We start from the raw sequence: 72,089 nt of genomic DNA on the forward strand, positions 1-72,089 counted from the left end.
GTTCAACCGGAGTTTCCTCCTCGGGTTGAGTGCCAGCAGTAGAGGTTCCTTCATCAATCGATTCTTGAATCTCTTTAAGATCGATTTGCCTCCCACTGTCTACTTGGCTTATGAGTTCTCGCTCTCGGAAAACTCCTCTCCTCACAACGAAGACAACATTGTCCTTCGGTCTATAGAATAGATATCCAAAGGATTTTTGCGGGTAGCCGATGAAAATACATCGCTCACTACGAGGTTCGAGCTTGTCGTGAGTTTCTCGTCTTACGAACGCCTCGCAACCCCAAACCTTGATATGCGTTAACGAGGGAGCTTTCCCTGTCCACATCTCGTGAGGTGTTTTGGCAACCTTCTTAGTAGGGACTCGGTTAAGGATATGGGCAGCAGTCTCTAAGGCATACCCCCAGAATGAGATAGGTAGTGAAGCACGACTCATCATAGAGCGGACCATGTCTAACAAGGTTCGATTATGCCTTTCTGCCACACCATTCAACTGCGGTGTCCTAGGTGGCGTCAATTGTGAAACTATTCCACACTCTTTTAGATAGTCGTGGAATTCAAGACTTAGGTACTCTCCTCCTCGATCGGATCGAAGCATCTTGCTTTTCCTGCCCATTTGATTCTCCACTTCATTCTTGAACTCTTTGAACTTTTCAAACGTTTCTGACTTTTGCTTGATTAAGTAGATATACCCATATCTACTATAGTCATCGATAAAAGTCACATAGAAGCGATTCCTATCCTTTGTGGTTGATCTAAAGGGTCCACATACATCGGTATGTATGAGATCCAATAAACCCTCACCCCTTTCACATGTGCTAGTGAAGGGTGACTTGGTCATCTTTCCAAGTAAACAAGACTCGCATGTGTCATCTTCCCTAAGGTCGAATGACTCCAACACTCCATCCTTTTGGAGTTGGGCTATGCGCTTCTTGTTGACATGTCCAAGACGACAATGCCACAAGGATGCTCTATCCATACTATTGGAAGAATCCATGCATAAAACATCATTTCCTAGGCTATCTACAATCATAACAGTTTCATAAATTCCATTACATGGCATTGCTTCAAAATATAAGATACCATTTAGACAAGCATAAATTTAACCATTCTCATTATTAAAAGAAAATCTAAATCCTTGTCTAAACAAACCATGAAACGAAATGATGTTTCTTGCCATTTCTGGCGAGTAGCAACAATTATTCAAATCTAAACATAATCCATTACTAAGCACTAAAGAATACACTCCAATCTTGGTCACATGTGACAATCTTCTGTTCCCCATGATTAGATTTATTCTTCCAAGCTCCACATCCCTATTTCTTCTTAGTCCCTGCAATTCAGAACAAATGTGGTAACCACACCCGGTATCGAGGACCCAATAAATAGCATGAGATGAATCATTAGATTTAATTGAGTAAACACCTGTGAAAGACGGCTTGATCTTTCCTTCCATGATGGCTTGTAGGTATTCTGGGCAGCTTCTCTTCCAATGCCCTATTTTGTGGCAATGGTGGCACTCTGCCTCCTTTGGGTTAGGGTTAGGCTTAGCAGGATCAACTTTGGTCCCACTCGAAGAGGAACCATCTCGGGACTTTCCCTTGCGGTGGCTCTTAGACGGAGCCTTTCTCTTCTTGCCCCTTCCCTGCCCAATGGCCAAAACAGGAGCAGCGGGTGGATTGGGAGTGGGTGCAACAGACTTTTCCTTGAGGTTGCTCTCAGCAACCCTAAGGAGACCTTGGAGCTTACTTAGGGTGACCTCTTCCTTGTTCATGTGGTAGGTCATCCTAAATTGATTGTAACACGGAGGCAAGGAGTGAAGGACCATGTCGATAGCCAAGTCTTCCCCAAAGTCGACATTCAACTTGTGAAGACGATCGACATACCTTTGCATCTTTTGCAAGTGTACGGTTAGAGATTCACCATGTCCTATTTTAGCGGAGATCATGTTAGTGAAGAACTCGTAACGTTCCTGCCTCGCGTTTTGGTGGTATCTCTCCAACAAGTCTTGGTGCATTTCGTACGGATACATGTCCTCATAGCACTTTTGGAATTCGGCGTTCATTGTGGCTATCATGATGCAATGAACCTTCGTTGCATCACGTTCATGAGTCTCAAAAGCAGTCATTTCAGCCGGAGTAGCGATTTCTGGGTTGATCTTCTCGAGCTTTTCATCAAGGACATACTCCTTGTCCTCGTAGCGAGCAATCGTGCGAATGTATCTTATCCATTCGCTAAAGTTTGTTCCATCGAAAGTCACCTTTTGGCAAAGGCTCATCAATGTGAACGAGCTAGCAGCAGCGTTGTTCGCGTTCGACATCTACAAATAGAAAGGACAAAGATTGATTAGAATTTAAAATCCCTAATTATCACCCAATGAGAAAAATTAGGGCTAGGATCCAACAACATTATTTACATATTAGAAAAGGGATGCCGTAATCCAACATGCAAACAACTTGAAGGTAAGTGAATGACGATTCACTAATTCTCCACCATGAAAACCTAACTTTAAGTTCTAAATGTATTGAGAATTCCTAGGTTTCGATGAGATTCATTGAACTTTTCAATGGCATGTTTAAATCTCGATACGCCCCTCTCGTTTGTGACTGGGATACCGAGGAACACAAAGTGGGTGTGAATAACCATGCAAATCTACACGATGCCTTCATTGTAACAATCACCTATTCGATGTGTCGGTAAACCACACACGCTCCATCGAACTATGATAAACAATGAATCACCCTTTGCCACCTATGCTTAGAACCAATTAGTGTGCCGGTAAACCACACACGCTCCACTAACTTCTTAGCAATAGTGCAAAGTGTAATTTCATGGGATTGCATCAATTCACTTTTCCTAAAGTAACTACGATTGGGAATTTGAAAAACATGTAGTTACTTTGTATTTAATATTATACTTTTAATGAGGAGATAGAGTTGTCCTATCCTACCCGCTCGGCTAACGACCCTCCACCGATCAAGCAAGCGGTGGGTGAGAGTGTACACCCATTAAGCGCCATTTTATAGGCAGCAACCTTATACCCACCTTATAGACCGGCTTCGTGAATGAGGCCTACTAACGGTAAGACTAGCATTTTAATTATACATACATACATATATATATATATATATATATATATATATATATATATATATATATATATTGTAATATTATATTAGTATAGGGTTGAATTTTAAACTTGTAAAATTCTAGGGTTCGAAATTTAAATTGTCTAAATTAAACTTTTAATAACAAAACATAAATTTCAAAACTTGAGGACAAGTTTTAAACTTTTCAAAACATAAGGGATCAAATAACAAATAATCCAAATTAACATTTAATCACATAATTATCCATATTTGATTTATTTAATTATTTCTTGCAAAATAATTTACCAATTTAATTAAAATAATTAATCAATTATCACATAAGGAAATTATTATTCAATTTATTGGTAAATATCTTTAATTAGGTCAAGGATATACTCAAATATATGTTAAAATTGGATTTATATTGACCCATTAAGATAAAGGCAAGTTTCCTTAAGATAAACAGCAAGAAATCCCGAACTTAGCTCCTTCTGACGCTCGAACTCGCCGAGTACCACTGATGGACTCGCTGAGTTGAGGCCTACTCGCCGAGTACCACTATGGGACTCGCCGAGTTCATCAGGCAGAAGACAAAAAAAATCGAATTTGCAATCAACAATCAAGCAACTAATGCATCAATTCAATAGAAACCGATCAAGGCTCTGATACCACTGATGGGTTTTGGCCATATGAACATTCCTATGTGCACATACAAACCCTAATGCTTGGATCTAGGTTTCTATAGTTGAACATGCAATGTATCCAAGACTTTGATCATAGATCTAGTATAATAACACAATAAAATAGATCTAAAGAATTACCTTGAATTGCTTGCTTGAATCTTCTTGTCCTTGAGGCTTAGAGTCACAAATGTCACTCCTCTAATGGCTTACAAACACCAACTTAGCAAGAGGATGATTAGAGAGAGAGGGGAGAGGGCAGGAAGTCGTCCAGGGTTTCTTCAAAAGCAAGAGTGTCGATTTCCTTGACCCCATGGGTTTATTTATACTTGTGAGGCTCCTAGGGTTTCACTCTTAAACCCTAATTGGATAACTTAGGCCCTAAGTAATCCAATCTCCTTATGATAAGCCTTGGACAACTTCTAGGCCTATCTTAACCCTAAAATCGTCCACCCCTTATCCATAAGGGATTATAGCCCAAAGTATAACTATCATACAATTGACAGTTTATGCCCTTTTATTTAACTAATCTCTTTAAGTCACCAAATTAATTCCTAATTAATTTATGACTTATATTAATCAAATAACAATATTATTATTCCTTATATTATTCTCATAATATATTAATAATATTTCTTCTCTCATTATAAATCATCCTGTCAAGTTGCTATGGTGAAGGCAACCCAAAAGGACCATACACAACCGGGTCAAACACTTGTCAAATATAGTTGCAGCCTTAGACACTATTCCAACAACATTTACTATGGAATTTTGAGACATATGATTGACAAAACTACAAATTTAATCCTTGTGGTTTGCAAAAATCTTTGGATGGGGTCCAAAAAGTTTCCAGCTTGCACATAATGTCCAAAATCAAGGTTTTTCTGGGTTTTTAGTCCAAAAAAACTTGAAAAGACGATTATAACTTTTTAATTTTTTTTTTTACAATTATTCTAATACCATTTTGTCTTAAAAATAATAAAAAAAAAAAGAAATATATTATCCCCCACCCACCCATACGTTCTCTCTCTCTCTCTCTCTCTCTCTCTCTCTCTCTCTCTCTCTCTCTCTCTTTCTCTCCCCCCCCCCTTCACCAGTTATGCATCTCTAGCATAGGAGGAAATCGGTGGAACTAGGAAACCACCAATCGCCACCATGACAATACCCATCCTCTTCCTAATCTGCTCACCGGTCTCAACCAAACACCCCCTTTCATCGTTACTGCTACTGCTCAAATCCACAGCCTACAACAAGAAGGGAAGCAGTCGAGTGGAGCACCGAAGCTACCCCCTTCCTTTGTGGCGATTGGTCGAGGAACACCACCCAAACACCCCTGGCTCCTTCACTACCGACGATGAGAAAGGAAGCCACGACGGGCCTGTCGGAGACATCGACTGCAGCCCCTCCTATTGAAGAAGAATCACCCAAATGCTTCCCATGCCCACTACTGTCGATGGATCGAAGACAACAACCCTCGATGAGGTTTTGTTGTTGGCTTATTTATGTTTGTTGGGTTTGTTGGTTGATTTATGTTTGCTTCGATGAGATTGAATAAATGTGTCTTAAATGAATATGATTCCTCTGAAAGGGTTCTTGATCCAAATATTGAAAAATGGCATTGCCCCTCAGGTCTCCAGTACTTGGCATAGCAACATCTAGCTTCTTTGATGTTGTTAGCACAGTTTTTTTGTGAGTCCACTTCCTCTTTCCTAGATACATCTTCCAACCAAGCTCCAGCTCCTGAGTGACCTCAACAATCCCATCAGATGTCTGAACGACTATAATTTGTTCCTCGAGCTTTGTGACCAACTTGTCATTAATGTGAAAAATAATGCCAAGAAATTTGTCTTCTAAGATCTGAGAAACCTCAGAAACAATCTAATCATGTGCTCAACCCCTCTAAAGACATGATGCAAACCCCACCTTTGATCCCTCAAAGCATGAACTAGTCTGATGAGCATCATCCATGTCAGTGGTCCACCTCCTACTAGCAAAGGGGTTCTTATCCCCGAAGAACTCTAAGGCTCCACAAGCCTTGAACTCCTGAAAATAGAATATGTGTGTTTCAATCTAACCAGCTGCAATCACAACACGTAAAGCCCCAAGCCACTCATCCAGCAACTCCATGATCCCCTCATTGATGGGACCCAACATCACAGGATTTGCATCCAAAATACCACGAGTGATCTTAGATGAAACATACTCGTAGATCCGCTCATCAATCGGCTCAGCACCAACACCTGTGCGTGACATAGAACTAGAACCTCCTCCATGAGTGTTCATCACCATGTTGAAAAAGCAACAATAAAATGATCAGAACATACCCGATGAATTCCATATTCTACAGGCTTCCTAGAATCCTCATGACTTTCCTTGATTCGAATACGGATCCTATTTTTTCAGTAGTACGGGCCCAATACTACCTTCCACACCTATACATACTTTCCTCAAGAATCATCCCAAATTCTCTAAGTCACTTTCTCATATTGATACTCCCAATACTCACTATACAACATGTCAGCCAAACTAATTCACTCCCTATGCTCTCCTAGGATCCCACCTCACTCCACCATCAATCGTTGAAGAACTCCTACTAATATCAGCTAACTACATCATGAATACATCTACATGCAAAAAAAGTTAAAGAATATTTCGACTGAAAGACACAACGCTACAATGGTTAGACTCAAACGAGAGTTATGTAATAGGGTCGAATCAATCATTCTAAAATTACTTAACCTTTATAGCATGTAACTCAACATATTCACTTAATAGTTAACTCACATCTATAAGAGTCCCACAAAGCACATAACAAGCAGCATTCATACAGTAACACTCAAAGGCCACAAATCAATCAAAGGACATCCCAAAGTCACTTGCTACAACAATGCTTCAAACTTCCACTCATATGCATGCAAATAATACATAATACGAGATCAAATAGACTATTGAATAAATGATTCTACCTTAAGACCACAACCAGACGAGGAACACGAAATAGGGCAAAATCAGTCATTATATGGCTATATGATCCTAACTGTATACAATTTTCAAACATACACTTAACAATCATTTCCACCAATATAGATTCCAAATCTAACATAGCATCTAATTCCACCTAGGCTACAAGGTATCATGAGACATCCCCATTTTCACGACCAGAAAAGACCGATTTTGTTTTTGCTTTATAAAAATCAGAGTACCTCTTTTAATAAAAATGTTGCGGAATTTGTTCCCAGTAAAACATGATAAATACGTTATCAAAGCATTTCCGAAGAAAAATATTTTTATTCATTTTAAAACATTTGGTATGTCATCGTCAATACAGAAACATAAGCATAAACGGAACTTACATTCATTATCACTAGTGATTTATATCTCCTTAATCTATCTGTGTAATGTGACTTCATATCAACACCTGTGATATAAATAAATTGAGTGGGTCAGGTTGGGAAACCTAGTGAGTATATAGGGTTTTCAACCCGAAATAATATAATTATTATGTTTAATCTTCAAAGAATTAATGAACCCAATTACCCATCCCCATTATCTTCTTTACTCTTAAGGATCTACCCAAAAAATCAGCTACTCCTCGTTCATTTATTCCTAAGGATTATCCTAAGGAATTGGCACGAAGTCCATCTTCACTGGGTTTAGGCACTAAGTCTTCATAGTCGCTAGGTTTTATACAACCGGCACTAAGTCCGCATAGTCGTCAAGGTTTAGGTACCAAGTCTGCATAGTCACCAGGATTTAGGCATCAAGTTTGCATGATCGCTAAGGTTTAGGCACTAAGTCTGCATAGTCGCCAAGGTTTAGAGTACACCAGGTGAACACATCGTTCACAACACCTACAGGTTGCAAGCCTGCTAGTGTTCCACTGGACTGTCTAGAATAGTCAGCGGTTGTCATCCATACTCTGCTAGATGACGGGTCCATCATTTGGATAAAAGGCTTCTTTCATTGTTCACCTCTCACCCTTATCTCATGGTCTATATCTCCTCTCATCTCATCATCCGACTCATATTTCATCTACCCATGTTTTACCCAACATATTTTGTAGATATAAAATACATATATAGTTTAATTCATTTGAAGCATGTATAAAATCGTTCATCCAGCATAGACAGCAAGTATTTAGATAATACGCACACATAGAACGTAATTTATATAAAATACTTCGTATCTATGTGTAATATGAAATTAACTATGCACTCACCTGATAAGGTGGTGACGTGGTTCTTGGATAGCACTTCGTTTACTTTAAAACAATTTCCTTCGACAAAACCTAGTACCATTACCACTAAAGTTTAGTCTAACGTTTTACCGAGACTAATTAATAGTATAGCTATTATTACTATTATATAAGAGTTAAACAATACTCTTCACCCACTATGTACAGACAGGGGCCAGACATGAAACACCGGAGGGCAGGATCATTTTGGCTATAGCACTTCTAAATCCAGCAACCCAAGCGGCCCTCCAAACCATATTCCCCGTACCGTACCGCGAGTGGTTAAAAAGATATTACAACAACACTTATATAACCCATAATAATAGCCAAAATAACTACCATAAGGTCCTAATAACATTACTATAATTTATTAAAAGCTATATTAAAAATAGCGTAGACGTAGCTCACTTACAGCAGGTTTTCTCGAAAACTGGGCTTCGCTTGGAGCAGCGTTTCCGAACCGAAAGACCTTTTTTCTCGGGACTCTGGGAGCCTCGTGGCTTCCTTCGGGTGCTAGGGTTTTACCTAGGCTTAGGGGGGGTTAGGGGGCTTAGAGAGAAAAATTAGGGAGAGAAAGAGAGGGTGAAAGGTGTGAGAAATATGAAGGATTCACCTTTTATTTATAGGGTTTTATCGTAGAGTAGTCTCTAAGCTTCGTCTGCATCTTCCGCGTACGAGCTCCGTTTTCTACGTTATTTATATCCATGCGTTGGTATTTACAAGTACTACAACTTTCATTTAGACCCCGTTGGCTAATTCTCATTGTAGCTCGGATTTACAAAACTTTATCAAATTCGTCGCGCTTGAAGAGAAGAGACTAAGTTTCGTCCATATCTTTCTCATATGAGCTCTATTCTCAACATTTTTTATATCCACGCATTGGTATTTATGAGTACTACAACTTCCATTTACCTCTTCAGCCAATTCTTATTATATCTCAAATTGACAAATCTGCATCGAATTCGTCGCGCTTGAAGAGTAGAGACTAAGCTTCGTCCATATCTTTCGCATACGAGCTCCGTTTTCGATTGTCTTTTTATCGTTTAACTCCTATTAACGATATCTTCATTTCTCGTTTAGATTATTTTGACTAAAAATCAACCGATCTAAAATTTGAATTTCCAAGCTGTTTACTGTTATGCTAAATCTTAGAAAAATCATAACTTCCTCATACGAAGTTAGATTTGGACGTTCTTTTTATGTACACTGTCACTTCAACATATAATACGACTTCCATTTAGATCACTAGGGCTAGAAATATTTTATCGTAAACTCACTTTTTATGATTCCCGGTGTCGTGCCGGTTTTGCCGTAAAACTTCGACGGGTCATAACTTCTTCGTTATAACTCGGATTTCGGCATTCTTTATATGTACGGAACCCTTGTGACATATACTATAACTTGTTTAAGATTATTTATTCTAAATAATCTTCTATTAAAAATTCATTTTTGATGTTTATTGTCTCTAAATTTACTAGAAATCAACAAATAAGACCCAGTTGGTCAACATGCATATACTACCACACACACAAGTATAGTGAGAAGACTCGCCTAACTCACAAAGTCGGCTAAAAATTTAGCTTAATGTCATGCCATCCACAACTAACAGATTCCCCCAACCAATAAATGGGTGATAAACACCTCCTAATAATCCCCACAAGGTAAACCCTAAGTCAACCTTCTCAAAATGGAAATTTGACCAAAAGTCAACCCATGCCAAAGTCAACAGTCAAAGTTAAAGTCAACATCCCACATTGTCCACTACTGAGCCTCACATCGTGAACAGGACTTGGTTACGTCGTGAGAGTACACTTGACCCGATTCAAACTTGACTCGCTCTAACTCAGCCAACTCAGTTACAGACAAACCTTTGAGCTGACCTCACGACGTGAACATCTCTCCCCCACATTGTGACTACAGTCTAAAGCATAAATCCAAATATTTAAGTCCTTAATCCATTATGTCTTTCACTCTAACTTTTCCAAAAGCTAAAAGGGACTCCAAAGGTCCACAAAAAATGCTTACTCGATGAACATGTGTGCCTCATGCATGTCCTCTATCCATTCTAGGTCAAAAATGAAGAAATTGCACCAAAGCTCATATGCATGGACCCAAACATCAACCAACTCCTATATCTGAACATTATCATACCCGAGGGACCCGTAAAATGCATAAAGTTTCCAACTTTTTATGTTACTTCCATTCAAACTTTCTAAAACATGAAAACCATGGGAAAAAACTTAGATCTAACCACTTAAATAATAAAGTTTGTGCCTTTAGTACTTTCAAAGGTCGAGAAGCAATATGAGACAATGATGATGTTTTTTCCTTGCAAGTTCCACCAATAGAACACTTCTTCTCCTTCTTCTCTTCTTCTTCAAGCCAAAAACTGATCTAATAGACCACGAATCATCAAGGGAAATAGGGTTAGGGTTTTTCTTAAAACATCCCAAAAATATGACCCAAAAACTTTGTTTTCAAATCATTATTAAAATCATAAACCATCCAAAGTCATAAGTAAAATCATAAGTCATATATCATAAATCATCATAGTGTATGTCTTAAATCAAAATCTCATAATAAAACATCACAGTAAACTCCTAGGCTGTGACTATGGTGTGTGCCATGCGATCATCCAGAACTCTATCCCCTTGCTACCGGAAGTACCTGAAACCAAACTGAAACTGTAAGCACGAAGCTTAGTGAGCTCCCCCAAACTACCACATACCATACACATGCATATAACAAATCACATAACTCTGGGATTACTCCCAACTGCATCAAGATGAATCTCGGCATCGGCTTACCTGGCATTGGGCTCACCCTGGCATCCGACCGCATCGGGCATCGGGCTTGCCCCGACATCAGGATTACCCCGACACATACACAACATAACATAAGCATATAACATAATCACATATAATGTATTGGGCTGAAGCCTGGAACATATAATATACATAACAAGTAACATGCATGAATCACAAACACATCAAGCATACATAACTACTTCTCGGGATTGCCCCGACATCGAACCAAAGTTCAGAAACATATAAATTGCATTGGGCTAACCCCGACATCGGGCTCGCTCTAGCAAACTATACTACTTAAACGGGCCGGCATTGGTGCACTAGACTCGTTCCTACTAAAGGAAAACTCACCTCTCAAACTGACTGCTAAATAACTCGTGCAAAGGTGACACCATCTGCTGCTCCAACTACTCCCTGACTATAATGACCAAATAAACATTTAGTCAAAACTAATGACTCTCCCATGGGTAAAATGACTATTTTACCCCTATGATCTATTTTAGGCCATGACCTAGGCCCAATCCTTTCTAGTCCTTACTAAGGCCCATTAATTCCCCAAATTACCTAATTTTCTAAATTGGGCCTAACTTTTCAAATGGGCTTTCCTACCAAGCCCACTAATCCTTAGGCCCTTAACTGACTCCTAAAGGCCCATCACATCCCATTACTACTATATCCAGGACTTGGCCCAAACCAAGGCCCAATAACAAAAGTTCACTGTCTGAGCGTATGCTAGGCGTGCCTCTATGTACAATGCACGTACTTCTGAAAAGGCTCGTCCGCTGCGCGTACCGGCGTGTACACCTAACATACTCTCATGTAAATCACTTTTCTCTAAAATGAATTAATCTCTTAAGACCCTACGTCCAAACTACAGATCCGAGTCCCATGCTTCTTCCTAACCCTTAAAGTTGATCACTTGGTGGCTTGCAACCCACCAAATGAGCCCAACACTAAGAATAACAATGAACTTCCATAAAAATGGCTAGATCTCTTGCATGGCTTCATAAAAGCCTCAAAGCTTGCAACTTTATGGCTAAAGGAACTCATTGAGCTTCAAGGGTGGCAACCCTAAGCTCAAAATCGAAGGTGCAAGGTCAAGATCCAATCTTTGGACCTAAAAAGGTCCAAATCTTCAAAAATCTAGATCTAGACTTTGAGGAGGAAAGATAGGAGCTTTATACCTCCTCTTGCTGCCAAATGGCGAGCTTGTTCCAGATCCTTGAGCTCAAGGTACTCAAGGGATTCTTCTCTAACCTTTCCTTTCTTCTTCCAAGTCCTTATTTGCCAAAATAAGCTCAAAAATGTCAAACACACACACAAGGAAGAGTATGAACGAGTTAGGGTTTCTTTAAGGGTGATGGAAAGGTGAGAAGGCCAAAAGGGGAGGCTATAATGATGTATTTATATGTCCTTAACCCTAAAATTAGGGTTTAGCATCTGCCCGCATACGTTGGGTGTACCTCTTGGTATGTTGGGCGTACGTACCTGCGTCCCTTAAAGCCAATGGCCATTACGCCGTGTGTACGCCACGTTACGCCCAGCGTACGGCTTATGGGCAGCCCATCTTCACGGCCCACTTCCTAAGTCCATTCCAAATGAATCCATTATCCAAGTGATAGTCCAAAACAATTATTAACTCAATAAATTAAACAATACCTCGAGGAACGGGTGTTACAATTCACCCCCACTTGAATCAGACTTCGCCCTCAAAGTCTCCTTTTGCATCCGGGAACAACTTTAGGTAATGCTCCCTTATCTCCTCCTCGGACTCCCATGTCCATTTAGAACCCTTCCTGTGATGCCACTGCACCTTCACTAGCTCGACCCTTTTATTTCTCAACTCCTTCGTCTTGCGATTCAGAATCGCCACCGGTATCTCTATGTAATTCAGGCTGTCATCAACCTGAATATCCTCTAGCGGTACGACTGCTGAATCATCTACCAAGCACTTCCGAAGCTGGGAAACGTGGAAAGTGTTGTGGATTTGGTTGAGCTCTGCTGGAAGATCTAACCGGTAAGCAACCCGGCCCACCCGGGCCAAAACCCTAAACGGACCAATGAACATGGGGACCAGATTACCCCGCTTCTGAAACCTGATAACACCCTTCCAGGGTGACACTTTCAGGAGGACCATATCACCCACCTGAAACTCCGAGTCCGAACACTGCTTGTCGGCGTAACTCTTTTTCCACTCTAAGCTGTCTGAAGTCTGCCCCGGACCTGCTAGATCCGCTCTGTGGTCTTGAGTACTACCTCCGTACTCCCTATGACCCTCTAACCGACCTCACCCCAACAGATCAGGGTCCTACACTTCCACCCGTAAAGCATCTCGAAGGGAGGCCGGTCTATACTGGAGTAGTTGTTGTTGTTATACGAAAATTCCACTAACGGAAGATACGTATCCCAACTGCCACTGGAATCTAGCACGCATGCATGAAGCATATCCTCGAGAGTCTGAATCGTCCTCTCCCTCTGTCCGTCTGTCTGAGGGTGGAAAGCAGTGCTTAAATGGATATGAATACCTATCTTGTCGTGAAACCGCATCCAAAACCTGGAAGTGAAACGGACATCTCGCTCTGACACCACTGAGACAGACACTCATTGATGTGCCACTATCTCTCGCACATAAATCTCGGCCGAGATGCTCTCCAGGATAGGTATGAAATCAGCGCTCTTGGTCAATCGATCCATGATGACCCATATCGAATCGACCCCACGTGCGGTCCTGGGAAGCTTAGTAATGAAATCCATAGTGATATTCTCCCATTTCCATGCAGGAATGTCTAATGGTTGCATCCATTCGTGAGACCTCTGGTGCTTTGCCTTGACCTTTCTACAGGTCAGGCATCTCTCCACGTACCAAGCTACGTCTTGCTTCATGCAGGTCCACCAGTAATCGGGTTGGAGATCTGTATACATCTCCGTCGCCCCTGGATGGATGGAGAACCGGGACTTATGGGCCTCATCCATCAATACCTGTCGTACTCCGCCCCAGTACGGTACCCAGACCCTCCCATTCAGGGTTAACAACCCTCGGCTATCGTAATCAAATGAGGCTACTCGGCCTATAATCCTCTCACACTTCTGGCGTTCCTCCTTCAGGCCCTCAACCTGCACCTCCCTAATCTACTCCAGCAGTGGAGTAATCACTGTCATCCGCAAATAGATATCTCGGATCGGGGCCTCCACCACCTTGTGGTTCAGGGCATCAGCCACTATATTGGCCTTGCCCGGGTGGTATAGGATCTCACAATTGTAATCATTCACCACGTCTAACCACTGACGCTACCTCATATTCAGATTCGGCTGATCCATGAGGTACCTCAAACTCTTATGGTACATGTAAATGGTACACCGGACCCTGTAGAGGTAATGCTGCCAAATCTTGAGAGCAAACACCACAACCCCCAGCTCCAAATCATGCATCAGATAGTTAGCCTCGTGAGGCTTCAGCTGCCTCGAATCATAAGCTATCACATGACCTCGTTGCATCAATGCTGCTCCCATACCTGTGATCGAAGCGTCACAGTAGACTACGAAGTCATCTATTCCCTCTGGCAGGGTGAGAATCAACGCCTCACACAATCGCTGTTTGAGCGTCTCAAAGGCTGTCTGCTGCTCAGAACCCCAACAAAAAACCACCGACTTCTTGGTCAGTCGGGTCAACAGAACTGCTATCTTGGAGAAGTCCTGGATAAATCTCCTGTAATACCCTGCCAGACCCAGGAAACTCCGAATCTCAGATGGAGACCTCGGAATCTCTCATTGCATCACGGCCTCTATCTTGGTCAGATCTACTAGAATACCTTCTGGTTGACAAGGTGCCCAAGGAACTGCACCTCGCGCAATCAGAACTCACACTTTGAGAACTTCGTGAAAAGTCTCTCCGTCCTTAGTGTCTCTAGAACCTCTCTCAAGTACTCCTCATGTTGCTCCTGAGTCTTGGAGTAAACCAAAGTTTCGTCAATGAATACTATTACAGACCAATCCAGCATCGGTCTGCACATGCAGTTCATGAGGTCCATGAATGCAGCTGGAGCATTGGTGAGCCCAAATCCTTTCTAGTCCTCACTAAGGCCCATTAAGTCCCCAAATGACCTAATTTTCTAAATTGGCCCTAACTCTTCAAATATGCTTTCCTACCAAGCCCACTAATCATTAGTCCCTTAACTGACTCCTAAAGGCCCATCACAACCTATTACTACTATATCCAGGACTTGGCCCAAACCAAGGCCCAATAACAAAAGTCCACTGTCTGAGCGTATGCTAGGCGTACCTCTATGCACGATGCACGTACTTATGAAAAGGCTCATACGTTGCGCGTACCGGCATGTATGCCTAACATACTCTCATGTAAAGCATTTTTCTCCAAAACGACTTAATCTCTTAAGACCATACGTCCAAACTACAGATCTGAGTCCCATGCTTCGTCCCAACCCTTAAATTTGATCACTTGGTGGCTTGCAACCACCAAATGAGCCCAACACTAAGAATAACAATGAACTTCCATAAAAATGACTAAATCTCTTGCATGGCTTCATAAAAGCCTCAAAGCTTGCAACTTTATGGCTGAAGGAACTCATTGAGCTTCAAGGGTGGCAACCCTAAGCTCAAAATTGAAGTTGCAAGGTCAAGATCCAATCTTTGGACCTAAAAAGGTCCAAATATTCAAAACCCTAGATCTAGACTTTGAGGAGGAAAGATAGGAGCTTTATACCTCCTCTTGCTTCCAAATAGCGAGCTTGTTTCAGATCCTAGAGCTCAAGGTACTCAAGGGCTTCTTCTCCAACCTTTCCTTTCTTCTTCCAAGTCCTTCTTTTCCAAAATAAGATCAAATATGTCAACACACACACAAGGAAGAGTATGAACGAGTTAGGGTTTCTCTGTTGGTGATGGACAGGTGAGGAGGCCAAAAGGGGAGGCTATAATGATGTATTTATAGGTCCTTAACCCTAAAATTAGGGTTTAGCATCTACCCGCGTATGTTGGGATACCTCTTGGTACGTTGGGCGTACGTACCCGCGTCAGTCGAATCCAATGGCCATTACAGCCCGCATACGCCAAGTTACGCACAACGTACGGCTTATGGGCGGCCCATCTTCATGGCCCACTTCCTAAGTACACTCCAAATGAATCCATTGTCCAAGTGATATTCCAAAACAATTATTAACTCGATAAATTAAATAATACCTCAAGGAACGGGTGTTACATTTCTAAGGTAAAAGGGTGTTGGAGGATGGTAATGAACCCTAAAATGACTTAGAGGCACTTAAATACGAAGGAAACCCTAAAAGATCTTAGGTTTGGCATTAGTAGGTTTCACATCATGACACTTTGTGTCTCACATCGTGAGGATGGTCTGAAATGTGTTTCTCTCATTTTGCCCATGTCGCGTCATGACTACCAAATGATCACGTTGTAACACTCAATTTTTTTTCAAAAATCAATCTTTTGACTCCCTAAAACCCTAAATCGATCCATCTTGGAAAACAGGTGTTATATTAATTGCTATTGATTTTGTGAAGTGTTTAAAATTTTAATCACACCTCAATCGTGTGTGAGGTATGTGTATTTATATTAAGAAAATACAAACTAATCTTCTATATTAATGGAGAGATAATACAAGATACATACAAATTCATATTTAAATAATAAGTTGGTGATTATCTAACATCCCCCCTCAAGTGAATGGGTGGTGCACCGAGTCGTAGGATATCGTGAAATTATTCAAACTGGGAACGCAGAAGACTTTTGGTGAAAATATTTATCACCTGAAGCTTGGAAGAAACGAGTTATGTAGAGTTTACCAAAAGCAACCAGTTCTTGAATGAAGTGATAATCTAGATCAATATGTTTGTCCTATTTATAGGAGACTGGAGTTTGTGTCATGAAGAGAACGCTTTTGTTGTCACATAACAAAGTTGGTTGTTCTGGAGGTAAGGAATGCAACTCTCATAAAGGGTGATTGATCTAAACTATCTCAGTTGCAGTATTAGCCATAACATGATACTCTGATTCACAGCTAGATCTTGAGACAATGGTTTGTTTCTTTTCACTTCAAGAAATCAAGTTGCCATCGAGAAATATGGAGTAGCCATCGGTGGATCGGCGTTTTCAAGGCAACGAGCCCAATCAGCATCGGAGTAGCCCAAGATGTTATTGGTATGTGGACGGTGAAAAATAAGACCAAATAAAATAGTGCCCTATATGTACAACATTATTCGTTTTACTGATTGAAAGTGGGCATGAGTAGGAGCATGACGATATTGACCTACTTGATTAACAACATATGACAAATCAGGTCAAGTAATATTCAAATATTGTAAAGCTCCAACTAAGGAATGATAGAGAGTAGGATCAGAAAACAATTGTATGTTTGAAGTAAATATTTCATGAGTAGCTAGCAGCATGGGAACTGGTTCAAAATCAAGTAAATTAGCTCGAGTGAGGACATCCTTAGCATATTTGGAATGGCATAAAAACAAACCATAATCGGTATAGCTTGCCTCCAAGCTAATAAAGTAATTAAGATCACCAAAATCTTTGATAGCAAATTTTTGATTTAAGTGAGTAGTAAAATAAGTGATTAGCGATTCTTGATTACCAGTGAGAATGAGATCATCTAAGTAGACCAGCAAGTACATAACATATGAGTGTTTGGCATGGATGAATAAATAGGTGTTTGCACGACTGCAACTGAACCCGTTTGCAAGTAAAACTGAGCTTAGACGATGAAACCATGCTCGTGGGGCTTTTTTTAGTACATATAGAGCTTTGGAAAACTTGCAAACATGATTAGGGAATTTAAGATCAATAAATCCAAGAGGTTGCTCCATGAAAACCATTTCGTTTAATTGACCGTGAAGAAAAGCGTTGTTGACATCGAGTTGATGTAGACACCAGTTATGTAAAATAGCAAGCGACAAAACAATGTAAATAGTTGATGCTTTAACAACTGGACTGAAGGTATGAGAGTATTCAAGATCGGGAATTTGAGTGAAACCTTGAGCCACAAGACGTGATTTAAATCATTCTATCGAATCATCAGAGTTGTTTTCCGTGCTATACACCCATTTGGAGCCTACCATGTTAGAGGCAGGCTCGTCCCAGCAGGTGGGCGATAGGGGTGACCGTCTAGGGCCCATATTTTAAAAGGGCCCAAATTTTTTTAAGGAAATTGTTATATTTAGAAAATAGTACAATGAATTTTTTTTTTTTTAGTTATTGAGATATTATAAAAAAAACTTGATGACATTTGTGTATTTTAAGGGCCTAACTTTTTCTTTCACCCTAGGCCCAAAATATGTTTGGAAGAGCTTGATTAGAGGCCATTGGACAAGCAGCTAAAGTCCACGTGGGATTTTGTTTAAGAGTGTCCATTTCAACCTGCATTACAAGCATCCACTTCGGATTTTTGGCGACTGTCTTGAGCTAAATTTGAGTATGAAGTAGGTGCATTAGTGGCATAAGTATGGAGGTTGGGACATGAAGACACATAATGCCAATTTGTTCCTCATAATTGACAGTGGGGATGACGACGACCTCCACGTCCATGGCCACCATTAGAACCACCAAGAGAACCACTACCATTAGAACCACCACGAGAATAATGTTGTTGACGCCCACGAGAGTTTTTGGACATGTTTTATTGAGACACAAAGGCAGCGGGAGGAGTAGTGTGACCATGAAGTGTTTGAAGGAATAACTCATGGCCATCAGCCTGTGCAACTAAATCTCTGAAAAAGTGGGGATTGTTTAGATGTTTGAATAGTTGTGGAGAAAGTTTTGAATGAGGCTCCCAATCTACAAAGAAATCAATGAATTTTGTCCATCTCCTCAACAGGTTGGCCAATGGCAGTAAGTTTATCACAAGTCTTGAATTTGCGAGCATAATCAAAAATATAAGTTGTACCTTTTGTCATTTGATGAAGAGAATCTTGTAAAGAGTGAATACATTCAATAAATGAGTTATTGTAAGCGGTCTGCAAGGCAGACCAGATAGCATGAGAAGTGGAGAGGTCAAGGACCTCGACAACAGCCTCCTCAGTGAAAGAGGGATTTAATAGAATGACAACCTTCTGGTCAAAATCAGTCCATGTAAAGAACACAGGATTCGAGACTAATTCGTTATTTGCTTCAATTGTTGCAGGAGGAGCGATGGAGGTGCCATTAATATGACTTAAAAGCATTTGAGGCATCATTTGATTCCTCCATAGAAGGTAATTGGTGGAAGAGAGTTTAATAAGAATCATATGAAAAGAGTATTCACAGTGAAAGTATCGTCTATAGAAGGTTTACATGGTGATGAGATGCCAGGAAGAAATCGGAGGGTTCAAGGTAAAAAAAAACCAACATATTTTGAGGGAGGAATCCGGTTTATTAGGCTGATACCATGTAAAGTGTTTATAGTTTAAAGCACACCTGAATCTGTGTGAGGTCTGTGTATTTATATTAACAAAATACACACTAACCTCCTATGTATTTATATTAACAAAATACAAGCTAATCTCATGTGCTAAAGAATATATAATACAAGATACATACAAATACATATTTAAATAATAAGTTTGTGATTATCTAATAGATTTATTTGCAAACATATATATATATATATATATATATATATATATATATATATATATATATATATATATATATATATATATATATATATATATATATATATATATATATGAGTGCTCAAAACTTTAGAAATAGTGGTAAGCTGGTCATGTTTTATCCACATGCATGTCAGCTCCCCCGGTCCCATCATCCAAATAAAAACAATAATCCGAGAAATTTTCAACACACAGTAGACAATGCAGTGAGTGTAATTACTTTTTCACCAAGATGAAATTATTAACATATAGTATATTTTATCTTGTTTGTACATTCCAAAAAAAAATAGGCAAATAGATTTTACACATAGGATTAAGATGTGTTCCAATTTTTAGAAACTCGCATTTCTTAATTATCTGATAGATATAAAGTGATCATAAACATTCATCAAACTATTACACCTGAAAATAGATCACAATTCTCATATTTAAAAATAAGTGATTTAATATTCCAGATCCAATAACTAAATTAATATCCTTGAGGATTTCATCACACAAGGATCCAATTAAAACACAAAATTATACTGTACATGAGATCATATATGACGTGAAGAAAACCTACGAGCATTCACCTAACACTTGCGCGATTCGAAGTCTGTACATATAAAAATCATCACCATGATTGCCTTCATCAAAATTCTGTGAATAACTAACAGCATCGTAGTGGAACACCAAAGGTTTAGAAGATCCGTATATGCTCTTCTTGCTTTCTTCAACTACCTTGTTCATCAGCTTCTTCAACTTCCGTCTTTGGTGATGATGATTGTCGCTTCTGGTGCTTTTGATTCGGGTGTATTGTTCATCGACGGGGACGCACGACGGCGACATACAGGCGGAGAAGTAGAACGAACGCCGTGGAGTGGTGGAGCCGATGAAGTTGGTTGTATTTGTATTCGCCATTTTTGGAGAGTCGTGAGCGTTGTGAGTTGTGAATTGTGAATTTGTGATAATGAATGGGATTTTGAAGCGATAATGTGGAGATTTTATGGTTTGTTGATGGAGGGCAATTTGGTAATTTTGTACCGGAACTGAGAGTGTGGAAATAGCGTAGTGGACGCGTATTTACCTTTTTCTGTTATCATGTATGTCGTTGGTGAGTTAATTATCTTCATTGCTGTCGGTTGGAGTGCAACAATTTTACTTTTTTGTTAATCACAAAATTATCTTAAAATGTTGTTTTGTTTTTGTATTATTTTTTAGAATATATTCTAAGACATATTGACATAGCATTTATTTACTTATAAAATAAATTTATAATCAAGATTATTACCAAAACTGAATTTAATTTTATCAGTAACCGACTAATTGGTTCGTCATTTTGTAAAATCTTATTTTTGGCTTTATAAAGGTAGTGTAATTTCTATATGGTAGATCAATTGTTCAAGTTTTAATGTTTTAGTTAGAAGTTTGTTAGAAGATGGTATGTGACTTAGTGTAGTGTCTTAGCATATTGTCCAAAGGACGAACCGTTTGCCCCTATCTTTGCAAAAGCAGAAAACCATAATGGACAGCTAGAACCTCAATTTATAGATTTATTATGGGAAAATGACCTTTGAGGGTAATAAAGTATTCGTCTTGTATTCATTAGGTCCCTTATCTTTTTTTTGTCTTTATTATACCATTGAACTTATAATCCCTGTTCACCAAAACCCTTGATACCGGTTGTTGTAGGTTACTACTTATGTGGATATTACGTGGCATTATGTGCCATAAACTGGGCTTATTAATTGCAAAGTTACAGTACTGCATCGTTCTTGCCCGTTCTTGCCCTAGATCGACATGTCTTCTTCTTCTTCTTCTTCTATTTCTTCCAAACGAAATGTTGAATTTCAACCTGAAAACCCTTGTTACTGTGGGTTGCCATCTCGTGTACGAACTTCACGAACTAAAGACAATCCAGGAAAAAAATTCAGATTGTGCCCAAACTCCATGGTAAAGCAATTGTTTTTTACTTTTCGTTTAATCTTCTTTCTTTAACCAATTTGTTACTTTTTTCAAGAATGAAGGACCAAAATGCAAGTTCTGGGAATGGTTGGAGCCCGAAACCCCTGAAAATGAAGTCAATTCTGGGAAGGACAAAAAAGAACCGTGCAATTTAACCCTCAAAGTTTCTATATTGGAAAACGAGATCAGCATATGTAAGATGAAGATGGAACAAGAAAATTTGGTTGTTAGACAAGAGTTTGAAAAACTCAAATGGAAGCTATTTACTCATAAAGTTGTGATGATTGTGTTGTTTCTGTTGTTTGTGTTTAAGAAGTAGTTTAGCCCTTAATTTAACCCTTAGTTTAGCTGTATTCAAAGACTAAATGTAATCCTTAATGTTGTAATTTGTTTGATGTATTATGACTAAATCTTTTTGATTAATGATAGTTTGATGTTTTGAGTGCTTTCCAAGAAGTATTAATTTGTTTAAAAGGTTAATGAATTGGACATGATGCATGGGTAAAATGGTCCAGATTAAATTTGGCAGTCAATTGTTATTGTGTTGATGTGATCCAAGGGTAAAATGGTCCAGATTAAATTTGGCAGTCAATTGTTATTGTGTTGATGTGATCCAAGGGTAAAATGGTCCAGATTAACCACATTGGATACATCAAACATTTCTTAATGTATTAAGACTAAATCTTGGCATTAATCAATTGTTAATGTCTTGATGTGATCCAAGGGTAAAATGGTCCATATTAAATTTGGCAGTAATCAATTGTCAATGTGTTGATGTGATCCAAGGGTAATATGGTCCAGATTAACGACAACAACAACACCAAACTTTGCTTAATGTAGTAATACTAAATTTACTTGATTTATGATAGATAATATAAGATTAAACAATCTATATGCAAATAACCGTACACCAAAGCATATAGATAAAAGACAAAGTTGTAATATTCCATCAGCATGTGCACTATTACAAAAGTTGTGCCCACAGTTGTCCTAATATGTCAAAAGATGTGCCATGTGCCATGATTCTTAAATTTTTCCCAATTACATATTTATAAGACTAAAAGTTTGTCTTTCCAAATAAAATCATTCCAACACCATTGGGTTGTGTCCAGTGCTTCCTTCTTTCTTCAAAACCTTCCTCCTCAACCCTATCTTGGTAATTCTTTCTGAGTATTTTCGTATCCTCTGTCTAGTTGCAACTGGTTGAGCAGGGACATCAACATCTGGATGTGGATCATCTACTTGAATTGGTTCAACATGTGGAGCTGGTACATCAACTGGATCCATTGGATCTGCTTGAACTGGTTCAACATGTGGAGCTGGTACTTGAAGTGGATCCACTGGATCTTCTTGAACTGGTTCAACATGTGGAGCTGGTACTTGAATTGGATCTACTGGATCTGCTTGAACTGGATCAACCTGTGGAGCTGGTACTTGAACTGGATCCACTGGATCTGCTTGAACTGGATCAACCTGTGGAGCTGGTACTTGAACTGGATCCACTGGATCTGCTTGAACTGGATCCATTTGAACTGGTTCCACTTTACCTGCTATACAAATATGTAGCTAATGAGTTGGATGTTCCATTTAAATTATATTGTTTTAATAGCATACCTTTCTCTTTTTTACATTTTTTAGGTTTCTTGTTTTTTGGCCTTGAAGTGGATGCTACATCTGCTGGTCTAGTAGGACATGTTGATCTATTGTGGCCCCTTTCTCTACAAATAGTGCATCTATTAACTGAACCTGCTTTTGAGATAGTATGCCTTGTTTTCCCCTTGCTTTCCATCTCAGATTGATCTTTTTTCCTTTTAAGGGTTGGCCTTCCTGGTAACCTTCTTTTTTGAGGAGGCAATGGCTTCATGTAGGGAGCTTCAGGCCACATGGAACTACCATTAAGTGGGTTAATGGTATGGTTGTAACAAGTCAAGAACATGGTTGTATGGAACCATGGTGCAACATAATCCTCTGCATTCCTGTTAAGGTATGAAATGGTTGCCACTGCATGCACACATGGGATACCTGATACTTGCCAAGATCTACATCCACATGTGTTGTTGTTCAAGTCCACAGCATATCCATCATTTCCAATCCTAACTTCATATTGTTGTATCCCAGATGGTATAACACCCCAAAGTCTGCCCAAAAAAATAAGAAGTTCTATTAATCTTATATATGAGACATATAATATTAATATAATAGAAGTTATATCATACCTTTGCTGTTTCTTTAGCTTTGATATCTTCAACCTTATAGATGGACATATTTTTAAATTCCCCCAACTTTGTCCCTCTTGCAACATTTTATACATCCTCTCCATTGCATAAATCCGTATCTCTTCCAACATGGTGATGAGTGGCCTTTTCCTAGCAAGATCAATAACAGAGTTGAAACTTTCTGATATGCCATTCTCATAAGCATCACAAGCCCTGTCCACTTCAAAGAATGCCCTGCACCAACTTTTAGGGTCCCTTTCCATGAGGTGTTCATAAGCCAAAGGGTCAATTTTTTTTATGGAATTCATTTCTGCCTCAAATTTTGGTTGAGTAGTACTAGCAGCTGCTGCCCAAAACAACTTCCTATATTGTTCACCTTTGAATCTTTTCTTGAAGTTAGCATAGATGTGCCTAGCACATTGTCTATGCTCTGCTGCTGGAACCCTTTCTTTGACAGCCTCTATTAATCCCTGAAAGAAAGCATGAAATAGATAACATAACAAAAACATTCAACTTAAACAAAACAAAACAGAAATATACCTTGTGTTGGTCTGATATGAGGGTCAATCCATGACCAATTCCCATTTCAATGTCATCCAGAAGGAGGTCAAGAAACCACTTCCATGTTTCCTTATTTTCAACTTCCACCACAGCCCATGCAATAGGGAAGATGTGGTTGTTTGCATCCCTACCCATAGCTGCTAACAGTTGGCCTCTACATATACCCTTTAAAAAACAACCATCTACCCCTATTACCCTCCTACATGCTGCAATCCAACCATCCTTCACACCCTTAAAACAAACATACATTTTAGAAAAGTAGGTTGTGGAATCAGGCATGACATTCACATCTATCTTTACTGTTGAACCAGGATTTGTCCTCATTATTTCTTCTCCATAACTCCATACTTTACCATAATGTTCTATCAAACTACCCTCTATCTCATCCAAAGCATATCTCCTAGCATTTCTACATTGAGTGACACTAACAATCAAGTTAAACTTTGTACTCACTTTGGCCTTCATTTTCCTTATGCTCATTTTAGGGTTCTTCACAAGTTGATTCTTAAAATGCATTCCAATCCATTTATATGTTACAATGGAACCAAGTTTGAAGACTCTTGAACAGTTATGTTCATCAACTAATGACTTAATTTGGAAAGACCTTTCACTGCTCATCCAGGAAGCCCACAGTCTAAAAGGACAAGAGGGGTTCTTGTTCTCTTTACAACATCTCACTAATAACCTCTGACTATCATTTTTCTCAAAATAAAGGTTGTACCCATTCTTCACTGCATAGTTAGTCAAACAATTTTTCAATTCCATGGGGTTAGAGAATCTCATACCTAGAATTGGCACCATTTTGTCCCATTTCTGGTTCTCATTATGGATAGGGTACACTGGTTTGTCATCTCCATTCTTGGTTTCAACCTCATCAGTTTCAGCCTCATCATCTATATCCTTACACATACCTGACACCCGATGTAAGAATTCATCACCAATAGTCTTGTCAAGAGAAGGAATGTAATCATCTGCTTCATGCTCATATGGAACATCATCAGAAAGTTGTGAATCTTTATCATCATCCAGGTCTTCCTCAGAATAATGCCCTTCATCATCTTCCATTACTTCCATATCAGCCCAATCAAGTACAGGTTCATTTTCGTGGTCTATATACACATTCATTCTTAGACCGACTTCATCACTATAACTCGTTTCAATAAACTCAAAGTAGTCAGCATCATTCCTAATTCTCCTAATACCCTCTGCCAATGGTTCATTTGTAGTGCAATAATATACATTATCACAACTGCCTTCAATCAACTTTGCAATGAACAAGTTAAAGTCTTTGAAATCCATTGCACCAAAATCGACATCACAGATTGAAACAACAACAGCGTTCAAGTACACTAATGGTTTTCGTGCGAATAAACCATTATAATGCATATAAACTGTTAAATACTTACTTTGTTTGGAATCGGAGGCCATCTTCTTCACTATAACACTCGCATTCACCACTTCTCTTCAATTTCCTAACCGTATGCTTCGATTGAACTTTTTCTTCCCTCAATTAAAACTCCCTCAATTAAAACGAACCCTAACTGTAAGGACAAACGGGTGAAAGAGAAACGGTAATTAAATGTGTTCTAATTCCACGTAATAAGACATGTCATCTCTAATTAAATGTGGTAACCGGTAAAACAGGTGATAACCGGTCGCGGTGGTTTTGGTGAACAGGGATTATAAGTTCAATAGTATAATAAAGACAAAAAAAAAGATAAGGGACCTAATGAATACAAGACGAATACTTTATTACCCTCAAAGGTCATTTTCCCATTTATTATCAGGTGAGTCTTTTTAGTCAATAGTCATCAATTTAGAAGTAGTTAAATATAAGTATAATTTAGGAATGCGCGTTGTACCAGTATCGGATCAGGTTGAACCGGTACCTACAAACTGTATAGTACCGAAACTGAAAATGAACAAAATTGAGAATGGAATATTGAACCGAATGTAGGTATATGATACCGGCTCAGTTTGAAAATAAAGTTTTTGTAACATCCTAAAAATTATAAGGTAAAAAATTCATTTTTAATTCAACCAGAAACACCAATTATTCTTTTTCTAATCATTCAAAAGTATTTCAGAAAAAAAAAAAAAAAAAAAAAAAAAAAGTTATCATAGTATAATTTCAAAATCATATAGTTGCAGAAACATGGGTGGATGCGCTGCGATCAAGTTGGGCCCTTCCCTTTCGAACCGGAAGTACCTGAACCATAACCATAAAACTGTAAGCACAAAGCTTAATAAGTTCCCTAGAATATCACATATCATACATACCATTGGGTCTAGCCCTCACATTGGACGCAACCCACCATAATAGGCCTAGCCCTCACACAATAAGCCCAAACCGACATACCATGTAAGATTCACAGAGACAGGTAGCATCCTATATAACATACATTGGGCCTAGCCCTTCCTCATCCATGGGCCTAGCCCAACATATAAATGGGCCCAACCCGTCATATAATGGGCCTAGCCCAACATACCGTGCAAGAGTCACAAAGACAACTAGCATAACATATCCTAGTGGGCCTGCATCGGTGCCTTCGACCCATGGGTATAGTGAGGAGACTCACCTCAATCCAAGATAACCAAAACAAAAGCGTTCCTGCAACCGAGATCCTCACACTGAACACAACCAAATTACCCTTGGTCAATAATTAAGACAATTCCCAAAATCTAAGGTCCAAATCCCTATCTTATCCTTCCAATGGGTAAATATCATTATACCCTTCCCATATCTGACCTAACATCTCATGGCCCAACTCTCAAAAGACCCAAGGCCTAAAAGGCCCAAAGTGAGGGTTTCACGAGTACGCACTGCATACAAGACTCATACGCCCGGTGTACAACATGTAGATGCCTAACGTACAATCTGCCACGACATCATATCGGGGAAAACATTCATTACGTTGAGTGCATTCATACGTACGCCCATCGTACTCCCTAGGCAACTGAATCCCACTTTAAGCACTTAATGGTTAAGACCAAAGCATCCAAACTCAGGTCTAACCTCTAAGGGATATCTTAATTCATAAAGTTCCTGACTTTATGACTTTGCATGGCTTAATAGGGTCCAAACCAAAATCCAAGCTTCATAACTTCATCAAAAGACCACCAACTAATGAATGGAAGGAATAACTCCATTTTTATTGTTCGAAATAACTCCATAATGGATAAAGTTTCCAACTTTATCCAATAGAATGTTCCAAACGACCAAGATCTAGTTTTTAAGTCTTAAAAGGGACCATAAGTGCATATTTTCCAACTTAATCCATTAAGTCTAAACTTTAGATCTGAATCAATATGATGTTTAGATGGATAAAGTTTCCAACTTTATCGATAATAAGGTCACAAACTTTCAAGATCTAAACTTTATGTACTAAAGTGACTAAAAGCTCATAACACCCAAGACTAGCTAGATCTATAAAATGCATCATCAAGATTCAAACTTTATACCTCTAGAAGAAAGATCAAGGTGAACAAAGTTTGGATCTACAAGTTCCAATGCAACTAACACTTCTCTAAAGAGCTCCTTCTTCTCTAATATGCACTAAGAACACTCCAAAGCACTCAAGCACACCTTCTTTTTCTCAAAAGTCTCAAACTAGGATTAGGGTTTAAAGGGAGAGTGTTGGGGAGGTGGGGGCTGAGAATGGAATGGGTTTGGGGAAGTTAAGGAGCTTAAATACGGCTCAAACCACGAAAATAAGGTTTGGGCACTGATCGCGTATGCCCAACATTCTCCTGGTACGCCCATCGTACTTAGGGATCCCTTGGTACGCCCAACATACTTCATGTACGCCCAGTGTACTAGATGAAGTCCAAAACCTTCCTAACTTCTAACGGTCATTACTTCTTCGTTCCAACTTTGTTTTCGATGATCTTTATATCCACGGAAAGGTATTGAGGATATCTATAACCCAATCTAGTTACTTTTGACTTAAAACACATCGAACTAAAATCCTTAATTCATAAAAGAAGTCTGAAACATCGCTTTACCATTTTACCCTTGGGCTCCAAAGCACATACCGAACTCTTGAATCACATAATCCACATTACACTAATCCAAATGGGTCTAAAACCTCTCTTTCCCTAAATCCCAAAGCCTTATGATACTTGATCTTTAGGTCACGGTCCCGAATTATGAGACGACTCAAAACAAGGTGTTATAGTTTTGTTATACCATTGATTATGTGTCCTAGGCTTAGAGGAACCATACCGATCCATCCTGAACTTGGTGGTTCAACTCTACTACTGTGATAATATTGTAAGGGAGGTCATGTGGAAAAATAGCTCGACGCCAAGAAGATAAAAGAAACTTATGAAAATGTGATGTGGAGTCCATGTAGGTTATGAACATGGTATTCCAAGCGAAAAACATAGTCAATGGTATATGTTGGGGTGTGAAGTCTTGACAGAAAGCTTTATTGGTAGCAGAAAACTCTGTTGGTGAGAGAAGACTCTATTAGTGAGAGAAAGATCTGCTAGTGAAAGAAATATATGTTTGGTGGAAAAAAAAAAGTTATGATGATGATAGAAAGCTTTATTTGGCGGTATAATGCTATGTTGGCGAAGGAAATCTTTGTGGGTAGTAGAAAGTAATGCTTGTCACAGAGAGATCTCTTTGGTGGCAGAAAACTCTATTGCTGAGAGAAATTTCTGTTTGGTGAGAGAAATCTGCACTTGGTGAGAGAAAGCTCTATTTGGTGGCAGAAAGTTTTGTTAGGAAGGAGGAAGTTGATTCATGACAATCCGTGATTAGTTGAGATTTTAGGGCATCACCTGCATGGGCTAATTATGGATGGTTCTGGCCCATCAGATTTAGAGTTTCCCATGTTTGCCAATAAATAGGCACACATCTCCATCTTTATTCTAGGCTAGTTTTTGTGAGTATTTTGAAGAGAGAAATCATTATAAGAGCACACCCTTTGAAGCAATTGCTCAGCAAGAGTGATTCTTTTTTTTTTTGAGAGCTCAACTAAGGTGTAACATTGAGTTATTGAAATAGTTCCCGAAAGTTTAATAAAATCCTCTCTCTCTCTCTCTCTCCCTCCCTCGTTCACCCACGGATGTAAGTCACTTTGATTGAATCATGTTAAATACCATGTTCATATTTGATTTCATTTTTTAGAAGTTTTATTATGCAAGTTTTACTGAAGTTCGTTTATCATTTGTATGAAGTGCTTAACTTGCTTTGTTGAATTTCCTAACAAACTAGTATCAGAGGTATAGATGAATATGAGAGAGTTAAGATTGGAAAATTCAATGGCCACGATTTTAGGTCCTGGAAAATGCAAATTAAATACTATATTTTCCATAAGAAGTTACATGAACCATTGTCGAAAACGAAATCTAAAGCAATGAAGCAGGAGGATTGGAATCTGTTAAATCAGTAGGCACTTGGTGTGGTGAGGTTATCCTTGGAAAAAATGTAGCATATAATATTTTCAATGTGAAAATGACTCATTAGTTTATCAATACACCATCTAACACATAAGAAAAACCTTTAATAGCAAAAAAGGTTCACTTGATTCGACAGTTGGTAAATCTAAAGATGAAGGAATGTGGCTTTGTGACTAATCATGTAAATGAATTCAATTCAACCATCTCAAGTTTGATTTTGGTTGATATTGGATTTTAGGGTTAACTCATGGCACTATTACTATTATCATCTTTACTCGTCGGTTAGTCCGACATAGTGACAATAGTCAATAGCTCAGTTAGAGGTGTTAAGCTGGCATTTCAAAAGAATTTGTGACTTAATTCTTAGTGAGGATGTATGAAAATGAAGTGATGTAGAATCTTCCAATAATCTCCTAAGTATTAAAGACAAAGGAATGAAGTCCAATGGAGAGGTAAGGGTAGAGGAAGATCAAAGTTGAAGAAGATAGATGTATCTAAAAACAAGAAGGACATCACCGGTTAGAACTGCAAATAAAAAGGTCATTACAAGAATCACTCTATAACAAAAGGAAACTTAGTGGTTCCTAGAGGTCGATAGCGAGGTACATTTTATATGGTGGAAGTTTTTGATTCTAAAGCACATGTTGTTGAAGAAGTTGAGGATTCATTCTATAGCACCAAAGACTTAGGCATGTGGGTAAGAAAGGAATGAATATGCTAGCTCCAAAGGAAGAATTTTGGATCTAAAGAATGTGACAGTGGATTTCTATAAGTCATGTGTTCTTAGTAAAAAAAGAAAAAGGTTGGTTTTGCAAAGATATTTCATCCGCCCATTATAGGGAAATTAGAGTTATTTCATTCAGATGTATTAGTCCCACTTCAGATGCTTTAGTGGGAGGAGCTTGATATTATGTTACCTTGATCGATGACTACACAAGGAAAGTTTGGGTTTATTTATTAAAGCATAAGTCTAAAGTTTTTAGGGCCTTCAAGAAATGGAAAGTTATTGTGTATAATGAAACGAACTTGAAAATCAAGTGTTTCAGATCTGAAAATAGGGGCATATATACTAATAAAGAATTTGTTGATTACGATGTTGAACATGGAATCAGAATGCAAAAGACCATTCCAAAAACACTTTAGCAGAATAGAGTAGCTAAGAGGATGAACTGAATATTAAATGAAAGGGTGAAGAGCATGAGACTGCGTGCAGGTTTACCCAAGATATTTTGGGTAGATTCAGTCAGCACATCATCATATTTAATCAATAGAGAACCATCATTTCCCATAGGGTTCAAGATTTCAGAAGAAAAGGCCGCATGAGATTTCGCTCAAACATTTGAAGGTTTTTGGTTATGTATCATATGTAAAAGTTAAAGGCTATGAAAGAGGCAAGCTAGAGGCGAAGGCAAGAAAGTATGCCTTTATAGGTTATGGGTTGGACGATATGGGGTACTGCTTCTGGGATAATAAGAATAAAAGGGTTATCAAAAGTTGGAATGTTGTGTTCAATGAGAATGATTTATACAAGGATGAACTTGAAAAGAGCTCCAACAGTAATAAATAACCAAAATATGAAGATCAACTTAATTTAGAAGAAATTCTAGATGATGACATTATAAAACCTGCTAGTACTCCATAGATACGTAAAAGTTCAAGAAGTAGTGGGAGCTCTGATAACAATGGAGGCATGAGTTATATTAATTCAAAGGATGAGGATGTAGATAATGCAGAGATTGAAACTCATACCGTCTGTAGATCCACTAGAGTGTGAAGGCCTCTAGTCAGGTATTCTCATTTAGCAAATTTCTTGTTGCTGACAAAGAATGGTGAACATTTGTCTTTTGCAAAATCCTTAAGGATGAAATAATCCATACATTGGAAGAAGGCTATGGATGATGAGTTGATCTCTCTTGATAAGAATTATACTTGGTACTTGTTCAAGCTCCCAACAGGGAAGAAAGCACTGTAGAAAAAGTGGGTGCTTCGGGTTAAGGATGAGATTAAAGATACCAAAAGATACATATAGGGAAAGGTTGGTGGTCAAGGGGTTCCAACAAAAAGAGGGGTTGATTATAATAAGATATGCTTTGTAGTTGTGAAGATGGCTATAATCACAATGGTTTTGGGTATTGTAGCCTCTAAAGATCTCCACCTAGAGCAGCTAGATGTGAAAACAGCTTTTCTGCATGGAAATATTATATAAAAAATCTATATAGCACAACTAGAAGGTTTTCCCATTATTGGTAAAGAAAATATGGTATGCAAATTAAGGAAAAGTTTGTATGGTTTGAAGCAGGCTCCAAGGTAGTGGTACTTGAAGTTTGATAACTTCATGCAGGGGAATGGATATAGCAGATGTGAGATGGATCACTTCTATTATTTAAAGAAATTCAAATCCTCTTACATCATCACGTTGTTATATGTTGTTGATATCTTGATTGTTGGATCTAACATGCAGGAGATCAACAAGCTTAAAAATCAGATGGCCAGTTAGTTCAAGATAAAGGAGCTAGAGGGATGCTAAGCAGATATTGGGCAGAAGCATAGTAGGAACAAAGTTGCCGATACACTAAAACTTTCACATGCCAACTGCATCAAGAAAGTTTTAAAAAAGTTCATCATGGAAGATGCGAAAGACAGAAGTACATCTTTAAGGAGTTAGTTGAGACTATCAAAGAAGCAATCCATAAAGAATGAATAAGATAAAGAATATATGGCTAAAATACCCTATGCATATGGTTGCTAGTTTGAGGTATGCAAGGGTATGCACCAGACCATATATTTTCCAGAAGGTAAAAAGCTTGGAACTTTATGCTTGTATGAGATAGATCTAGTCATTCTAGCTTTATGGAAGCATTTTTACCCTGAAGGTCCCAAAATGATGCATGTTATGTTTTGGACGAAATGGGTTGTCCTTTCAGACCCTTGTTGAGGTCTTAAGTGGTATAAATGAGGTCCCAATGTCTTAAGATGTCCCATGCATGTAGTAGAAAGGTCCTAATGGATTAAGATCTTAGATTAAGATCTTTATGGACGTCCCAAGTGATAAAGTTTGAGACTTTATGGTCCCTCACTCTGACCAGCCGACTCGTCGAGTCAGGCATGGACTCGGCGAGTTCATCTAGAAAACTCGACGAGTTCAGCCCCCAGAAACACAAAATCGAATTTTTTTTCAACATACTAAGCATCAATACAATAGAAACCAATCAAGGCTCTGATACCACTGATGGGTTTTGGTCCTAAGAACATCCTATGTGCTCATACAAACCCTAATGCTTGGATCTAGGTTTCTCTATTATACATGCAAGTTATCCAAGACTATAAACCCTAATTCTAGCATACAAGTAATCATATTAACATAAGAATAGGTTACCTTGATTGTTATGTAGCAATAACAATCCCAAATCTCCTTGTATTGACTTTAGAAAGCATAGAGTCACAATTGTCACTCCTCTAATGGTTCACAAACACCATAAGCAAGAGGATGAAGAGGAGAGAGGATGGAGGCTGCCCAAAAATGTGTGAAACCCTAGAACAAATCTTAGCCACGTTTTTGGGTCATAAAGGATCCATATATATAGGAGGCAATTAGGGTTATCTAACAAGGAAACCCTAATTTGGTTGCTTAAGCCCTAAGCAACCCATGGAGCCCTTTCCTTAAGGCCTTGGACGATTTCATATGGGCTTCCCCCATAGAATTCGTCCACCTTATAATAAAAGGCAATCCATGGCCCAAATTGCAATTATCTTATAATTACAATTCCAGTCCCTTAAGTTTAATTAATCTCTTTTAGTCACAAAACTAATTACCAATTAATTATTGACTAATATTAATTAAACAATATGATTTCTCCTTTAATATATTATTCTCATAATATATTAATAAATCATATTTAATCATTTCTCTCCATAATTCATCCTATCAAGTTGCTTTGGTGAAGGCAACCCAAAAGGACCATGCACCATCGGGTCAAGTATATACCAAAATAGTTATGGACTTAGACACTAATCCAACACTTATATGGTTGAATAAATTCTTATTAGAACTTGGAATACATCAGGAGGATTATGTATTACATTATGACCACCAAAGTGCAGTTCACCTGGTGAAGAATCTAGTGTTTCTTAGTAGAATGAAACACATTCAGATAAGATACCATTTCATTCGAGAGTTAATCAATGATGAAACTTTAACTTTGAAGAAAATCTTCGGAACAAAGAATCCAACATATGTTCACCAAGGTGGTTACCACTGAGAAATTAAAGCATCACATAGCTTCAAATGGCATTCCAAAAGTTTAAAGAGAAAGGTTAGCAAGATAGAGAGAGAGGGAGAGAGAGAGAGAGAGAGAGAGAGAGAGAAAGGAAGAGAAAGAGAAAAATTAAGGAATGATGAAGAACTGAATGACAAATGAAGACTAAGTTATTCAAACCTTCAAATGAGAGATTATGGGGGTGTGACGTCTCGATAGAAAGCTTTGTTGGTAGCAGAAAGCTCTGTTGGTGAAAGAAAGCTCTACTGATGAGAGAAAGCGTTGTTGGTGGCAGAGAGCTCTACTGGTGAGAGAAAGCTCCATTCGGTGGCAAAAGTCTTTGTTGGTGAGTGAAAACTCTATTTGGTGGTAGAAAGCTTTGCTGGTGGGAGAAAGCTTTGTTTGGTGAGAGAAAGATCTGTTTGGTGGTAGAAAGCTTTGTTGGTGATAAAAAAAAAAAAAAAAAAAAAAAAAAAAAAAAAAAAAAATCTATTAGCGACAAACAACTTTGTTTGGTGGTAGAAAGCTCTGCTGGTGATAGAAATCTCTATTTAGTGGCATAAAGTTCTGCTAACGAGAGAAAGCTTTGTCAAGAAAGAAGAAGTTATTGCACGACTACTTGTGATTGGCTGAGATTTAGGGCATCCCCTTCATGGGCTAATTATGGATTGGTCTGACCCATCATATTAAGGGTTTCACATGTTTACCTATAAATAGGCACACGTCTCCATTATTATTCTAGGCTAATTTCGTGAGTACTTTGAAGAGAACAATCATTATGAGAGCATACTTATTGGAGCAGTTTGTAAGCAAGAATGATTCTTTTATTTCGAGAGCACAAGTAAGATGCAACATTGAGTTTTTGTAATAGTTCTTGAAATTTTAATAAAATCTCTCTCTCTCTCTCGTCAGTAGACACATGTCATTTTGACCGAACCACGTTCAATACTGTGTTTAGTTTTGATTTCATTTTTCAAAAGTTTTATTTCGTAAGTTTCATCGAAGTTCGTTTATCATTTGTCTAAAATACTTAACTTACTTTATTGAATTTTCCAATAGTATAATAAACCAAAAAAATGCTAGTCAATTAAATACGATTAAAACTTTATTGACCTAAAAAATTTATTCGTGACATAACATTTTTCTTGCATACTAAATAGCAACTAAATATCTTTATTTTTTAAAAATATGTATGCTAAAAAAGCCACTACCATTACTTTTCGGATAAAGAGGATACGACTATTCAAAAGTCATTCACACATGTTACAAATCTTATCCTTATTTCAGTGTATGTCAACATTGACAAAAGAACGTGGAAACACACCAAAAGCCAAAAGGCAAAAGGGTTGAAGGGGATGTCGGCCCCTTGGGCTTTACGGATATTCGAGCGGCATATTATAATTTTTTCTAAATACACGCAAAAAGGTATACTTGGTAAGTGAGAAATTAAATATATTTTTTTACCTATAAATCATTTTATCTAATTAAATATTGACATGTATCATATTAATATATTAAAATATTATTAAATTTTTTAAATAAACATTAAAATTTATAAATATTATTATTTATTTATTTAACTGGATAGGAGAATTTATATGAAAAAAAATACAATGATACTTAATTTCTCTTGCTAATTTGATATATTTCATATTTCATAAGGACTCGCAAGGCCGACCCTGTTGACCACTAAGGTTACAAAATCATTTGTTATATTTTTTTTTTTGAACCGGCGAGAATTTTATTAAAGCAAGCAAGGCAAGATGCCAAGCAAGCCACAAACCAAAATCAATTACATTATGAAGTATAGGGGGAGATCCCACCTCTTGACTAAAAAGCAAAACTACAAAATACTAAAGGGATTATTACACCAAATCACCCAATTACAATTCCTGATTTTTCCCCTATACTTGACCCAACCATAGATCAAAGTCATCGCATGGTCCGCTGTTGATGAAGGTTTTGATGGAACTTGATTGAATATATGGTTATTTCTCGCCAGCCAAACACACCACATTACACTATATACTATACTTATGAGTATTTTCCTCTTCTTAGGGCAATTACCCCATTGAGATGCAAAACTAATAACCTCCTCCACAGTAGAGAAGAGATGAAGATCTAATCCACACCATTTCGATATCCATTTAAAGGTGTCGTTGGCAAACATGCAATCCACTAACAGATGGTCTGCAGTTTCCTCCTGATTCGAACACATTGAGCATAGAGTTGAGTTTGTGTTGACTCCCCTATGAGTTAAGGCATCAGCAGTCGAAATTCGTCCCAAACAGACTCTCCAGAAAAAGACTAACACTTTGATTGGAACCATACTACTCCATTCCATTCTTTTTTATTGATACATCAGTAATAACATAATCGATTTGATCCCTAAGGATATTCACTCGAAATACGCTGTAGCCAAAGAGAATTTCCACGAGTCCTTAGCATTTGAGAAGGAAAATGAGTTAATAATCTCCTTAAGTTCTTCAAGTTCAACGATCTCAACCAGGGTCGAGGGGGTCCTTTTCCAACAAAATCATTTGTTATATAGGAAACACAAATCGTATATATGTAATCAACGTGTAAAAAAATAAAATATTAATCATTATAGGGAATCGAATCCCAATCCCTCGATAGAAAAACAAAATAACTAACTTAATCAAATAGTAGAATATGCTTTTTTAATTAGAAATCTACTTGTATACGTAGAATAGAAAAAGTTCTAACGAACAAACTTAAAATTTGGGCCCAAAACAGTCTAAACCAGCCCAGCCCAGTCCTTGTACACAGATGGCCCCAGATTTAATTCTATATGATGATAAAGGTCTTTAAAATTCCATTACGACTTATTTTCTCTAGGAAGAATTTTGTGTTTATATACGATCATCATAGTTCATAATTAAGGTACATTTTTTATAAACATTATCTTTCAAGAGTATGTTCATTTTAAATTAAGTCACTCACATCCCATCATCAAATACTTTCAGTTTTGGTTTTTCTACATATATGATTGGAAATACTCCCCATAATCGAAACCATTATTTGTTGAAACATTCTCTATTTTTGGCACACACTCATGAATAGCGTGACATATATTATATACGTTTAATCTTTGTGGCCCAATCATTTATGTACAACTTTCCACCAAAGTTTTTTTTTTTTTTTTTTTTTTTTTTTTTTTTTTTTTTTTTTTTTTTTTTGGGAAACATAGACATCGGCTATTTCCAATAAATAGTACAAGCGAAAACTTAATCATTGGTCTCCCACTACACAGTGTGCAAAGTTGATAGAGACTTATAATCCCATGATTTCTTTCAAAAAGAAACTACAATCTTCAAAAACAATTATAAGATGGCATCATGGCAATTGTTTCATTTCCCAAAAAGGTGTATTCCTCACACATTGATCCCAAAGGTTAGTGACCCAAAATCCGTTAAATGTTATAGGCCGATTAGCCTAATGTAACGCCACTATAAATTTATTTGTAAACTATTAGCAATTCGCATTTCTAAGGTTATTGATGGGCTACCTTCCGGGAGCATTCAACTTTCACTAAAAGGTCGTCAATTATGGACAATCCATTCATAGGGCATTGAGGGAGGTAAAATAGGCAGCTATACAGGGTCTAATTTTTTTATTATATATTTTTTTATTTGAAAATAAAAACGTATGATAACGATAAACGCCTTTTTATTCTAGCTCGTCCTAGGCCTTTGAAGATATTTAAATTTTTAGGACCGGCCTTGAATCCATTAACGCTTGACCAGGTAAAATCTCATGGTCTTCAAAGTGGATTGTTGTTAGGTTCATTTTTACGCATCATTTTAGCATATTTTCTTAATCATTTTCATGACATATTATGTATATTTAGTATGCATGTCATATGTAAGTTTTATTACATTGTTAGTTTGGGACAATTTTACTCGTTTAAGAATAATTGATATAGATTTATATAAACGGGTAACGACATCTTTGAGTACCGATAGAAGTCACATGGAAGACCTTGCTATCATATTTGAAGTCTCATAACAACATCAATGATAAAGCAATAACATGAAGCCATTTAAAGATTTTTTTTTTGGGGGGAAATTCAACAGCATTGCACGGCCTTAATCAAGTAAGCGGATTGAACGGTAAACACTAAACATTGTTGGATTGAGCTGAAATAATTTTGAAAAGGTCTTCTCTCATTAATCGTAAGTTTCAAGGGTTTCAAGGGGGGATATAGGATTTGGACTACATTTAATGCACCATATGGGCCTCCTGATCATCAACAAAAAATGTGTCCAAAATAAAAATAAGTGACGACCCATTTTAGCCATTAAAATCAACCCAAACGGACCATTTAAACTTTAAACCTATGAAGCAATATTGATAGCCCCTTAAGTCCATCCATGATTTTAATTCACATCGAATTGAAGCCCAAATTAGTAAGAAGGGGGGGGGGGGGGGGGGGGGGGTTATTACATTTTAGAGAAAAAAGGGATATTGTGGTTATGGATTAGTACTTTTTGAAACAATGTTTTTTAAACAATTATTATCTTGACTTGTTTTGAAAATGAAATTTTTTACTCGGATTTTTGAGATGTTACAAGTTGGTATCAGAGCCTTGGTTTGAGAGAATTTGATGAACATTCGTGTGAATTTAGACTTAAACTAAGGAACTGCAAAAGTTTTAAAACAGTTTTCAAAATTGTTTTTAACATTCAATTACAGTTACTTCTTCTTCGGTCCCTTAAGTTTGAGAAATTTTGCAAAAATGGTACCTTGTACGTTGGGTGTACATTCGGTACACTTAGCGTACATGAGCGTTTTGGAGTCAAGGCATTTTACCACGTACGATGAGCGTACGTCTGTCTGCCTGGGTCAATCCCAAATGTTTAGGGTTTGAACCATATTTAAACATCATTATGGCATGTGGATCTCTTGTAACATCTTGGTTCCTGCCATTTCTTATTTCAAGGTCGTGGTCGGAATATGATTGTGTAAAGGTTTTGGGCCTAAAGGAGGTAATGCTTAGACCTTTTGGAAGGAGGCAATGATGGTTATGAGATTTAAACCTTTGAGTTGTATTTTGGGCCGAAGGGTAGAACAATAAAAGTCATAGGTCGAGTTTTTGCATAAAATATGGATTTTTATTCGAGAAGTTTTTAGTCCAAGATATTTAGATAATATTTTAGAGCTCATCAATACCTTTACCTTGGATATAAAGAACGTCAAAAACAGAGTTGGAACGAAGAAGTTACAACTGTTTAAAGTCAGGAAGATTTTTGGGTCAGCCGTGTACGCTAAGCATACAGGGAGTATGTTGGGTGTACTATGCAATCCCTAGTATGCTGGGCGTAAATTAAGTACGTTGGGCGTACGTGAAGAGTGCCCAAATCTTATTCTCGAGGTTTAATCCCTATTTAAGCTCCTTAACTTCCCCAAACTCACTTTATTCTCAGCCTCCACCTCTCTAACACCCTCTCTTGAAACTCTAACCCTAGTTTAAGCCTTGTGAGCAAAAAGAAGGTGTTTTTATGTGCTTTGGAGTGTTCTTGGTGCACCTTGGAGAAGAAGGAACTCATTGATGAAGTGTTGGTTGCATTAGAGCTTGTAAATCTAGACCTTGTTCACATTGATCTTTCTTCTTGATGTATAAAGTTTGAATCTTGATGATGAAACTGTTAGATCTAGCTAGTTTTGGTTGTTATGAGCTTTTGGTTACTTAAAGTGCATAAAGTTTAGATCTTGGAAGTTTGTGACCTTGTTATATATAAAGTAGGAAACTTTATCTATCTAAACATCATATTGATTGAGATATGAAGGTTGGAGACTTGGACTTAGTGGATTAAGTTGGAAAAGATGCACTTTTGGTCCCTTTTAAGACTTAAAGACTATATCTTGTTTGTTAGGACCATTCTAATGGATAAAGTTGGAAACCTTGTCCATTATGGAGCTATCAAGAACCATAAAAATGTGATCATGGTCATTCTATACCTTCCATGCAATAGTTGTGATGTCTTAATGGATTAATAAGTTAGGGTTTTAGCTTTTGGACCTTCCCTAGCCATAGAAAGTCATAAAGGTGGAAACTTTATGCTTTAAGACAGTGTTTTGAAGCTAGATCTGAGTTTGGGTGAAAAGTCCTTAAGGGATTAAGTGCTTAATGGAAAGGATGGAATCAACTCGAGTATGTTAGGCTAATTTTCGTACGCTGGGTGTATATGCCATCCCATGTATGCGGGGCGTAAGTTGAGTAAGCAGGGCGTACTCAACTAGCCTTGGACTTTGACTTTTGTTGACTCTGTTGACCATTTACTTTTTTACCAAGTTTGACTTTAGGTTAAACTTGAAGGTTTTGATGGGTGATTAAGATTTATATGGTTCTGATATTAGTGGATCCGCATGAGCAAGTAGTGTAGCAGGGAGCATATCACGGTGTTCTTAGTTCACCTCATTGTATCATGGGTCGAAGGTACCAATGCCAGCTCACTGGTTGTGGTTATCTGTTAATAGAAGGATGCCTTAAGGATTTTATATAGTAATGTAGGATAAACTGAGGACTCTTGGTCTAGACTCTTTTACCTGTTCCTTGTTTGGTTTTGGTTCTAGAGTAGGATCACCTGTTCAGATGGCTATCACACCTCTAAGTATATATACAGTTATGCATTCTTGGTATGGTGATATTTAATATGTTTCTATATTATAGTGATCTGTTAGATTTGCATCCTGGTATCGAGTATGTTACTATGTCGTAGTGGTATGTTAGATCTGTATCCTCGTATATAGAATGTTATGCGGTAGTGATTTGTAGAACTCTATGTCTACCTGTACTTGTTGGTTATCATCTAGTTGAGTGACTTAGGGACTATATGTGGTCATGTAAGATAACCTGAGAACTCTTGATCTTGGCTTTCTTGCCTGTTCCTTGTTTGGTTATGGCTCTAGAGTAGGATCATCTGTTTGGTTGGCTATCTCACATCTGATTACTTATGGTTATGCATTTCATGGCGGCTAGCTAGTAGCGATACAGTATGATGTGATAGGACTAGTAGGTGGTGGTGAGTTGTATGGTTGTTGTTTGTCTGTATTATATGTCTACTTGACCTTTGTTTGTTTATATGTCAAAATATTGTAGTACTAGGTCGAGGCGATCCTGTTGTGTGTTGTAGGCCAAGATACCCGATGTGAGTCGGTTGTAGGCTGAAGGCACGGAGGCTCGAGAGTAGAGGTTCGATTAAGGTAATAGGCCAATAAACTCTTGGTATTCCAGCTCGATGGATGAGTGGGCCCGATGCTTGCTTGTATGTTTATCGTATGGGGTATTTTAGGAGAAACTTACTAAGCTTTGTGCTAACTCAGTTGTTTAATATTTCAGGCATCATCGGCCGTCATGGGAAGGCAAAGGCATGACTGTACACATTCATCAGCAACAATAAAGGTTTCACGCTTTAATATTACTCTGATTTTGTTACACCCTGTTTCGAATCATTTCCCATTTTATGGTGGCGATCAATGATTGGGTATTAGCTTGGCTTGGTACCCTTGAGGAATTTTGATTTGGACTCAAATGGGTTGGATAATATGATTTGGATGATCTGGGTACTTGTTTTGTGTTTTGGAGTCAAATGGTATTTCAGTAATTTGACAGCTCGGCTTCTATGGAAAATAGATGTTGTTATGGATTTGGTAAGGTAGGTACGAGTTAATGGAACTGTAAAGCTTCTTGTTACCTTTTTTTTATAGATATAAGGGTTGTCGAAATCGGAATTATAATGAAGAAGTTGTGGTCTTCAGAATATGTTAGAGTTTTGGAGGAAACCTTAGTATGTGGGGGCGTACTAATGTGAAGGGTGTTACGTTGGGCGTAATGTTGTGTACGCTTAGCGTAACTCGAGGGTCAGAACAGGGATACAAGACCTCGTACACCGGGCGTACGAGGGTTAAAGAAAAAACCCTAATTGGGAAGTTGTACCTTATATAAACTCATTAAGTCTTTTTTGTTGGCCTCCTTACCACCGTCCAAGCCCCCAAACCCCTAGAAATCATCTTTAAGACTCCATGGTTGTAATTTTGAGCTGATGATGTGCATTTTGGTGTTTTTATGTCATTTCTAAGAAAATGAAGTTTCATGCAAGGATGCGAATCAAGGATGAGCTTATGGATCTAAATTATGTGCTTCATTTCCAACTTGTTTGAGGTAAAAACAACTTTGATCTTGTTTATTGTTGTCTTAGATCTGGTTTGTATGAGTTTTTGGTTCATTTTGGTCCCAAGTATGAGATCTAGTGGTTTGGTACCACTCCAGAAGCGATGAGTTAATAGACCTGAGAATTTAAAATATGTGTTTTTTCGTCGTCGGGTCAAATTTGGATATTTTTCATTGGGGATCGAACATTTCCATTTCTTCCGACCAAAAAAACCAAAGTATCAACTATAAAGGTAATTGGAGAGTTTGGTTGCAAATCCAAACTTAAGTGTTGGTTCTTTGTAATTCTTTTTGTCTATATTTTTCTAATAAATTGTTGTTACTGTTCAAAATTGAAGAACATCGGTCTCGTTTCGTTTTTATTAAATTCTAACAAAAAACTTATCAAACCCGAATTATATTTCGACGCAAAAGCATAAAAGTGTCATCTAATTAAAAAAATATATTACAACAAATATTACAGAACTTGAGAAAATATATTGCAGTGTTTTTTGTAAAATATAACAAATTGATTTATATTAGCCAAACAAAATGACTCCAATTATTTGATAAATGCAAAAAAAAAAGTTATTACTCTTATTCTAAGGTTATGTTTAGCATGCCACAACTAGCTGATAAGTGAACTTATTTTTTTGAGCTTTTTTACGTTGTTATATTTGGCAAGCCACAAAGTAGCTTATAAGTTAGCTTTTTAAAATAAACTTAGATTAGCTTTTCATGAACCTTTTTAAAGTTTTCCAAATATACCTCTTAATTATTTATAGAAAACATATTCTTCTAAATGCCCTTTTAAGGCATTTTATATCTTTCAGTTAACTTATAGAAAAGTCTCCAATAAAGTCTCAATATTTTGGGTCAGTTTACGGTTTAATCCTCACATTTACTTTTTGAACATAAAAGTCCCGATTATCTAATTTTAGACGATAAATTGTCGTTCTCTGTTGAAAAAAATAAAGATTTCTTCGTTAATTTGAACAAATATAAAATAATCGGAAGTTTCCTGTTTAAAAAATAAAAATCAGGATTAAAACATAAACTAACTTAAAATACCAGGACTTTATCATATATTTTCATAGTTTATAAGCTAGTTAACAAACATAATTTTTTTTTATCAGTACGCCAAACATAAAATTTGAACAATGTCATTTTTTTTTTTCTAACATCCCTGTTTACAAATATAGAATACATATTTCTTTTTAATTGAATAAAAACTCAATTATTAAACAACATTTTGATTTAAAAAACCGTTATCCTCCTGTTGATTGCATCGGGTCGGGTAAGGTGAAGAAATGGATAACGTTATCATATTTTTTCCAAAACAAAGGAGCACCAGAAAAATTACATCAATAATCTTCAACCACCAAAATCTCACCCAAACCCGACAACATTCAATCCGCACCAAAACAAATTGTGTGTGCGCGGGAGACTTAGACTCCACTCTGTGTTATCTCTTTTTAGAGAGAGAAAGCTAGAGAGAGAAACCGAGACTAACAATGGCGATGGCGTTGGCTCTTCGTAGGCTTTCGTCTTCCGCAGACAAGCCCTTGCAGCGCCTCTTCAATGGCGGACATCTCTATTCCATGGTCCGTTAATTTCTGTTCTAATTATCATTTATCATTTTCGATCTCGATTTCGTCTTCTGTAAATTGTATTGATTTGAATTTTTGTGGTGTGGTTGTTATGATAGTCGTCTTTACCTAGCGAAGCTGTTTACGAGAAGGAAAGACCTGGCGTCACTGTGAGTTTCTGTTCATTCGTTTTATAATTTCTGTGTTTTTTGTCGTTGATTCTGTGTCTGAATTTAAGTTTTTCATGGTGAAATTGCAGTGGCCAAAGCAATTGAATGCTCCACTTGAGGTCGTCGATCCTGAGATTGCAGATATTATTGAGCTTGAAAAAGCTCGTCAATGGAAGGTCATCTCTCTATTTTACCATTATTTTTTGATTGTGTAAAAGAATGTTTCCAATCTATCATCTAGATTTCTGATTCAAATCGAGCTTTCCTCTCGATTTATCTGTAAATTTCTAATTTTAAACGGGAGTAAGTTACACGAATGGTCCCTATGGTTTGGGGTAATTTGCGCGTTTGGTCCCTAACTTATTTTTTTAACTCGGAAGGTCCCTACTGATTGTTTTTATTACGTGTTTGGTCCCTATTGTTTGTTTTTGTTACGCTTTTGGTCCCTGTCATACCTAAAAAGACTATTATTTAAATAGGAAAAAATGATGGGATACGTAAGGTAAGGTGAGAAGGGTGAGATTAGGGGTGTGTTTATTTAAATAAATTAGAAAATAAAGGGAAAAATAGACTTTTTATGTAAGACAAGGACCAAGCGCGTAACAAACACAAACAATAGGGACCTTTCGAGTTAAAAAAAATAAGTTAGGGACCAAACGCGCAAATTATCCTAAACCATAGGGACCATTCGTGTAGTTTACTCTTTAAACCGAGGTTTCATCTACAAAAATTTCAACTCTCTTTGTTTGTTATGGATTTCTACAATTCTTCTCTCACTTTGGTTTTATCTAAAACGTAGAGAGCCAAATTGTGGTCTATATATGAACAATGGTTAATTGAAAATTACAAAAGTAATCAGAATACATAGTGAAAAATTACTTGTTAATAAATTAATTGATAATCACAAAAATAATATGAGTTCTAAGTTTGATTTTAAGTGACTGATTTTTGTATATTGTTTGTAAAGGGTCTTGAACTCATCCCCTCAGAGAACTTCACCTCCTTATCAGTGATGCAAGCAGTTGGATCTGTGATGACTAATAAGTACAGTGAAGGCTATCCAGGTGCTAGATACTATGGTGGAAATGAGTAAGCAAGCAACCATTCTTTCAATAATAAATTACAAGAATGGTCCCTGTGTTTTACACAAAATTGCAAGTTTGGTCCATTTTTTAAATCTTACCTATGTCATCCTTAACTTTGTCTTTTGTTTCCGTATTCGTCCTTGACCCATACAAAATGACCTTGTTACCCTTTAACTTTTTTATTACTCGTTTAATTATGTACAAGATCATTAAATGAATCGAGTTTAGGCATCCTGTGTTACTTATTTATTCTTAAAATGTTTTAATTTTTTAATTTTTTTTGCTTGTTAGGTACATTGACATGGCAGAAACCTTGTGTCAAAAGCGAGCTTTGGAAGCCTTTCGTTTGGATCCTGCAAAATGGGGAGGTAGATACAATTTACACATTTCTTATACTAAATTTGCTTCTTGATCCACAAATTATTGTTAATAGAGTAAATTACTGAAATCGTCCCTATGGTTTGTTCAAAATTGCACGTTTGGTCCCTAACCTTTTTTTTGCATTCAGATCGTCCCCGTGGTTCGATTTTGTTGCGTTTTTCGTCCCTATGGTTTTGGTAAAAATTGCACATTTGGTCCCTAACTTTATGTATGTAAGGGACGAAAAACGCAACAAAATCAAACCTCAGGGACGATCCGAGTGCAAAAAAATAAAGTTAGGGACCTAACGTGCAATTTTGACCAAACCATAGGGACGATTTCAGTAATTTACTCTTGTTAATAACTAGTTTCAAATGTATTCAAAGAATGGGCTAAATGCAAGAAATAACAACATACTTCCATGTATTTGTGTAATAAAGCATCTGACTTCCTTTTTTTTCTTATTAAGACATAAAAACTTTGAAAAATCTACCGAATTTTAGCATTTTACTTTCAATTTCTTTTACTTTGAAAAATCTACTCTATTCCAACAGCACTGCTATAATTGGGTAGATGTTTTAAAGTACGACGTTGTAAATTGTAATAGGGAGAAATGAAAATAAAATGCTATAATAAACAAATAAACAAAACCACACGATGATAATAATATGATAATATTAATACCTTCACATAATATCTTTTTCTTTTTAATATTGTAGTGAATGTGCAATCTCTTTCGGGGTCACCTTCTAATTTCCAAGTCTACACTGCCTTACTAAAGGCTCATGATAGAATCATGGCACTTGATCTTCCTCATGGTGGACATTTGTCACATGGTTATCAGGTGCTAAAAAATCCATTCATTTTTATATTAATTTATTATAATAATTAGTCTCACCCTGAGTAATCTAAATTCTATATTTATCTTATTTTTTGTAGACCGATACAAAGAAGATATCTGCGGTGTCTATATTTTTCGAGACTATGCCTTACAGATTAAATGAGAGCACTGGCTATATTGATTATGATCAGGTATATGTAACATTATATCATATTTTGCTCATATTTATTTTTGTTAGGACTAAATGCAAGAAATAGCAATGTACTTTTATTTCTTTGTTTATTATAGCATCCTACTTTATTTTCAACTACAAAGCAATTTTCACATCTATATCTGTGTAGATTTTTCAAAGTACAATTCCTTAAGAGAAAAAATGAAATTACATTGGTGTAACAGAAAAAATAAAAGTAGGATTCTGTAAAAATCAAATAAATTAAAGTATGTTGTTATTTCCTGAATTTAACTTTTTTTTTTTGTTTTTGTTTTCATGAGAAGATTTAATTGGTAATTTTCAAATTGCAGTTGGAGAAAAGTGCGACACTCTTCAGGCCAAAACTAATAGTTGCTGGAGCAAGTGCTTATGCTCGATTGTATGACTATGCTCGCATTCGCAAGGTGAGTTTAATAAATCATAATCGTAATATTAAATAACTTATGAGAATAAATTTGTTTTATATTATAATTACATTTGCCTAAATATTTTAATGAATTTTTATTTTTATTTTATAGGTTTGTGACAAGCAAAAAGCGATATTGTTGGCGGATATGGCACACATTAGCGGGTTGGTTGCAGCCGGGGTTATCCCATCCCCGTTTGAATATGCAGATGTGGTGACCACCACCACCCACAAGTCACTCCGGGGCCCACGAGGTGCCATGATTTTCTTTAGAAAGGGTCTGAAAGAAGTCACCAAACAAGGCAAAGAGGTATGTGTCTGCCTTAATAATTTGTTAGGAAAATGGCCTCAAAGATTCCTAACAATCACTCCAATGAAAATTAGTAAATAAGAACACAAGAATTTACATGGATAACTTCGAAACTGGAGAAAAAACGACAGAGATGGAAACAGAAGAAATTCATTGTATGATAAATTATTACAATCACATAGACTAATCTCCCAAATCAAACCCAATGTATGATAAAAATTGTTATAATCACATAGACTAATCTCTTAAGTCAACCCAGTATATGGTAAATTATTACAATCACATAGACTAATCTCCCAAGTCAAACCCAATGTATGATAAATTGTTACAATCACATAAACTAATTTCTCAAGTCAACCCAGCATATGATAAATTGTTACAATCACATATATATATATATATATATATATATATATATATATATATATATATATATATATATATATATATATATATATACTAATAGTTTTTATTATGAAAGGTGTTTTATGATTATGAAGACAAAATCAACCAGGCTGTGTTTCCTGGACTTCAAGGAGGCCCACACAATCACACAATCACTGGTTTGGCAGTTGCACTGAAACAGGTTTGCTTACATTAAATCTTTGAGAATTTTCAATATGACCCAATTTCATAATTTCAAAAATATTTTTTCCAATAAAAAAAAACAACTTCTATGAATTCAGGCGACAACAGCAGAATACAAGGCATACCAAGAGCAAGTCATGAGTAACTGCGCCAGGTTTGCACAGGTACGACTAAATGACCATTTTACCCTTACCTTACAAAATACAAACGTCACCATATTCATCAATTTCAATCTTGCTACATTAAGCCAAAAATTTTCAACACATTGGTTCAGATTAAGTAAAAAAAGAAACAACCCCAAACCAAATCTCATGGTCAATTTTTATTCAATTTTAAGAAGCATCATAACACTAAAAAATTTAATTTATAATTTTCAGACTTTAATGGATAGCGGATATGAACTTGTATCCGGAGGAACAGAGAACCACTTAGTTTTGGTGAACTTGAAACCCAAGGGAATCGATGGGTCAAGAGTTGAAAAAGTAATGGAAGCTGTTCACATCGCAGCCAATAAAAACACTGTTCCTGGTGACGTGTCAGCCATGGTTCCTGGTGGCATCAGAATGGGTGAGGGGTATTTCAGTAATTTCATGTTATATCATAGTATGTAAAACAAAAGATTCACTAACTTGTTTATTTTTAGGAACCCCTGCTCTCACTTCTAGGGGATTTGTTGAAGAGGATTTCGCTAAAGTTGCCTACTTCTTTGACCTTGCTGTAAAATTGGCTCTCAAGATCAAGGGTGAAGCCCAAGGTATACTTTCATACCTCTCTATATATATTCCATTACAGAACAAGTTGTACTGTGTTTGGTATGCATTAAAATTAGCACAGAACAAGTTGTACTGTGTTTGTGTTTGATATGCATGTATTGGACTGGGACATGGACAAGTTGTCCTGTGTTTGGTGTTTGGGGACAGTGGATATGATATGGCATGACATAACAAGTTGGACTGTACTTGGAGTGATGTCGGTAGGACAAAATTGTAATTATGGTGATTTTTGAATTATGTTTTTTTATTTTATGTGAAAAAGGGACAAAATTGAAGGACTTTGTGGCGGCAATGGAGTCGAGCACTTTTCAGTCAGAACTTTCAAAGCTCCGCCATGATGTGGAGGAGTATGCCAAACAATTCCCAACAATTGGATTTGAGAAGGAAACCATGAAATACAAAAACTAAGGAGCTATACAAGCCAGGTAAACGATGTTTAAATATAGAATATATTAACATTTTACCTATTTTTTTCCTACTTAAAATTGATGAATATTGTGTAAACTGATAAATATTGTGAAATTAATTTTTTTTTTAATTTTATTTTATAATAATAGTTAACATGTGGTTCATGGCATAGGCAGAAATTGAGATGATGATTTTGGCCTGAATTAAGTTGATGATTTCATGGAGCCATATATGAAGAATGTGAATGTAAGGCTACAAGTGAATCTTATGTAATATGTAAATGAAATGATGTTTTTTATAAACCAATAAAACTTTCTATTTGGCTCACTCATTTAACAGTTTTGTTTTATGAATGTTACTTGCGAAATGTCCACTTTAATGGCTCATAATTAAGAAGAATTAACTGTTAAGTTGCTAAATTTTAGTGTTATATTTGAAAAGTTAGAAAAATAAACTTTTTTTCGGGTGAAACCTATTTCATATATTGTTTTACATGGAGGATGAGGGGTGTTGATTCACTCTATAGAAGAATAAATATATATATATATATATATTTTTTTTCTTGTTAAGAAATTTTGTAAATAATTTGGCACAAAACGACTTTTATATAAGATAAAGAGGAATGAGTTAGTATATGTGTATAAAATGGCTTATGTCTGGCACTATTCAACAGTGCATGTTAGTCCAAGTGATTGAGAGTTCAAGTTTCGTGTTAGTGTAACTTATGAGTAAACTAGATAGTAACTAGGCAGTAGTTTTAAAAAGAAAAAAAAAGTTTTGTGATTGGAGTAGGTTATATACAAAAGTGATTGCGCACCTACACGTTTTGAATAAGCGACATTAATTCACCTAAAGATAAATAAGAATAACTTGAGATGCTTTAGAATTAAGGTTATCATTGGCTTTTGACTTAGCTCGATCTAGAACTGATATATGGAAATTAAAAAAAGAAAAAAAAAGAATGATAATCCGCATCATCTAAGCAGCCCATGCCAATCCGTCTCAAAGGCCACGTGGAAGGTTAATTGCAGAACATTAACAATATTTTGGGTGTGTTAGGAATCCTGTGTGGAGTTCCACTCTTCAACTGCTAGGCTTCCATCATGTGGGCAATATGGAAATTGAACGAAGAATAGACAAGTAAAATAACCCAAGTTTCCTAAAATGTGAACTATGGCATATAACATTGTAACTAATCGACATTGGTTATTGTTGTATGTATGATCAAAATCCATACACTCGTTTAAGATACAAATCATTGACAAATAAGAATCAAAGTTCCTTGAAACAAAATTCAACAAGAGCTTTTATACCAACAAAAATAATAAGAAAGAAAACTTCTACAAATGAAACCAACTCTAGAAATTGACAGCTCAAAGATTAATTTTCAATAGATCATGAAAAGGTATAAATACATGGAAAAGGATAAATATGGAATATCCTAAACTTAAGGTACAAGCCGGGGAAGAGAAGGACGTAAATGATGAAGATAAACTAATATCTAAAATCTGATAGTGTAATATCCAAAATTTCAAACAAATTTAAACTTTTAAAAACATGTCAAGTTCATCAAAATATTACAACTTTGTTTTCAAAACATTGTTTATCAGAGTCTTATCCCCAAAAATAACATAATAGTAGGAGCTGTACGATCACGCCTTGGCCTTGCCGCGATCCCCTGATGTACCTGAAACAATAAACTGAAATTGTAATTCCGAAAGCTTAGTGAGTTACCCCAAAATACCGATACACATACAGTCCACATAACAATGTCAACATTAGCATATCTCAATCAAAACAAAACAGCATGCACTGGGTCCACAGCTTTACAAGCTGGACTACCCCTGGGCCCTCAGTATGAGTCTGGAATGCCTACCGGGCCCTCAGCTCGTATCTGGAATGCCATCGAGCCCTCAGTACGACTCTGGAATGCCTACCGGGCCCTCAGCTCGTATCTGGAATGCTCAAGAGTCCTCAGTATGAGTCTGGAATGCCTACCGGGCCCTCAGCTCATATCTGGAATACTCACGGGTTTGTTGGCTACTGCACGTAGCAGTACAACCTCAACTCACCTGTCACACCCCTGAACCGGACGGTGGAAACGTCCGAGGGCTCTTGTGACTCTAATTGAATATCATCACAATGAATATACATGAATCGTAACATAATTCATCACCATGCATTTAAATATTACAACTGATATCGTTTACATTCAATACATTGTTTTAGACGTTACAATTTCATAACATAAACCATTTGATAGTAAATCTAAGCAAAACACCATGACATCACTTGGTACTTATTCTTCGGTTTACCTGTTACCTGAGAATACAAGTTATTTTGGAAAAACGTCAACATATGAAATGTTGGTGAGTTCATAAGTAATGTTATGGAAAATGATTTTTGTGAAGTTTGAAAACCCAAAAAATCCGATATTTTCTGAAAAGAGTATTGTTTATAAAAAAAGTGCGAAGATCCGTAAATATGCTTGTCGATTTTGTAAACATGTATAATTATTGAACTTTGTATACATCACATAGGTAAAAATGTTGAACTTCCCGGGAAAACCCGATGTTTTCCCATTACGTAAACTTACATGTCTTGTTTATTGTTATACCGATACGACGATTGTTTTTTATTACCCAGGTGACATCGGATTAATTATGGGTTGTGAGTTGTTACAATCACGCATTAATGAAAATGACTAGTTTATAACTACAAATTACGAACGATCCTTAAGGCGTCGTCCGTACTACTCACTTAATCCAACCACCCTGACTTCTCTTGATTTACGCCAAGAATCTGTTTACTCGATTTCTCATAGCCCCACAACCGAGGAGAAAGGAGGGTACAAAGCCCCCTTTATTTCCACAAGTTATTCAAGGCTATCGGGAATGCGAAAGGCACTTGGCCCGACTCGCATTTGACTTCTCGACTTCACTAGCAGTACTAATGGACCCTTGGGGCCCAACAGCACAATAGAGCTATTGAAAGTCCTTTTACATGGAATTAGGTCATGGAAGGCCCATTAACATGTAAGCGTGTTCCCTTCGGGCCCAAAGATCATGTTATTGGGCTAGCAAGGCCCAACAAGTACGATTTGAAACTTTCAAGCCCAAAGATTGAATGTTGACTCCTCGTAGTTATCACGTGTTTATTGAAGTACTATGGTTTATTGATTTTTGTTTTGTTATTGATTCGAGACCGAATCAATTCGTTTGGTAACGATATTGGTTGTTGAAAGTGTATTTGTTATTACGTTTCGCCGATAGTCGTGGATCTCGTATTTTCTCTTAAGGAATTTATTTGTTTAAAAGTAAGATTTTTACCTTTTCACAACCCTTCTTTTATAAAATTAGCACTTTTAGTCCTTTATATAAAAGAATTTCCATTTTAGTCCTTAAACCATTTTTCTTGACACTTTGGTATCATAACTTGTTGAAAAGACATTTTTAGCCCAATTTATTTTGGAAACAACTTTCATCCTTCTAGAATGAAGTTTTCTCGGTTAGAACCCCCAGTTTCGCAACTTTTACAGTTTTGGCCCAAAATAGAAAAATTTTACATTTTTGATCCTTTTTGAATTTGAAAAGCATTTTTGACCTTTGAAATGGTTTTAATACACTTCAAATCCCCTGTTTTACAAAAAACTTCCTTTTCAGCCCCTCAAACTTGAAAATCTTGCATATTGAAGCTTATTGGGCCGAAAAGCCCAAGTTTAGCCCATTAAGTGCAAAATTTACATTTTAAATCCTTCAAAAATGTTTTGTTTCAGAAAAATTATTATAGAAACTGTTTGGACCCTTTTGACCCTCCAGAAACTATAATTTGTCGGTTTGGGCCCTTAGTTTTGTATTTTTGACAATTTAAGCCCAAAAATGGGTTTTATGTTCAAGTATGTTTCTTGACTTGATTAGTGTAAAATGGTTTGAGTTATGTTTATTTCCTTCCTCATGTTTTAGATCTCGGTTTTTACACACTTTTTGGATAACATATTCATCACAACACATGATATCACACACAAACATGCATCAAATCACACATAGCATATATTTACACATAGATCTACACATTTACTTGTATTCTCCCCCATAAAACTCATAAAAACCGAAAAGAAGGGGGTATGAAACTCACCTTGGGTTGTGTTTTCGGTTTTGAAGAAGATTTGGAGAAGTTTGGTGCTATTTTCGGCCCTAGCAAGTTCCTTGGATGGATCTTGAACTTAGTGGGTTCTAAGATGCAAGATCATGAACTTGAATGGATTAAGAGATAATTTTTGATGAAAATAAGTAGCTAGATTATGGATCTAAGCAATATCTTACCTTAGATGAAGAATTTGTAGGATGATTCCCTTGAAGACTCCCTAGATCTCGAAAATTTGGAGAGAAATGGAGAGAGTTTCTTGAGAGAAAATTTTTAAGTGAAGTGTGTGTGTGTTTGTTTGGTTTCGGCCGAGAGGGAGAGAGAGGGAGAAGAAGAGAGAGTGCTTGCATGGAAAAATAAGATTGCATGGATGTTTGAAGTGTAAAACTTAGATATCCTCCATATAAAAATGATGTGTCATGCAAGAAGTCAACTTTCTCTTTTCCTTTTGGGCCTGGGCCAAGAATTAGGGGAAAGAGAAGAGGGTTTTGGGCCTTAAATGCTTAAGCCCAATTTTCATGGTTATGTTGAGTGATTTTTGGTCCAAATAATTATAAATGTGATTTTTATAACCTATTAGGGCTAAATTAGGTTAATTATGGCCCAATATAGTTCATTTAAATAATTTATTTCATTCTAGGCCCAATATGGCCCAAAATATTGAAATAAATGGAAGTGGGTCCAATTAGAGCCCATTCAAGAGTTCTAAGCCCAAGATAGTCCAATTGGAAGCTTATTGGTCCATTGGGCCCAATAAGGAAATCCTAATCCAAAATGGACTTAAACAAGGATTTCTAAGGTTTCCAATTGTTTGCTGACTATTTGCAGTGCTTGTATGAAGTGTTTGATTGAAATTTTGTTGTCTTAGAGTAAGCATCATACATGCTTTCATGTTTTTGATTCATAATTGACATAAGTGTTGTAGTTACAAGGCACAAAAATTTCTAGTTGTGACATCATCCCCCCGTTAGAGGGAATTTCGTCTCGAAATTCTTTTGAAAGCTAGATTTGAGAATGCTAGAATAGATGAGGGTACTTTTGCTTGATTTGGTCTTCGCGTTCCCACGTGAATTCTGGTCCACGCTTTGCGTTCTGGACCATCCGTTTGTTGGTGATAAGTAGTGCTCATATCGAGATGGGTTCCCAGTGCTTTCTGAAGTGACTATCAAAAACGTGACGTGAATCTACTATCTCTATATGAGATGATAGATACTGGCACTCCGTGAAGTCTCATGATTTCTCGAATGTATATTCTTATTAGTCTCTCCATCTTGTAGGATTCTTTTATTGGCAGGAAATGGGCGGATTTCGTCAGTCGGTCAACTATTACCCATATAGTGTCTAATCCGTCCGACGTCTTGGGTAGCTTGGTCACAAAGTCCATAGAAATCCCTTCCCATTTCCACTCGGGGATTTCTGGTTGCTGTAATAACCCCGAGGGCTTCTGGTACTCCACCTTTACTTTGGCACAAGTAAGGCATTTGCTGACATAGGTGGCAATTTCTGCCTTCATGTTAGGCCACCAATAATGCTGTTTAATATCAATGTACATTTTGTCCGAACCCGGATGGATAGATTATTGCGTCTTGTGAGCTTCATTCATGACTACCTCCCTAAATCCTCCAAGTTTAGGGATCCAAATACGATTCATGAAGTAGTATACTCTGTCCTATTTCATCTCGAGATTCTTCTACATTCCGCGTAATGCTTCGCTTGCTCTGTTTTCCGCCTTCATGACATCTGACCGGACTGCCCTGATCTGAGTGGTTAGGTGAGATTGGATTGTTATCGAGAGAGTTTTCACGCGACGGCTAGAGTACTCTTTACGGCTCAAGGCATTAGCTACCACGTTGGCCTTGCCTGGGTGATACTTGATTTCGCACTCGTAATCGTTTAATAGTTCAACCCATCTTCATTTCCTCATATTCAGCTCTTTCTGATTCAAGATGTGTTGGAGACTCTTGTGGTCCGTGAAGATGGTGCACTTTGTACCATAGAGGTAATGCCTCCAAATCTTCAGAGCGAAGACCACTGCTCCCAATTCTAGATCATGGGTTGTATAATTCACTTCTTGTGTCTTTAGTTGGCGGGATGCGTAAGCTATCACTTTTCCACGCTGCATGAGAACGCAACCTAAACCCTGGTTTGATGCGTCACAGTAGACCACGAAATCTTCCGTTCCCTCTGGTAGAGATAGTACCGGGGCACTGCAGAGTGCTTGCTTCAGAGTTCGGAATGCAGCTTCTTGCTTGTCCGTCCATTTGAATGGTACGCCCTTTTGTGTAAGCGAGGTAAGTGGCCTGGCGATCTTAGAGAAGTTCTGAATGAACCTCCTGTAGTAACCTGCTAGGCCTAAGAATTGGCAATTTCTGTGGGTGTTGTCGGAACTGCCCATCCTTCGATGGCTTTGACCTTAGAAGGATCCACATGTATTCCTTCCTGACTAACAACATGACCCAAAAAGTTCACGCTACGGAGCCAGAACTCACATTTGGGGAGTTTTGCGTATAGCTTCTCCGTTCGCAATGTTTCCAGGATTTGTCGGAGATGTTGGCCATGCTCTTCTTCGCTTTGGTAATAGACTAGAATGTCTTCGATGGAAACAATAACAAAGTTATCGAGGAATGGTCGGCATATTTGATTCATTAGGTCCATGAATGCGGCAGGGGCATTCGTTAGACCGAAGGGCATTACGACAAATTCATAATGTCCATAACGAGTTCGGAAAGCGGTTTTGGGAATATCCTCTTCCCGAACCTTGAGTTGATGGTACCCAGATCGTAGATCTATCTTAGAAAAGTAACTGGCTCCTTGGAGCTGGTCAAATAGATCATCGATTCGTGGGAGTGGATAGGGATTTTTGACAGTGAGCTTGTTTAGCTCCCTGTAATCGATGCACATCCTAAAAGATCCGTCCTTCTTTTTGACAAAGAGAACCGGAGCTCCCCATGGCGAGTAGTTGGGTCGGATGAATCCTTTGCTCAGGAGTTCGCTGAGTTGGCTGGACAATTCCTGCATTTCAGTAGGAGCTAGTCGGTAAGGAGATTTAGCGAGGGGAGTTGCTCCTGGAACGAGATCAATTCGGAACTCAACTTGTCTCTCTGGGGGTACTCCAGGAAGATCTTCAGGAAATACGTCTGCAAATTCACGCGCTACTGGAATGTCTCGAATATTAACCTCTCCCTTGGTTTTATCCACTATATGAGCCAAGAACGTCAAATTGTTCTTGCGCAGATGCTTCTGTGCCTGGATGCACGAGATGAGGCGAAGGTTCGTGCTAGGTTTGTCTCCGTAAATAACTAGGATTCCGTGATTGGGAAGGTGAAGGCGAACGGCCTTCTCATGACACATAATTTCAGCATGGTGGGGGCTTAACCAATCCATGCCAACAATCACATCAAAACTCCTGATGGAAACAGGCATTAAGTCTATTCGGAAGACGTATTGATTTAGAGTTAGGTTACATCCGATATAGATTTCCCCAGTGGATTCGGTTTTCCCATTGGCCATTTCCACCGTAAAGGTTTCATTGAGCTTCTGGGGTTGTTGTTTTAATATATGTTTAAACTTATTGCTCACAAAACTTCGTTCTGCTCCGGTATCAAATAGGATGCATGCATAAGTGTGGTTTAGGAGGAACGTATCGGTAACGACAGCGGGATCCTGACCCGCTTCTCCATGACCCATGGTCAGCATCCTTCCTGTTCCTCCATTTCCGGGATTGTTGTTGTTGGGGCAATTTCGACGGAAATGCCCAGTCCATCCACATCTGTGACATCCCCAAAATCTCGGCCAGAAAAGACCGATTTCATTAATGCTTTTTAAACATTTTCAGAGTAAATCCTTTTAATTTTAAAAGAGATGCGGAATTTGTTCCCAAAAACAAAACATGATAAAATAGATATTTATCAAAACATTTCATATAGAAATATGATTTCATTTCATAATCAAAAGTCGGGATGTCATGTTCCGATACAGATCATAAAGCATAAACGATAACATTACAAGTCATTCAACAAATAACAGATGAGACATACACACATAACACGTATTTCATAGAGAATATATCATATCTATGAGATAGAAGAGAGTGAATATACATTCACACATATAACACGAAAATATATACACATAGCACGTATTTTATATAGAATACTTCATAATATTGCGTTGGAATGAAAATGACTACACACTCACTTGATCGGAAGACGATCGGGCAGCACTATGGCTTGCAGAAGTAGTGTTTCTCCGTAGATCTGGAAAATCTTCACAAAAACCGGGCTCCTCGTGGGCAGGGCTTCGGCTCGGAAATCTCACTTCTCGGGATCCTCGGGACTTCGGAACTTGCTTCGGGGCTCGGGAATAATACCGAGGCTTCGGGATATGATTGGCACGCAAAACGATGCAAAACTTAGAGAGAAAGTAAGAAAAATCGCAAGGAAAATGGTTGATCTCGAGTTCTATTTATAGGCTGTTGGGTCTGGGATTACGCTGGGCGTAATTTCAATTTACGTTGGGCGTACTCGGGTTACGCTAGGCGTACTTTGACGTCACTGCGTGCGTCGACCGGTGGCACTCGAGTATTGGTCAGACAAGTTGCATCCGACTGAGTACGCTGGGCGTACTCAAATTACGCTCGGCGTAATTTGACTCGTCAACTTCTAAATTGCGTAACTTTCGCATACGAGCTCCGTTTTCGACGTTCTTTATATCCACGCGTAGGTGAGACCATACTCTAGAACTTTCATTTAGACTCCGTTGGCTAACTTTGACTTTATTTTTATTATTTATTTTTAGAAGGCCGGGACAGAAAAACTTCGTTATAAATTCATAACTTCTTCGTCTGACGTCCGTTCTCGCCTAACTTTTCATCGTTTCGCTACTAACAACGAGATCTTCGATTCTCATTTAGATTGTTTCGGCTAAAAACCGCTGGATCTCAAATTGAGTATTCGGGTTGCATACTGCCAAGTCGAAATTTCAGAAAATCATAACTTCCTCATACGAAGTCAGATTTGGGCGTTCTATATATATTCGGAAACCTTGTTTCAACTACTACAACATTATCCAATGATATCAAGTTTATTTTACACTTAAATTTTGACGCTTATTTTATTCTTAATTAATCACATCACATAATTAAGCAATTAAGCACAAAACACATAATACTCAAATAATAATACGTCTCTTTTCCTTATTTCTCACTATCCTTATTCCCATAATATAAGCAGCCTCTCCAAGGTCCTTCATAGAGAAACACTTCCGAAGCCAATACTTGACCTCCTGCAAGGTTGGGACGTCGTTTCCTATGAGCAGTATGTCATTGACATACAACACGAGGAAGCTCACTATACTCCCACTGGCTTTGACATATACACATGACTCATCTTCGCTTCGTAGAAAACCAAACTCTTTGACCTTCTCATCAAAACAAAGATTCCACCTGCGAGACGCTTGTTTCAATCCATAAATGGATTTCTCAAGCATGCACACTCTATTGGGATGCTTCGCATCGACAAAACCCTCTGGCTGATTCTTGTACACATCCTCAGCCAACTTCCCATTAAGGAAAGCGGTTTTCATGTCTATCTGCCAGATTTAATAATCATGAAACGCAGCTATTGAAAGCATTACCCTAATAGACTTTATTTTAGCAACTGGTGAGAATGTCTCATCATAATCAACTCCAAGAGTTTGAGTAAATCCCTTCGCAACCAATCGTGCTTTATAAGTGTGCACTTTCCCATCCATGTCCGTCTTTTTCTTGAAGATCCATTTGCACCCGACTGTCTTATGACCCGCTACATTATCAACCAAATTCCAAACTTGGTTGTCATACATGGACTGGATCTCGTAGTCCATTGCCTCTTTCCATTTAGCAGACTCCGGGCCTGCCATGGCTTCCTTGTAGCTGCTAGGTTCATCCAAATTTATCAGTGTTTCATCACTAATAAACGTATCCCCTTTAGTAGTAATATTAAACCATAAAACTGGGGTTGAACACTAACCCTACTGGAACGTCTAAGAGGTAAGGACTCGTCAATAGGCTCAACAGGAGTTTCCTCCTCGGGTTGAGTTCCAGTGTTAGAGGTTCCTTCATCGCTTTGCTCTTGAATCTCATCAAGATCAATTTGCCTCCCACTGTCCTCTTGGCTTATCAGTTCCCTTTCTCGGAAAACTCCTTTTCTAGCAACTAAGACAACATTGTCACTCGGTCTATAGAAGAGATAGCCAAAAGACTTCAGTGGATAGCCGATGAAATAACACTTCTCACTATAAGGTTCGAGCTTGTCGTGAGTCTCTCGTCTTACGAAAGCCTCGCAACCCCAAACCTTGATATGTGCCAACGAGGGAGTTTTCCTTGTCCACATCTCGTGAGGTGTCTTGGCAACCTTCTTGGTGGGAACTAGATTAAGCATATGGGTGGCAGTCTCTAAGGCATACCCCAGAAAGCTATTGGTAATGAAGCTCGACTCATCATAGAATGAACCATGTCCAACAAGGTCTGATTACGTCTCTCAGCCGCACCATTCAACTGTGGCGTTCTAGGAGGCGTCAATTGCGAAACAATTCCGCATTCCTTTAGATAGTCGTGAAACTCAAGAATTAGGTACTCTCCTCCTCGGTCTGGCAGAAGCATCTTGATTTTCTTGCCTAGCTGATTCTCCACTTCATTCTTAAACTCTTTGAACTTTTCAAAGGTTTCTGACTTTTGCTTGATTAAGTAGATATATCCATATCTGCTATAATCATCCGTAAAAGTCACGTAGAAGCGGAAAGAATCCCTTGTGGTGGATCTAAAGGGCTCACACACATCGGTGTGTATGAGATCCAATAGACCCTCACCACTATCACAAGTGCCAGTGAAGGGTGACTTGGTCATCTTCCCAAGTAAACAAGATTCACACACGTCATTGTCCCTAAGTTCGAATGACTCCAACACTCCATCCTTTTGGAATTGGGCTATGTGTTTCTTGTTGACATGGCCAAGACGACAATGCCACAAGCACACTTTGTCTAGACTATTAGACGAATCAATATTCAATACATCATTTCCTAAATTATCAACAACCATCACAGATTCATAAATCCCATTACAAGGTAATGCATTGAAATAAAAGACACCATTCAAATAAACATTTATAGAACCATTACTATTATCAAATGAGTATCTGAAACCTTGTCTAAACAGTCCATGAAATGAAATGATGTTTCTTGCCATATCTGGCGAATAGAAACAATTATTTAAATCTAATCCTAACCCATTACTTTACACTAAAGAATAAACTCCGACTGTGGTCACAGGAGACGATCTTCTGTTTCCCATAATCAAGTTCATCTTTCCATGTTCCACCTCCCTACTTCTTCTTAGGCCCTGCAAATCAGAACAAATGTGGAAACCATATCTTGTATCAAGAACCCATGAAGTAGAAAATGATGAGTTGTTAGATTTAATAGAATACATACCTGCAAAGGTGGGCTTTATCTTCCCATCCTTTATGTCTTTCAGATACTTGGCACAACTTTGTTTCCAGTGGCCCTTCTCGTGGCAGTAGTAGTACTCTGCTTCTTTGGGGTCAGAAGAGGGTTTGACTGAACCAACTTTGGTTCCACTAGAAGACGAACCATCATGGGGCTTACCCTTTTGTTGGCTCGTACTTGGAGCCTTCCTCTTCTTACCTTTTCCTTGACCAATTGCCAACACGGGAGCAGCCATAGTAGAGGATGATGCAACAGATTTGTCCTTAAGATTGCTTTCAGCAGTCCTTAGGAGCCCTTGGAGTTTGCTCAAGGTGACCTCTTCTTTTTTCATATGGTAGGTCATCCTAAATTGGTTGTAGCATGAAGGAAAGGAGTGGAGAATGATGTCGATAGCTAAATCTTTCCCAAAGGTAACATTTAACTTGCGAAGACGATCAACATACCTCTGCATCTTCTGCAAATGCAAGGTTAAGGACTCTCCACTCCCCATCTTATCGGTGATCATGTTGGTGATGATCTCATAGCGCTCTTGCCTTGCGCTTTGGTGATACCTCTCCAGAAAATATTGATGCATTTCATATGGATACATGTCCTCATAGGACTTTTGGAGTTCAAGATTCATGGTGGCCAGCATAATGCAATGAACTTTCATTGCATCACACTCGTGGGCCTCAAAGACGGCCATCTCTTCGGGAGTAGTGACTTTTGGATTGATCTTTTCAAGCTTCTTATCGAGGACATATTCTTTGTCCTCGTAACGAGCAATCATATGAATGTATCTCATCAATTCGTTGAAATTCGATCCATCAAACGTCACTTTTTGACATAGGAATAAAGTTTGATTAGAAAGGAATAAAGTTTGATTAGAAATGAATCCCGAATTAAACACCCAAATGACAAATTAGGGCTAGGATCCAACAACATTATTTACAACTTAGAAAGGGATGTCGTACTCTAAAAGTAAATAATTTGAGGGTAAGTGAATGACGACTCACTAATTCTTACCATGAAAAATGAAAAAGAGATTAAGTTTTAAATGTATTTGAAAACTCCTATATCTTTGAGATTCATTGAACTCTTTTCAATGGCATGTTTAAATCTCGATATGTACTTCAAATTTGTGACTGGGGTGTCGAGGATCGCAAACAAGTTGTGACTAACCATGCGAATCAACATGGTGCACTCAATGTCTCTATCACCTAATCAATGTGCCGGTTAGCCATGCACGCTCCATTGATTTATGACTAACATCGAGCCACCCTTTGCCACCAATGTCAATCCCAAATTAGTGTGCCGGTTAACCACACACGCTCCACTAACGTTTGACAATGGTACAAAGTGTAATTCCATGGAATAGCATCATTTTCATATTTTACCCTAAAGTAACTAAGATTGGGAATTTGTAAAACATGTTAGTTACTTTGCAATATTCATTATACTTATAACGAGGTATTAAGTGCCCTATCCTATCCGTTCGGCTAACGACCCTCCACCAGTCAAGCAAGCGGTGGGTGTGAGTGTACACCCATTAAGCGCCATTTTATAGGCTGCAACCTTATACCCACCTTATAGACCGGCTTCGTGAATAAGGCCTACTAGCGATAATACTAGCTTTATTCTTATACATACATACATATATACATATATATATATATATATATATATATATATATATATATATATGTATATATATATATATATATATATATATATATATATATATTAATCTTATTATAAATAAAGTATAAGGTTGATTTTTAAACTTGTAAAAATCTATGGGTTGAAATTTAAAACTTTTCAATAATTAAACTTTTAATCAAAGAATTTAAATTTCAAAACTTGATTTTCAAAACACAAGGGATCAAATAACAAATAATATAAATCAAAAAATTAATTTAGTGATTATCTATATTTGACCTAATTCAAGTTCTTGCAAGATAAGTTACCCAATTAATTCAAATAATCAATTTTAATCATATAAGGAATTTATTATCTAATCAATTGGTAATTATCTTGTGTTTTGGCAAGGATAATCTTTCAATAACAATAAAAATCCAATTTTATCAGTTTAGAACATATAAGGCAATTATAATTTAGCAAAACAACAAGAAAATCCGAAAATCCCTCTGTCTGATGCTCCGACTCGCCGAGACACTCATTAGACTCGCCGAGTCCAGGAAGTGACTCGTCGAGTCAGTTCGAACAGAGAGCCAGAAAATGTTTTTCAGCAAATAATCAATCATATACAACAGAAACCAATCATGGCTTTGATACCACTGATGGGTTTTATGCATAAGAACAACCCTATGTGCTCATACAAACCCTAATGCTTGGATCTAGGTTTCCCTATTGTACATGCAATGAATCCAAGACTTGCAAACCCTAATCTAGCATACATAATTTTGAAATTAACATATAACATCAGATCTAGATGTTTACCTCTTCAAATAGTAGCTTGAATCTTCTTCTCTTAAGCTTAGAGTCACAATTGTAACTCCTCTAATGGATCACAAACACCACAAGCAAGAAGACAACTTTGTGAGAGGAGGGAGGATGGTTAATTTCGGCCCTAGGGTTTCTCTTAGAAGAAAGTATCCGAAAATTGAAGCCTTGGGGTCTTATTTATAGTGTAGGTTGCTAGGGTTTCAGTCTAAAACCCTAATGGACAATTTAGCCACCAAGCAGCCCAAGGAACCTTCTAGAATAAGGCCCTTAGACGAAAATATGATGATCCTTCATTGTAATTTCGTTCCCCCTTAGTCCATTAGGTTTCCCAGCCCAAAATCCAACTATCACACATTTGACGGTTTATGCCCCTTTATTTAATTAATCTCTTTTAGTCACCAAATTAATTCCTAATTAATTAATGACTAATACTAATTAAACAAATATGATTTCTCCTTTAATACATTATTCTTATAATATATTAATAAACCATAATATCCTCTCTCTCTCTCTCTCTCCTTAAATTACCTTGTCAAGTTGCTTTGGTGAAGGCAACCCAAAAGGACCATGCACAACCGAGTCAAATACATACCAAATATAGTTACGGACTTGGACACTAATCCAACACTTTTTAAGGGAAAAAGTTTCCAACTTTACCCATTGATAGCCTTTCTTAAGGGTTTAGCTAAAAGCCTAATTCTTTTAGGGCATAGATCTTTATCCAAAAAATCCTTAATATCCCAAACCAAAGCATGAAAACCTAGATCTAGATCTAGGTCTTAGATACCGGTTGAACACGTAAAGTCTCGAGCTTGCTTCCATGCATGGCCTTTAGGGCTCAAAAGGCCATAATAACGTCCTTAGAGCTTACATGGGGGCTCTAATGACAAAAAGTTTGCATCTTTATGCTATACCAGCCCTTTAAGGTCTTAGATCTAGAAGATTACCCTCTTGGGTCAATCATTCTCCAAAAACTATCAATCTTTGACCAAAAACTCACATAAAGAGGACATAAAGAGATCTAACGAACTAATAGCCAAGATAGAAGCTTGATTACCAGAAAATGTAGTAGAAAGAGTGTAGTTCCTGGATCTACTCTTCCCTTCTTGATCCCTCTATCTTCTTCTTCTACAAGCTTCAAAAAGACACCAAGATCACTCAAAATGGATCACACTCTCAAAGAAAACTCTAGGGTTTCGTGGATTAGGGTTTGGAACAAGGAGGCTGGAAAAGAGGCCAAAGGGTGGGGGTTAAGGAGCTTAAATAGGGTGCAAAACCCTGAAATTAGGGTTTCACTCTGGCCGAGCTACTCTGTAACGCTCGTAGATCTGGGCTAGTCAATTTAGAGATAATAGGGGTCGAAAACGACTTTTCGACAAAAAATTATTTAGAATAAGTAATCTTAACCAAGCTGTAGAATGTGTCTCAAGGGTTCCGTACATATAAAGAATGCCGAAATCCGAGTTATAACGAAGAAGTTATGACTCGTCGAAGTTTCGCGATGAAACCGGCAGAGCACCGGGAAATGTAAATAGTGAATTTACGATGGAGCAACTTTTAGCCTTAGTGATCTAAACAAAAGTTGTATTATATGTTAAACCGAGAACATACAAAAAAAGAACGCCCAAATTTGACTTCGTATTAGGAAGTTATGATTTTTCTAAGATTCGGCTTAGCAGTGCACGACCCGAAACTCGAATTTTAGTTCGAGCGGTTTTTGACTTACACAACCTTAATGAGAGTTGAAGATCTCATTAATAGAAACTCAACGGTAAAAATATAGACGAAAACGGAGTCCGTATGAAGGAGTTACGAATTCTTCGTGGTCATTTAACAGTCTAATCTCCTCCTAATGTTAAATTTAAGATCGGTCGAGAATTAGCCAACGAAGTCTAAATGAAAGTTGTAGATCTTGTTTTTACCTACGCGTGGAAAAAAAGAACGTCGAAAACGGAGCTTGTATGCGAAAGTTAAGGCGTTTAGAAGTCGGCAGGGTGCTGCTGCAAAAGGGGTGACATGGTTGAATATGGGCCAAGGCTTTCTCCTCAAGAAAAGCCATCAGGTGATGACACGTGGCACCAACTCGGCGAGTCCATCAGGATTTCACAATATAAATAGATGTGTTGGGTTCCATTCATTCTCACACCTTTCCCCTTCAACTTTCTCTCTCTAGACTCTCTCTCTAGCCCCCAAAACCCCAATAAGCCTAGGTAAACCCCCTAGCACCCGAAGGAAGCCCCGAGGCTCCTGAAGTCCTGAGAAAAGAGCCTTTCGGCTCGGGAACGCTGCTCCAGCGAAGCCCGGTTTTTGAGAAAACCCGCTGTAAGTGAGCTACGCCTACCCTATCTTTAGTATAGCTTTTGTTTCAATATAATAATGTTATTAGGACCTTATAAGGAGTATTTGGGCTATTATTATGGGTTATATAAGTATTGTTTAAAGCTTATATAATAGTAATAATAGCTAGCCTATTAAATAGTCTCGTCAAACGTTAGACTAAACTCTAGTGGTAACGATACTAGGTTTCGTTAAGGGGTAATTGTTTTAAGAGTAATGAAGTGCTGTCCGAGTGCCGACTCACCACCTTATCATGTGAGTGCATAGTTACTTTCATCTTACACATAGATATGAAGTATTTTATATAAATTACGTGCTATGTGTGCATATTATCTGAATATTTGCTGTCTATGCTGGATGAACGATTCTATACATGTTTTAAATGATTTAAACTGTATATGTATTTTATATCTACAAAATGTGTTGGGGATGAAACATGGGTAGATGAAATAGTTAGTGTGTGATGAAATAAAATGATGAGAGATAGGTGATGATAGAAAGGTGACGATAATTAGGTGAGGATATATAGGTGATGATGAATCGGTGATGTAGGATGAAAGATACCATAACCTTGACCGGCAATTTGGTGATGTAGTCATCTACAAGAATATAGATGGCAACCACAGACTATTATAGACGACCCCGTGGAAACACCAGCAGGCTCATGACCTGTAGGTGATGAATTACGAGTTCAGGCGGTGTTATAACTACATATTCATGTGATGATACTCTAACCCTTACTATGAATTACGAGTTTAGGCGATGTTGTAACTACGTATTCATGCGATGATACTCCAACCCTTACTAGGCACATATTGAGGGGGTAATCCCCGAATCATTACTGTCTATGTGATGTAGGCGATGATCCTTAGGAAAAGTCCTTAGGAACGAACATATAAGGAAATGCGATGTAAAGAGATGAGGGGTAAATACGATATAGGAGATAACCCTTAAGATAGTTCTTTAGGAAATATTAAATGAAGAAAATGGGGATGGATAATCGGGTTAATTGTTTGACATGTATTATGTGAAGAAACAAATTAACTATAATATTGTGGGTTGAAAACCCTATGTACTCACCAGGTTTCCCAACCTGACCCACTCAGTTTACTTGTATCACAGGTGACGATGTGAAATTACATTACACTGAGAGATTAAGGAGATATAGATCACTAGTGTAAATAGATGTAAGTTCTGTTTATGCTTATGTTCCTGTATTGACGATGACATCCCAAATGTTTTAAAATGAATAAAAATACATTTCTTCGGAAATGCTTTGATGATGAAATTACCGTGTTTTTCTGGGAACAAATTTCGCAACGTTTTTATTAAAAGAGATACTCTGATTTTTATAAAGCATAAACAAAATCGGTCTTTTCTGGCCGTGAAAATGGGGATGTCATATACTCGTCGAGTAGATAGCTCAAACCCCGCGCATAATCTGCCCTCTACTCGACGAGTTAGGGCCACCAACTCGTCGACTCCTCCTTTCAAAATAAATAATAAATGAGTTAAATGCATACCAAGAAACAGGCATTACAATTCTTCCCCACTTGTCTTAGACTTCGTCCTCGAAGTCTGCTGCGTCTGAAAACAACTTTGGGTAGTGCTCCATCATCTCCTCCTCAGACTCCCAAGTCCACTCCGAACCCTTGTGGTGCTGCCACTGCACTTTCACTAGCTCAACCCTCTTGCTCCTCAGCTCCTTTGTCTTCTTATCAGGTATAGCTATTGGTCTCTTGATGTAATTCAAGTTGCCATCAACTTGAATTGTCACACCCCAAAACCGGAATGGCGGAAACGTTCGGGGGTGGAGGACGTCATGTCAAGTATCACGAGATATGTATATGGTAAGCAAGTAATAAACAACCATTTCATTCCAAAAGAAAGTGTTTACAAAGTGTGTTCACAAAACATAGAATTCATTCACAAATAACAAAATAAGACTTGAAGCTGAGATGCTTCATCTTCTAAATCCCCAACACAAGTACCTATCTAATAGTCTCCTGAGAATACAAGTTATTTGAAAGAGTTGATCAGCAATTAAGCTGGCGAGTTCATAAGATTTTAGTGATGTGAGTAAGCTGTAAAATGTTGTTGAAAATGTATATGTAAAAGTGATGTAAGTTGTAAGTTCTGTTTTGAAAAGTTCGCCTGTTCCTCTAGAAAATCCTATATTTCCTACTTTAATGGAAGTTAAGTAAAATGACATTACAAGCCTTTCTATGTGTACTAAGTTGGTACAAGTTATATATACTCAGAGTAAATAAACAATCGACTGTGCGCATTTGCCCTAACTCACAACCCAACGGGGAACAGTAAGTAGGGCGGATAGCACACATTCCATTGGTTATTAGATCGTTGTCATATATAACCTTGGTGTATTCACTTGTTACTCATGGAGTTATTTGTAATTGTTCCTTCATATCCAATGGAGAGTTCTTTCAAGAAAACCTATATTTCTTATATTAAAATAATGACTACGGTGATTACTTTTATAATAGCTTTGTTTATACTGCTATATATAATCTGATATCGGGTAGATAGTTAATTGGGGGAATCTGCCCTAAGCCCACAATCCAACGAGAACATGATGTCGGGGGAAAACACACATTTAACTAGTTATCGGATATTAGTTTTATATGTAAACATGGTGTATAAACTAAGGTATTATAGAGTTAACTCACTTAAAGTCTTTTAAAACTGTACTGCTTAATAAAATGGATTAAGCCCCTTTCTGGGAAATCTCTAGTTTTGTCTATCAAAAGTACTAACTTTGAAAAGTATGATTTGTACTAGAAAACTGTGCTTTGACTCTGTATCTTATAACCTAATCCATACTTGGTACCCTTATGATGGCTTAATGTATACTAAGCATAAATATATATAGATTCGGGTAGATAATAGATTGTGGGAACTCAGTTCAAGACCCCAATCCAACGAGAACAGGCAATGAGGCGGAGAACACACATCCTATTAGCTGTCGGAATCTATTAGCATATATGTATCCTATAGTGTATACATTAAGGAATCATAAGATTAGCATTATGGTCCTAACCTTTAAACGTAGCCTTCTACAAAGACTTGACTGTTTGAAAGCAGTCTTCTACCAAGACTCTACTGATATGAAAGCAGTTTTCTACCAAGACTCTACTATTCCTTTGTCAACTGAAAAGTACATTCTCCCTAGTATATAACCTATCCCGATTAGAGAATAGATTAACCTTCAAGTGTTACCGACACTTTAAGAAAGTAATGGGGGAAATGAGTGCCCTGATGTCGTTTATGATGACATACGGAGGTACTAACAACCTAAAAACATATGTGTGTTTTATTTCGGTCATAATGTGAAAGCTAGAACCCCTACTAACCCGCTCTCATGTATGGAGATTGAGGGAACCATACGCGACCCGAGCAAATTTATGAAAGTCGTGTATTTCACATTAAAGATGGATCCTGTCTGCGTGTTATCATGCTATAGCAAATTACTTGTTTGTTATGCTTTGTTCTGGTATTGTTTGATTCTCTTCACTGTTTGTTCTGTTCTGTTCTGTGTGTGCTTCATTGTACTAGAAGTAATGAATAGCATTCTCCTAAACTATACCTATAATAGTTTACTAATGTTCTATCTGGACTGATACTGAAAAGACTCATTTATCTACAAAGTTATGCTTATACTTTAAAAATGGAGTTTCGTATAACTATAAAGTAACATAACCTTTAGAAGAGTTTTGAAATGTTTTAACAACTTATAAATAACATAAGTAACATTTTGAGAGATGTTTAAAACAAAAATTTACACAATTATCATTGTGTTCAACTTGTATTCCCCCCCTTAAAACAATTCAATAGTTAAAAGATTCATTACGGGGTATGAACTCACCTGATGTGGGTGATTTAACCGGGTATGCACGTACGGATGAGAAGTTCCACGTATGAAGTCCCGAGACACAATAAGTCCTAAATGATATATAAGGACACATATTGACATGAATATAGTGTTTATAAACAACTATATGAAAGATAACACCTTCTGGGACTAGGAAACACCTTGGCTAGGTGTTGGAATCACATGTTATTCCATAATGGGAAGTGAAATGGCACTAAATGGTGTTTACGGTTTTGTAACTAACTCTACTTGAGTTTACGGTGGTAAACCCATGAGTTTATGGTCGTAAACTCATGGTACCTTGACCATGTGGTGGTTTGAAGTCCTAAAAGTCCTTTTGAAGCATCTTATAGCCTTAGGGAGTGATTAGGGCAACATATCACCCCTTTATAGGGTTTACGGTTTTTGGACCATATGGTCTTGAGTTTACGGTAGTAAACTCAAATGGTTTATGGTCAAATGAAGTTTTTAAGTCCAAAACACTCCTAGGTAAAGGTTTAGGCTAGTTTCTAAGCTTAAGGAATGAGTTTGGGGCATCAAAGTATGTCTAAGAGGTGTTTACGGTTTTGGGAGATTCCCAAACCGTAAACACATATATAAGGGATATTTTTGTGGTTTTCTTGTGTTAGACACAACAAAGGAAGGTTCCATGTTTGCTTCTACGGTTTGTTAAGAGTTTAAAGCATTTTGGCACACTTAAAGCACCCTTTTTAGGGTTTACGGTCCAAGGAGATTCTTGGACCGTAAACACCTTATCCTATGTGATTTGGGTGTTTTCTTGATGATCTTAGGGTTTATACATGTCAAGGGTTGTTGCTATACTTGTTTCCAAGGTCTAAAGGGACAAAGGGCACATTTAAGCCCCATTTATAGTGTTCATGGTCCAAGAAGATCTTGGGCCGTGAACACCTTGTTATTGGGAGATTTTGATGATTTCTTGAAGTTTAACACTTGATCTAGTCATAAAAGGGTTAGAATTACTTACTAGTTGAAGATCTTGAATAAAAACGGGATGCCACTTGAGAGAGAAATGGCCTTTGTCTTTGGAAATGTGAAAAAGTGATTAAAACAACTAAGTCCCACTTATATAGTCTCTTGGGTTTACGGTCCTAATAAAATTTTGGACCGTAAAATCAATATTCTTGAAGTTTTGGGCATGTTTTGCTACATAGTACACTCTAGGGTATCCCCTCTCCTGATATTTCTTGAAGCACTAACTTTAAAACACTTAAACTTATTCCAAAAAGTTTGAAAGTTAGCAGAAATTGTTTTAACTCATATTGAAGGGAATGGTTGAACAGAATGGAAAGTTTTGGGTTGTCACATGAATGTCCTTTAGAGGCACAACCATCGTGTCATCCACTAAGCACTTCCATAGCTGGGAAACTTGGAAAGTGTTGTGGATCTGGCTGAACTCTGCGGGATGATCCAATCGTTACGCCACCTTGCCCACCCGAGCAATGACTCTGAAGGGGACGATATACTTGGGGCCCAACTTGCCCCGCTTCCGGAACCAAACGACACCTTTCCAAAGAGACACATTTAGGAGGACCATGTCGGCCACGTGAAACTCCAGATCTGAACGCCTCTTGTCGGCGTAGCTCTTCTGCCGACTCTGAGCAGTCTGGAGCCTGCTCCGGACCTTTGGATCCGCTCTATGGTCTTGAGTACTACCTCAGTAATCCCCATTACCCTCTGACCGATCTCGCCTCAACAGATTGGGGTCCTACATTTCCTCCAGTAGAGTATCTCGAAGGGAGGTCGGTCTATACTGGCCGGTAGCTGTTGTTATATGAAAATTCCATTAACGGAAGATACGTATCCCAACTGCCACCGAAATCCAAAACACATGCACGAAGCATGTCCTCGAGAGTCTGAATCATCCTCTCGTTCTGTCTGTTTGTCTGGGGGTGGAAAGCGGTGCTAAAGTGAATATGAGCACCCATCTCGTCGTGGAACGGCCTCCAGAATCTAGAAGTAAAACGGACATCTCGATCTGACACTACTGAGACAGGCACTCCATGACGTGCCACTATCTCACGCACATAAATCTCGGCTAGCTTCTCGACCGATATGCACTCCTGGATCGGTATAAAATGGACACTCTTGGTCAATCGATCCACGATAACCCATATCGAATATACTCCACATGCGGTCTTGTGAAGCTTAGTGATGAAATCCATAGTAATGTTCCACACAGGGATATCTAACAGTTGCATCTTGTCATGAGGCCTCTTGTGCTCTGCCTTGACCTTCCTACAGGTCAGGCATCTCTCTACGTACCAGGCTACATCCCGCTTCATGCATGGCTACCAGTAATCGAGTCGAAGATCTCTGTACATCTTCGTTGCCCCGTGATGGATGGAGAACATGGACTTGTGGGCCTCATCCATCAATATTGGCGTACTCTGCCCCAGTACGGTACCCAGACCCTCCCATGCAGGGTCAACAATCCACGGCTATCGTAATCGAAGGAGGCCACCTGGCCTATAATCCGCTCACACTTTCGGCGCTCCTCCTTCAGGCCCTCAACTTGCGCCTCTCTGATCTGCTCCAGCAATGGAGTAACCACTGTCATCCTTAGACATATATCTCAAATCGGGCCTTTGGATTGTGAGTTTGGGCCTTAGTCTAGGACCAAACTAGGTGAGGGGTAAAATGGTATTTTTACCTTATATTTGCATGGTATTTTTACCAAACTAGGTGAGGGGTAAAATGGTATTATTGGATTTGGTTTGGAACCTAATTGCTAATTGGGTGTTATTTGTTTGTTAGCGCGAAGATTCTAGTGGATCAACGATCAGAGATTTATTTGTGGGTTCAACTGTTAGTGTGAGTCTTCTCATTGTACAATTGGTCAAAGGCACCAATGTTGACCCATTTGATTTATGTATTATAGGAAGACTAGGAGGTGGCTCTTAGCAATCTATATGCTAGAAGAGATTCTGAACTCTGGTAGTTAACTGGTTAAGCAGTTGTAGATTGTATGCTAGTTGTCTTTGTGATGCTTTCATGGAAGACCAAGAGGTGGCTCTTGGCACTTATCTGTAAGACCCAGGGTTTTG

The 72,089-nt window shown here is 37.7% G+C and overlaps 1 protein-coding gene and 1 long non-coding RNA gene across 4 annotated transcripts; both read left to right on the forward strand.

Moving 5' to 3' along the window:
• The first annotated feature begins 21,049 nt into the window (after positions 1-21,049).
• LOC145100716 (uncharacterized) lies at positions 21,050-21,818 on the forward strand. The gene is made up of 2 exons (XR_013705213.1): positions 21,050-21,360; positions 21,428-21,818. It is a non-coding gene; the product is annotated as an uncharacterized LOC145100716 (long non-coding RNA).
• Positions 21,819-43,348: 21,530 nt separating this feature from the next.
• LOC145097447 (serine hydroxymethyltransferase 1, mitochondrial) lies at positions 43,349-49,059 on the forward strand. Of its 3 annotated transcripts, none has more exons than XM_079035014.1 (15): positions 43,349-43,591; positions 43,696-43,746; positions 43,836-43,922; positions 44,714-44,835; positions 45,123-45,199; positions 45,911-46,035; positions 46,131-46,223; positions 46,555-46,647; positions 46,762-46,959; positions 47,441-47,545; positions 47,646-47,711; positions 47,925-48,114; positions 48,191-48,301; positions 48,583-48,745; positions 48,878-49,059. In XM_079035014.1, the coding sequence occupies exons 1-14, from the start codon at positions 43,502-43,504 to the stop codon at positions 48,726-48,728; spliced, it is 1,554 nt and encodes a 517-aa protein (XP_078891140.1). In that variant the 5' UTR covers positions 43,349-43,501; the 3' UTR covers positions 48,729-48,745; positions 48,878-49,059. The 3 variants fall into 3 exon arrangements, with proteins under 3 accessions (XP_078891140.1, XP_078891137.1, XP_078891139.1); XM_079035011.1 differs by having other exon boundaries at positions 48,901-49,059; XM_079035013.1 differs by having other exon boundaries at positions 48,905-49,059.
• Positions 49,060-72,089: the final 23,030 nt, after the last annotated feature.

This window comes from Lactuca serriola, chromosome 4 (assembly GCF_051521515.1).
Source record: "Lactuca serriola cultivar US96UC23 chromosome 4, Lser_US96UC23_V15, whole genome shotgun sequence".
NCBI classification, from domain to species: domain Eukaryota; kingdom Viridiplantae; phylum Streptophyta; class Magnoliopsida; order Asterales; family Asteraceae; genus Lactuca; species Lactuca serriola.

Coding starts and splice junctions, on each gene's coding strand:
- LOC145097447 (XM_079035014.1), top strand. CDS start 43,502: ATGGCGATGGCGTTGGCTCTTCGTAGGCTTTCGTCTTCCGCAGACAAG. Junction 46,036..46,130: donor ATTTGTCACATGGTTATCAG/GTGCTAAAAAAT, acceptor TATTTTTTGTAG/ACCGATACAAAGAAGATATC. Junction 47,546..47,645: donor TGGCAGTTGCACTGAAACAG/GTTTGCTTACAT, acceptor CTATGAATTCAG/GCGACAACAGCAGAATACAA.